Source organism: Engraulis encrasicolus, chromosome 20 (genome assembly GCF_034702125.1).
Source record: "Engraulis encrasicolus isolate BLACKSEA-1 chromosome 20, IST_EnEncr_1.0, whole genome shotgun sequence".
Lineage (NCBI taxonomy): Eukaryota > Metazoa > Chordata > Actinopteri > Clupeiformes > Engraulidae > Engraulis > Engraulis encrasicolus.
This window is the reverse complement of record NC_085876.1, coordinates 5,021,864-5,086,863: the sequence shown is the minus strand read 5'-3', so window position 1 is coordinate 5,086,863 and position 65,000 is coordinate 5,021,864. Positions and strand designations below refer to the sequence as shown.

General features: G+C 43.6%; 4 protein-coding genes and 1 non-coding gene across 8 annotated transcripts in view; 2 read left to right on the top strand and 3 right to left on the bottom strand.

The window, feature by feature from the left end:
• Positions 1 to 7,338, bottom strand: part of smad10a (SMAD family member 10a) — a 32,983-nt gene extending 25,645 nt beyond the window's left edge. The window contains exons 1-2 of one of the 4 annotated variants that reach the window (XM_063185168.1): positions 6,995 to 7,338; positions 1,686 to 1,926 (exon numbers count right to left, since the gene is read on the bottom strand). In XM_063185168.1, the coding sequence (XP_063041238.1) occupies positions 1,686 to 1,926; positions 6,995 to 7,002 (249 nt within the window). In that variant the 5' untranslated portion in view covers positions 7,003 to 7,338. Of the gene's footprint in view, positions 1 to 1,685; positions 1,927 to 5,016; positions 5,303 to 6,994 lie in introns of those variants that run through there. The other 3 variants (XM_063185169.1, XM_063185170.1, XM_063185171.1) reach the window with 3 other exon arrangements.
• Positions 7,339 to 12,094: 4,756 nt separating this feature from the next.
• On the bottom strand, positions 12,095 to 15,966 carry snapin (SNAP associated protein). Its single transcript, XM_063186202.1, has 4 exons — positions 15,851 to 15,966; positions 15,510 to 15,556; positions 15,257 to 15,375; positions 12,095 to 14,826 (listed from the first exon to the last, which is right to left on the bottom strand). The coding sequence occupies exons 1-4, from the start codon at positions 15,964 to 15,966 to the stop codon at positions 14,719 to 14,721; spliced, it is 390 nt and encodes a 129-aa protein (XP_063042272.1). The 3' UTR covers positions 12,095 to 14,718.
• An 86-nt stretch (positions 15,967 to 16,052) lies between these two features.
• Positions 16,053 to 30,108, top strand: chtopa (chromatin target of PRMT1a). The gene is made up of 6 exons (XM_063185167.1): positions 16,053 to 16,308; positions 16,960 to 17,049; positions 19,156 to 19,306; positions 22,849 to 23,032; positions 24,503 to 24,652; positions 28,476 to 30,108. The coding sequence occupies exons 2-6, from the start codon at positions 16,985 to 16,987 to the stop codon at positions 28,685 to 28,687; spliced, it is 762 nt and encodes a 253-aa protein (XP_063041237.1). The 5' UTR covers positions 16,053 to 16,308; positions 16,960 to 16,984; the 3' UTR covers positions 28,688 to 30,108.
• Positions 30,109 to 32,527: 2,419 nt separating this feature from the next.
• On the bottom strand, positions 32,528 to 32,599 carry trnam-cau (transfer RNA methionine (anticodon CAU)). The gene has a single exon. It is a non-coding gene; the product is annotated as a tRNA-Met (tRNA).
• Positions 32,600 to 35,310: 2,711 nt separating this feature from the next.
• Positions 35,311 to 55,148, top strand: ilf2 (interleukin enhancer binding factor 2). The gene is made up of 15 exons (XM_063185166.1): positions 35,311 to 35,447; positions 36,198 to 36,257; positions 36,368 to 36,410; positions 36,676 to 36,780; positions 37,002 to 37,079; positions 37,334 to 37,436; positions 37,758 to 37,823; positions 38,773 to 38,889; positions 41,077 to 41,155; positions 41,936 to 42,023; positions 42,987 to 43,048; positions 43,326 to 43,440; positions 51,149 to 51,239; positions 51,629 to 51,796; positions 54,741 to 55,148. Exons 1-14 carry the CDS (start codon positions 35,443 to 35,445, stop codon positions 51,778 to 51,780), a joined length of 1,164 nt encoding a protein of 387 aa, XP_063041236.1. The 5' UTR covers positions 35,311 to 35,442; the 3' UTR covers positions 51,781 to 51,796; positions 54,741 to 55,148.
• The last annotated feature ends 9,852 nt before the right edge of the window (positions 55,149 to 65,000 follow it).

Sequence of the window (65,000 nt, the reverse complement as noted above, 5' to 3'; positions counted from 1 at the left end):
CCTAATTTAACCTTCAAAGGTGTATTGTCACACCAGTGTGACGGAAATGTTTGGACAGTGAAATTTCTATAGAATTCTGAGCGCCATACAATAAAATTATGTAACTAGACTGCATTTCTGCAGAGACAATGCACACACACACACACACACACACACACACACACACACACACACACACACACACACACACACACACACACACACACACACACACACACACACACACACACACACACACACACACACACACACACACACACACACAGCTGCCCTAGCCATACGCAGAAGTGTAGGGTGTATGTGTGTGTGCGTGTGTGTGTGTCTGTGCGTGTGCGTGTGTGAGAGAGAGTGAGAGAGAAATTTTATTCTACATGACTGTATGTATGCGGGTGTGTGTGTGTGTGTATACAGTATGTGTGTCTGTAAGAGAGAGAGAGAGAGAGTGTGTGTGTGTGAGTAGGGGTGTCACGATAAACGGTATACCGTGACACCGCGGTAAAAAGTGCTGACAATAATTACTGCTTGAATTAAAATAATATACCGGTATACCGTAGTGGATAACCGTACCGTACTCCGTGACACCGTGTGCCTTACCGACCCCTCATCCAAGTCTGCCAATGTTGCCACAGTGGCACTCTTTGTTGCCTAACAACTGTCAATGCTGGAATCATAGTGAATTGCTGAAGCAATGAATTTCTACAAAGAAAAGTACAAACTGTAACCGTTTCCTCCTCACAACTTCAGAATGACAACCACTTCATGTATTATGCCTTTAAAAATGGGATTTTTATATATAATGTAATTTTTAAATATAATGACCACTCCTTGCACCTTATGGAACTATTTCAGTTTGTGCGGGACTATCAATGCTTTCTAAACATATTCAACACAACTTTTCAAAATTACCGCGATAATACTGAAAAAACGTGATCATTTTGGTAAAAATAACCGTGAGGTGAAATTTTCATACCGTGACAGCCCTATGTGTGAGTGAGCGCATGTATGGGGTTGTTTCAGGTACCTTTCAGCAACGGATAGGTAGGGAAAGGTAAGGGTGGGATTCGAACCCCCAACCCTTTGACAGACCAACACATTCCCTACCCATTAGGCCACTGCCACTTCGGGCTTCTGCACACCGGCTCCGACAAAGTGCTGAGTACTGCTCCGCAAAAGTTGGACTGCCAGTTTGTGACATCATCATTTTGAACATTCTACCATTCATTTCAATATGGTTGGAAAACAGAGGAATAGCGGAGGAAAAACGAGGATGGTGAACGAATGAAAGGGGGTAGGCCAGCGCACAATGTACCACCCAGAGTCCTTTTCGAGCCGATCGTTTTGTACATGAGTGTGTGGCTTCCTGTATGCTGTGTATTGGGTGTACTCCATTGATGGTGATGACAGTGTGTGTGTGTCTGCGCGTGTGTGCGTTCGTGCATGCGTTTTACCTGTAACCTACCATCTAACATCTAACATCCTCCATAGTGACACACTTGCTGGGGTTGGTAGTGATAGCTGTGATGACAGTGTGTGTGTGTGTGTGTGTGTGTGTGTGTGTGTGTGTGTGTGTGTGTGTGTGTGTGTGTGTGTGTGTGTGTGTGTGTGTGTGTGTGTGTGTGTGTGTGTGTGCGCGCAGGCGCGCATGTGTGTATGTGTGTGTGTGTGTGTGTCCATGGGCATTTTACCTGTAATCTCCCATCCAGCGTCCTCTGGATGGTAACACACTTGCTGGGGTGAACCCCATTGGTAGTGATCGCTGTGATGAGCGAGTCCAGTTCATCTTTTTTCTCCTTGAGCTTCTTGACCAAGCTCTCGATGGCGCGCTTGGCAAAGCCCTCGTTCTCCCCGCCCTGCCGGTGGCACATCAGGCTGTGCACGATACTCAGGCATGCGTCATTGCTGTTGGGGGGGTTCACCGACATCCTGCTGAAAGGTAGCGGGCGTGCACGAACACACACACACACACACAAACACACACACACACACACACACACACACACACACACACACACACACACACACACACACACACACAAACACACACACACACAGATAGTGTATACCATGATTATAATAACACAATATACCAGGCAGTGGCATGATGTGCGCACACACACACACACCACACACACTGTAATTATGTGCCATATGCTGTATATGGCACTGTGAAGTTGATGAATTATTTATACACTATAGTATACAGTACTCTTATTAGGCATTAGGCATAACTCTGCCGCATAAGCAGTACATGTGGCTATTGGCAGAGATGACAACCTCTGGATATTGCTGATAATATTAAGTCCCATTTTAATATAAATGTAATAATTTAGTAATAGTAACAGTAATGGCAATATGAACTGTGGGAAGTGGGAACATTGTACAATTGTTACTAGGCAGACGTTTATACTGCTGTACAGTGCAGGAACTACATATTTAGTTAAAATTGAGTTTACTATACTGAAAATGAAAATCTTCATAACACCTCCTTTATCTTGTGGCAAAACCTTAATATGGGTCAAATGTGTCCCGTATTCGAGATATTGCCATGTCAAATTTGCAGTAAGCTTAACTATCAAACCTAATACCAAGGCTTTGAAAGCATTTTCCTCAGTTTTAATGTTGGCATAGTTTCTGCACTTTGCAGGGCAGGTGGGTGAAGATTTTGCTACATTTATTGCTACACAACATGCAGACAGTGACTACCAAGCTAAATTTCTACACCTGTACATTTACATACATTACTGTTTTTTGCTGTTTGTTACTCTGGTATACCTGTCTGTGTCTTATGTCTGGTGCCAGTGTTTGTACTGCAAACACAATTGCCCCATGGGGACAATTAAGTTCTACTACTAACTACTACATAGACCATGGTATACTGGTGGAGCACATAGGCCTACAGTTCATGATTACATTGGCTATTAGAAAGGATGGAGACTTAAGGATGGGTGTCCTTCTTTACTCAAAATGATCAATATTTGATCCTATTGTACGGCTATCAGCTATCAGGGTAAGCGATTAGGTCGTCAGACTTGTAGTCCAAAGGCTGCCGGTTCGACTCCTGATCCGCCAGGTTGGCGGGGGGAGTAATTAACCAGTGCTATCCCCCATCTTCCTCCATGACTGAGATACCCTGAGCATGGTACCGTCTCAGCGCACTGCTCCCTTGGGGCGAATTTGGGGGCTGCCGCCTTGCACGGATATGGCATAAATGCAATTTTGTTGTGTGTGGTGTGCTCTTGTGTGCTGTGAAGTGCTGTGTCACAATGACAATGTGAGTTGGAGTTTCCCAGTTGGGCTTAAATCAATTCTTTCGAAAAGGGAGCTTAAGTACTGCCCAGCTAAAGAGGTGGAGCTGAGTATTCATTTCTATAGGCCTACAGCAGGTGACAGCAGAGGTGAGCAATTATTTCAGCTCAAGGGCCACATTGGGTCTAAATTTAGAATGTTGACCCGGAGGGTCAGGTGTCACTGGGCATCGTGCCCATGTCAATGACAAGAGATTTAGTATGCTGACATGACATGTCTTGTTATTTAATTGTTGTAATTGTTGTAATGTTGTTATTGAAATTCATGAGGACGAATACAGTACCCTATGTACTTGGTTAATGTCAAACCTGCAGGACTTTTCTCTTGGGTAGCCAATTTAAGAGAGGGTGCGAGTATCACTGTGTTTCGTCTTTCTTGTAAAGGCTCTGCGGGCCACATGAAATTGCTCAGCGTGTGGTCCGCGGGCCTGAGTTTGCCCACCTCTGGCCTACAGTGTGTTATTGATGATTAGTGAAAGTGAAGTGAAAAGTGAAAGTGAAAGCCCATTGGGAAACTCCAACTCCCATTGTCATTGTGACACAGCACTCCACAGCACACAAGTGAACACTGCACACTGCACACAACGAAATTGCATTTATGCCTCACCCGTGCAAGGGGGCAGCCCTCAGTGGCGCCCCATGGGGAGCAGTGCGGTGGGACGGTACCATGCTCAGGGTACCTCAGTCATGGAGGAGGATGGGGGAGAGCACTGGTTGATTACTAACCCCACCAACCTGGCGGGTCGGGAGTCGAACCGGCAACCTCTGGGATGCAAGTCTGACGCCCTAACCGCTCACCCATGACTGCTTTGTAATAATGTTGTACTAGCAAACAGTGAAGTTTTCAGCATTTTAGTGTTCACATAGTGTTTACATTCATGTCTATACGCGTAACAGTGAAATGTTGGTGTTGTACAGTATAATTATCAAAAAAACAGTATGGCATTTTTGAGTTGTTGTGACATGTTAGTAAACAATGCTTGCTATTGCAATAATAAAGCCCCCCCGACAATGAAGGTTTCCACAGGCGGAACGACCTGTGCCATGCAATGGCCACTGTCGTACAGAGTGCCACAGAGTCGTATAGAGGGGCGCTAGAACAGAGATGGACTTCCCCGGTTTAGGAAAGCAATGTGTCAGTACCACACAAGCACACACAACAACAGTGATTAGCCGTCCTCGTCAGCTTGGATGAAGATCTCGGCTAATTAGGATCATGCCTCTGTGAAGGCTACAGTAGACATGTGGGTGTGGGTGCTGTGGCTCAGTGGGCTGGGGAACCATTACCATTACACCGGGGAGCTGGGTTCAATTTCGGCTCAAGGTCAATTTCTTTAAAAAATATATATTTTGGGGCTTTTTCTGTTTTTATTTTTGTGACTGGATAGTTGAGAGAGACAGGGAGCAAGAGAGAGAGATGGGGGAGGTCCAGTAAAGGACCCAGGCTGGAATTGAACCCAGGCTGCTGGTGTAGCAGTCAAGTTGAGTCACGGCTGGGCCCTCAAGGTCATTTTCTGATCCTTCCCCATCTCTCTCTCTCCTCACTCATTCCCTGTCTCTCTCACTGTCCTATCTGAATAATACATGCTGAGGCCATGTCTTAACAGGTTAACTGGGCTGCATCATTCCCTGATAGCAAAGGGACGTTGCATCAAGGCATTCGACAGGTTGGCCGTTGATTCGGCAATAATCTGTGTCAATTCAATGTTACCTTTGTTATCAGGGATAATTGTGAAATATTGAGAATCTCTGCTTCATATCGGAATCACATTGCTAATCATCCCCAGGTGGATGTCAGCGGAGGATTCATCCTATCTTGAAGAAGGTTGACTGTAAATTCAGACCCACAAAAAGAAGGAAAATTCATTCTCAACTATTGAACACCTGAAATCTCACACGAACTTTGTAATGGGTTCGAGATGGGCAACATTTTTTACATTCTTGTTTTTTTTTCTCTACAAGTATGGGTCTGGATAAAACCATCTCATAGGCCACATTCGGCGCACGTGCCTTATTTTTGACAACCCTGGTGAAGACTCTTCAGTGGTCTGCCTGTCCTATATGAAAACCCCTCACCGCCTGGCTGTAGCCTGCTGCATGTACTTTTCATTCACTGTGTGTACAGCACTGTAGTCTGTATGTCCCTCATTCCTTGCCTGCCCTGTATGGAGAAACCTCAGTGTTTGTCTGTCCCCTACAGAAGTCTGTTGACCTCTTTGTGTCTGTACACAGTGAACTGTACAGTATAGACCACTCAGGTTGTATTGTAGTCTGTAGGGGTCATAAGGACATGGATACTTACACTATTGGTAGCGCTTGGGGACACTGACAGAAGTGGGACAGTGGCCTGCTCTGGGGGTGCACGCTAGGCAGCGTCTGTGTCTGTCACCCCCCCCACCGGTCTTACTATCTGACTTTGTCTTTCTTCCCTTGTTTTTCTCAGTTGATGCTCTCCTCTGTGTCCCTTTATCTGTCTGTCTTCCTCTCTCTCCCTGCCTCTCTCTGTCTGCCAGCCTGTGTTTCTGTCTGACACGGCCTCTGTCTGTCTGACTGTCTATCGTCTTTTACTCTGCCCCTGCCTCTGCCCTCCCCTACATCTCTGTCTGTCCCTGTCCCTATATCCTTGCCTGCTTGTCCCTGTCTGTCTGTCCTTGTAATTCCCAGCTGTAGGCCTATTTCAACAGTGGACGTGATTCAGAAGAACCATCCCAGAAGAACGAGCACCAACTAATTTGACTGAACATCTAAACAAACAAGCAAACTAACAGAAAACAACAAAGTAGAGACATGATTTCAATCATCATCTTTGCAGTCATCCAGAATTAAAAAGAAGAGAGCATGATCTAAACGGTACCCTATACAATCAGTGAACAACTGCTGCTGATGTTGCCTGTATGAATCAACGAACCTGGTTACCTCAGATCCAGCTATCTGAGGCGAAACAGGTGAGTCCCCAGTGTAAGCTACCTAGGCTACTGGTATCTCAATTCAGTAGTGACAGGGTTAAGTTGATATCCAACTTCATTCACACCACAGTCGTGACCGCTGCTCAGGAAGACAAAATTGTGTTCAGAGATAACTGACATTCGTTTTCTGAGAGGTAGAAAAGTAAAGCGCTGTTTACCCCACTGCGGACAAACGAATGCAGCGATTGACCGACCATATTTGGACATATCGCGTCATCAAGTCTACTGTCTTAATTTCACGAGGTCCCATTCCACAATATGAAAACTGACAACATGGGGCATGAACTTGTCATCTAGACTACCACACCATATTGACTTGGACGCGCAACAATTTCTGACGGAGAGACGTTGTAAAGCAAATGACCAGACCATGATTTGGTCAAATGAAATTCACACATGAGGAGAGAGCACTATCGGCTACAGGGGAGGGTGAACTGATATTGCCCACAGTTATCGTCGATAGATGACCAGAGCTTCGTCACGAATAACACCAAAAAATGGTCAACAGCCACAAACTGGGTTTATCAAAATCTTTGGTCTCTTTTTTCCATCAAAGCGAACAATGTGAGAAGAGGACACACCTCCGCCAAAGGCTATCACATCAAGCCTGCTGGGTTTGACAAGGGGGGACTGCCCTTTTCCCCCACTCCTCAGTTGCTTATATGGTCTCGCCTGTCTGTCGTGACAAAAACAAGCCCCATATTTCATATGAATAGCTCTTACTTACACATCTGTAGGGGTTCGGGGGGAGCCGATGTGAAGAAGGAGAAGAAGAGGGATAAACGTGTAGGCTACTGGTGAGGTAGTGGCTGGTTAGGCTATCCGAATGAGCCCTCTTCCCCCTCCTCCAAAACTATCTGTCTCTATCCAAGTCGATACCAGACTCTATCAGCCTCGCTGTCTCGGCTCATGCATCCTGCTCGCTCTCCCGAAGCCTAGCTCTCGCTCTCTCTGCCTGGACTCAGTACAATAACAAAAGCGGGGTAGACGTTGTGCGTGTGAGCGTCTCGCCAGAGTCCAGCCAATGGGAGCGGCGCTCTCAGAGGGACAGGGCCAGTGGGCCAATAGGCGCGCTGCTCTCACGGCTGGGCCCCCGTACCGAGGTCTGTCTGGGTCGCGTCTGGATTGACATATCGGCGCGACTGTTTTTTTAAGGTGGCGCCGGCGAGATTACCCCGCCCCCTCCTGGGCGTCCCCCCTCGCCCCCTCCATATCCCTCCTCTCCGCCTCACGCGGGTCCCTCTCAGCTTTCAAGTCTGTAGGCCTAATCAGACTCGCGGATTGATCATCTTTCTTTCTCGACGTGTTCTGCAGAAATTTACGGGCTGGTAATTTCCAAACTGTATGCTCTTTTGTATGTTATATCAATATGTAGGGTGAGCATCGGTAAAGTGGGCCAACTGGTAAAGTGGGACAGTTAACATTTATCACCAATATCTTCATGTTGCTTTGCTGTAGCCAATTAAATCTTTGGTATACATTTTCTCTAGCATGTAATGTTTAAAATAATATAATATTAAGTCTGGTTGTGATGTCCTCCTGGGGGGTGTGATAACATGTCTGAACCAGGCTGAACCAAAAAACCAACGATTTTGCAAATGACATAGCAATCTGAGGTCAATAATGTTAAGGGCCTAGCACTTTAAATATTGATGTTAGGCCTCAACAACTGTTTTCTTTGAAAGGTGACTTCATTAAGAATCATCTAGTTAAAAATGCATTAATTTTTTAAGTAAAATATTTTAATTAGGGGCACATTTTCCACTGTCCCACTTTACCAATGCCTATTGGTAAAGTGGGACAGGGAACGTTTTTTTATGGTGAAACAGCAAATAGTGTATGATTTTTCAATTAAATGTTGCTTATAATTGCTTATTGTAAGGAATTTACTAATAAAATCTTGCATTAGTCTCTTTTTCAGTAGTAATATGCTTGCTGTATCAGGTTAATGGGTGCGTTATATGTAAACAGGTTTATGAAACAAATTCTTCATATAAAGGTAACAAAATGTATGTAAACAAACAGTTTTTACATAAATGCACAAATAACAAACTTTAATATCCATGTCAATTGTGTAATAAATAAAATAAAATTTAAAAAGCAGCTAGCTTTACTAGTGGTCAGGAAGTTGATTCTGAACGTGGCCAGAACTGTTTAAAGCAAAATAATTTCTTCTGTGATGAAAATATTTCCAGAATTTCTGCTTAATTTTGTTGAAGACACCCTAGATTTTGAAAACAACATAAACGTTTGACATGTGATGTAATGGCATTTGCATACAATGGCACAGAACCTGAAATTTCAAAAATCGTCCCACAATGTTCATCCTACAAGACATTCTAACTAGGCCTATAGAATAGTAGTAATAGTACATAGTAATCAAAACAATCTGAATGCCTGGACATAGCCTAATGAACAAATAATGAAGTCTTTAGTATTATAATTCAAGTGTGTCAAATTGTTTATGAGAAAAGTAGCCTAATTATATTGGTTCAAATTGGGTTTTATTGAACAAGCAGCAGCCTATTGACATAGGCCTATCCCGAGTAACCAAACTACAAAGAAATTCCACTCAAAGGAGACAGCTCTGGCATTACACACTCAGGTCACACATTTCTCCAGCTTGTTCAGGACACACACACACACACACACACACACACACACACACACACACACACACACACACACACACACACACACACACACACACACACACACAGCAGGTCATGCAGTCTCTCCACACGTCTCTGTCTTGTTAACCTTCCTGCCTGATTGAACCTGAATTTCGTCAGCAACACACTTCTGCTCACTGCATGCATGCACACACCTGAATGGTAATTTGCCTGCTGCTGCTGACCACTGCATAGCAGACCTCTCACAGAACCATCCACAACCACATTCAGGGCCGCTGACAGCTTTGGTCGGGCCTAGCCAGGCCGCGCCTTAGTGACGCAACGCCTTCAGCGTTGCTTTTAGTCAGGCCAGGAGCAATACAAATGTTATTTCTGAGCTCCAGAAAATTCGGGAACTCCTCCTACTTTGTCAGGAAGCAAACAACCAGTAGCAAACCAAGGAAGGCGGGTCAACCATGCCGTTTGGGAAATGTTACTTGTTATGCTCTTGGTCCGATCAAGTCTCGAAGAGATTTGAAAGTCGATGATAATCATGCTTGGTCGGCCCCTGGACAAATCCATCTGAAAGACCCCCCCCCCCCCCAGTAGGCCCTACACACAATGTGCCCCTTTGTTTCCGCGTGTTGGCCACCCTGACCACACTGATGGATTCCAAAGAGTAAAGCCAAGATGTAAGCAAGCAGTAATGGAAGAAATCTCTAAAACTGCATGCTATTCAGATATAATTGTCATATATTAACAACTAAATAGCCTAGCTATAGAATAGTAGGAGCAAATAGATATGAAATATTAAAAATACAGGACAATTCGGAATGCAAAGGCTTACAATCCTGGACATACAATGACCAAACACTATTTTGTAGTGGTTTCAACAATAATCGATTAGGCAATGCATCGCAATGCGGGGCAGGACAATTTAATAATCAATTCGGCAAATGCCATAATCGATGCGGCATATTTTTTCAAGTTTCAGTTACTTCTGTGGGCATTTCCAGAGCAAATGAACTTTACATTAAAGATGCACTGTGTAAGATGATGGCCAGAGTATGTATTGCAACTATGCCGATCATGGCTGCCTATTGCCAAATTTCATCTTTTCATGAATATTTACTGAATAATAAAATATTTACTAATATGACAAAATTATATGCAGCTAAATATGGCTATTTTCCAGTCATAATGAACACTAAGAATTTGATGGTGGTGTAAGTATTCATGTAAAAGGGATTGTGAATGGGAAGGATGACTTCTGGAAATAAACTTCTAAAATTTTCACACAGTGCACCTTTAAATCACTTCAAAGCAGCAGGAATGATACACACAACAGCCAATAAAATGTTGCAGTGTCTGACTGCTTGCATTCCCTCAAGATGGATGAAAATTTTGTCCTTGCTTTTAGTAGAAATATAATGCATTGCAATACATCGTAGAATGAAACTGAATCGATTTGAAGCGAATCGTTACCTCCCAAATTATAATTGAATCACATTGTAAGGGCAGTGCCTATGCACACCATTATGAATCCAAAGAGTTTACATGTAAGCAAGCGGTGGTGGAAGCACAGTGATAGAAGTATATGCCACTGATGACATCTGGATTGGTAATTATGCCATCTGCATGTCTGAGTTATATGGCCTTAGAGGTTGTTGTCTGGCTCTCAGAAACCCCCTACTCCAACACACACACACGCACACGCACACGCACACACACACACACACACACACACACACGCACACGCACACGCACACACACACACACACACACACTTTTGTCTTTCCAGAGTCTGTGTCTGGGCATCCCTTAACTCTCACATACCTCCACCCTCCTCCTCTGAGGCACACACACACACACACCAGCCCCCGTCTTTCTGCGCTCCACGTCCAAGAGGTCACCCTGCTCTGCCCCCTGTGCTTCTCCCCTTACAAAACACTCTTTATTTACATTGTGGCCATACATACCTCGCATATTAGCCCAGATTCAATTAACCCTGTGGCCCTGCCTGTCCGCCCCACTCAAGGTGAGGGGTGGCTGGCCCAGAGGAGAAAAATGCCTCAGACACATGCACACATACTGTATACACACAATATCTCGAACACACACACACACACACACACACAATAGACATACTCAAGGTGAGGGGTTGGCTGGCCCAGAGGATAAAAAGGCCTCACACACACACACACACACACACACACACACACACACACACACACACACACACACACACACACACACACACACACACACACACACACACACACACACACACACACACACACACACAGGTTCAGATAAGGGCCCTGTGATGTCAGGGACCCTGAGTAATTTAGACAAAAAATTTGATTACTCATTGCACTCTTCCACTGAAGCACAACATGCCTGGCTAGGAAACTACTAGATGAAAATAAGTATAGTAAGAGTTGCAGAAGTAGAAATGTGACTTCATTGATCCCAAAGGAAATTAAGGTGCGAAGCAGCATTGCATAAAGCTAAATTATATATCACATTACATTAGTGACACTTTTAACGTAAGCAACTTACAGTTATTTACAGGTTATTGGTTACAGTCCCCGGAGCAATGTGGGGTGCCTTGCTCAAGGGCACTTCAGCTGTGAATGGAGGTGTCCAGAGCGGTAAGGGTGGGATTCGAACTTGCAACCTCCCTAACCATTAAGCTAAGACTGCCCTGCACGGACATACATACAGTATACTGGTAGAATCACACACTGCTATTCAATTTAAGAGGCAAACACAACTCTTGGAAGACTTCGTTCTGATGTAAAGATCAGACTCCTCCCCCCATCCCCACCCCCACCCTCAGCAGATACCTTTCAAATAGGCCTGCATGAAAATGTATACACACACTCTTAAATCACTTGAAGCAGCATTGTATAAGCCCTATGAATTCAAGACCCTCATACTGGTAAAATTCTTGTGTCTATAGATACAAGTACATAGATAGATAGATAGACAGACAGACAGATAGATAGAGATAGACAGAGAGACAGTATTGTTGTGTGTGTGAAGGAATTGTATGCGAACAAATGTAAGTTATTATATTATTATTGTGGATACAATATTGCACACCATGTGAGCAGCATTCTGTAAATCTAGGTAGTTTTATTTCCATATTTATTCTAACATGTATAAACGTAACTTCCTTCAATGAAATACACAGGCAATCTGAGGGTGATGGTCTGGAAATGTATTTATTTTTATGCAGAATTGCCATCATCTCCTGGACTCTCCATTTCCACCCACGTCAAAATGGACATGTGGAACAGAACAAGAACACTTAACTGGACCTGCACAGCGGTGACGGCACCAAGCACGGCACCATAATGATGTCATTAAAACTTAAGTCAGCATAACCATGCAGGAGTCTTCTGGATTGTGCCCACAGATAATGCACTACATTGCTTCTCCAAACAGCAGAGCCTTGGCAACAACATGCAAATAAATGCTTGTTCATGGATATGTACAAAACCAAAGCTGTATATATTTTGCATGTCAGGGTTTTACACACATGGAACACAGAGCATGTCGGTTTTAAACAAAAAAGGTACATCACACGCAAATCTTGAAGCCATTATATTAAATACTTATTATCATAATATACAAGCTGTCAAAGACAAGGCTGGCATGTAACAGATAGCGATTCACATCTCCCTCTAGTGGCAAAAAACAGTATTACAAACGGTTGGTGACATTCATACTGCTAGAAAGGGGGTAATCCTGGAACACGGGGTACGTTCCAATATGCAACCTTGCGTCCTCCACTTGTGCTTGTAGCCTCATACCAGCAAGTAATACCTTTTGATAACATCACTGACAACAGCATCATATTTCAATATCTCACAAAAGCTCAATTGTAAAGTCATTTTCTCATTTGCAAACTGGATGTTGAATAGTAAAATTGTTTTGGATAGGCTGACAGTGGGGAAACTTGAGCAAAACGTGAGGCCACAAGCACAAGTGGAGGATGCAAGGTTGCATATTGGAATGCACACATGGTTCAGTGCTAAACCTAATGTTAACAACAGAGAGTGCGTTGCAATATGCGACCTTGCCTCCTCCACTTGCTTCTCGTCATGATGACATCACTGACAACAGCATTATATTTCAATATCTTGCAAAAGCTCAATTGTAGAGTCTTTTTCTCATTTGCAATTGGGATGGTGAATGAAAAACAGTCCCTCAAAAGTTGTTGTGGCTAGGCTGACAGCTGGGAAACTTTATCGTTTTCTCCACAGAGGAGGGGCCAGGAGAAGGGACGAGGAGACAAGCGCAAGTGGAGGAGGCAAGGTCGCATATTAAAACGCACTCAGAAAGTGGTACACCTGCTAATAGATACCCTCCAAACAACATGTATTAAGGGAAACAAGGAATCCATGCTCTTCTTATTGGCTGATATTCCACTGCCCCCAGGTTGATTTAAAATGGTGGGTATTCCAAGAACAAGTGATAAATAAAGAACAAGTGATAAATAAATCCTTACCGCACAAATACACCTACCGCGACAAGAGCGAGGCGAGCGACGGAAGTAATTGACTTTGTATTGAGTCGCGCGACAAAAGCGATTCTGGAGACTAGAGGCGATTTGCGCGACGAGAGCGACAGTTTGAAGTTGAAATCCTTTCAACTTTCTATGACGCGGTTCGGCGACCAGCCGCGACAGCCAATGACTGTATAGAGGTCAGTGACCACAGCCAATGGGAATGTTTGAATGCTTTGCCTTCTGCCTGTACGGACATACTCTAGTCTCTTCAATCGCTCGTATCACTTGCTGCTGCACTCGGTCGCTTGAATCGCATCGCGCCTGGTCTATTTGTGCGGTTACCTCTAAGTTAGCCTACCAGAGGCAGGCATCATTTAGTAATGACAATAAGGACTCCAGGCCCTTCTATTAGTTGATTTACCACTACCTCCAGGTTGATTGAAAGCAGTGGTGCTACTGAACCACCTTTTTGGAACATCGCCTTGCTGCCTTGGCCATTCAGTACTGAAAACAGCTAGGATGACAGCAGGGGCCTATGCTACAAAGCTGGTTCAGGAGTAAACCAGATTAAGTTAAGCCTAATAGAAGAGCCTGGAGTCCAAAATGAGGCCTCCAAGCTCTTCTATTAGATGATTTATCTTAACTTAACCTGGTTTACTCCTGAACCAGCTTTGTAGTATATGCCTCAGTTCTACACAGACTACCATGCAGAGACTGCCTATAAATATCCACACATGGCCTTACAGGAGACTCCCTAAGAAGGAGAGAACACACTACCTAGTTAGTATTGTGTTTGCGCTTCCTATAGGTGACATACAGAGCAGGATCAGGATTCTGCAGGTCAGCTTTGCTGCAACCTGATGGCTCTCCCATTTCAAATTACGCCGTTTCTCTCTCTCTCTCTCTTCAGCAACTCCATAAGAGTAGGGTAGAGAGGCAATCACAAACTCAGAGACAGAGAGCTGCATTTAGGGTTGTGTTATACCGTGTCATCCTAGCCTCTGGAGGTGAGAAGATGGCACGTTGGGGTGTGTGTGTGCGTGCGTGTCTATGTACTGTATGCACTGCATTTATATAGCGCCCTTCTACTCCTTCGAGCACTCAAAGCGCTTTACATTGTATGCCTCACATTTACCCATTCACACTCACATTCACACACCGGTGGCAGTGGCTGCCACGCAGCGTACCCCCCTGCCACCAGGAGCAACTTGGGGTTAAGTATCGTGCTCAAGGACACATCGATGGGGTCAGATGGAGCGGGGCTCGACCCTGCAACCTCCTCTATCACCTGAGCCACCATCGCCCCTCGTCTATGCTCAGGGTTTGCTGGGAGAGCGGGGTGTGAAGGCTCCCGACGTCTCGAGCATCGTTTTCCTACGTGCCGTCTCCTTGGAAACATTGTGATTGAGCCGCCGCAGCCGCTCCTGTGAACACATTGAAACAAACACAAAAACAAAAAACAAAAATGAACCCTATAGTCTTAACCTCAGTTAGTCTCTTAGTAGTGTCTCCAGTCTTTATATTATATTGCATATTGGAATGTGTACCATGCAGTGCTGAAAGTGGAAATATATCCCACCTGCTTGCATTACAGGTTTTTTTGTTACTTTGGCAGAATTTTTCGCACAGATGTACATTTTTTTCACATTCGAATGCTTCACGTAACATCAAACTACACACCCTGTATGCCAAGGAGTTTACTACTTCTCACCGAGTAAATACAGTGACTTGTTAACATTGCAATTCAACTAAAACTGTTCGTGATTGCTTTGGATAATGAAAAAAGAGGATACCCCGTCATGACCAGTGCTGTCAGTCATTATGCCTTTAGTGTCGAATGCATCATGGACAAACCTGTGCGTTCTGAAGGATGTTGTTGACCAGTACCACTCTGCGCCGCGCATTCAGCAGCTTCTTGACGTAAGGGTCGAGATCTAGCGCCACCTTCTGGTGCTCGTTGATTCTACATAATTCTACAAAGACAGAGGAGGCAGGTCTGTCAGTCAAATGTATCCTACTGCATCGAGCTGTGCAGAAAACAGCAAAGGTTGGCGGTCAGAGAAAAGACCCTGGCACACCATTGACAGTGCCTCACTCTCTTTCTTACCTGAAGCCAAATTGTCAATATGCTCTCGAAGCTCCACTTGACTCTCCCTATGTTGACACAAGACACATAGGCGACCAATAAAAAATACATAACCACGCAAAATGTTGTACTGAAGCCTCGCAATGAGGTTTCTTTACAGGGGCAAGTAAGAGCTAAGTGTATGACCATTTATTGTATAAAAGACGATTGAGACATATTTGCATTCTGTTTTGTGCATCACGCGACCTGTCATATGACAGCAATGAGTGAGAAGGCTAACCAGCTACTTGAAATGACACTGCAAATTTAAGAACAGTGACTGATTCAATTGACCTTTTCTCAGACAAACATGCTGGACGTACCTTACTGAATGGACGTGTAGATCGAGCTGTTGAACCGCCGGTTTTAAAAGCTCAAATAAACCCTCGGCAATTGCATCTTTCCCCGAAGGAGTTTCTGCCACTGCTAACGCCGCCATCTTTTCTGTAAATATAGCAAACTCTCGCGACTTTTGACGTCAGCGCGAACCACTCCATTTTCCTCTTTGGGTCAGCGACGAGACGGATTAGCACCATTTTGTTTTGAAAGGGAGAGGAGACACAACTGGACGACGTAATAGTCTAGTCTTTTGGCAGAAACTCTTCATTCACCTCAATCTTTCTGATATTCAATATACCCGTAGAGTAACAGCAACGAAAGAAACGTTTTCATTGTGTTACTGGCGTTTTCTGGCAACAGTTTTGAGCAGAAATCGACGCTACGTCTACATTAGCCCAGAAAGGCTGGCGAGCAAATTCTTTGGCACTCCTATCCCTAACAGGTTTGTCACGTCTCAATTAAATTCCAATTTATTAGTGTGGTTTCACCATAGCATGGTCTCAAAGATTGTTCATATAATTCGACACCTAACTAGCGTAGTTTTGTTTTATCGTATAAAATACATGTTAGTTTTCTCATCATTGGTTCTGGTCTTGAGGAGTCTTGGTATTTAGCGTCACGTACTTAGCTAGTTAGCTAACATGACGTTGCTATGATTTCTCGGCTCACCCATTTGAATCCACACTGCAAGATTGTGTACAATGAATATGAACTAAGTTGTAACAACATATGGGGATACATGTGAGCGTAACTTAAGTGGTCAAAATGTGCGTTGCCCTGTTAAATGGACTTTGATAAAACTGGTCAAGGGGGTAGGCTACTCTACTGATCTCCGATTAGTTCACGAGGAACGTATGGCATTGGACAGCCCAGCTAATGAAATAAATTATCTTCTATTATTATTATTCATATTTTAAGTAACATACATTTCTTGATGCACTATTGTAAATTCCACGTATTGCATAACGGTGTGCAACTCACTACATTTGTTTGGGTCCACTTGGGATAAAAGTCTTGCTTGTGTAATAGCATGTTTACGTCGATTGGGGGGCTTTGTAATAATAACCTTCGTTTGTTGTCGTGTCGTTCACAGGAGACCTAGTGGGATCGAAGCAAAAATGAGTGCTCCTTCAACTCAAAAAGTCGTGCTCAAAAGCACTACGAAGCTGTCCCTGAACGAGCGGTGAGACGTCACGCCACGCACCACCACGACAGGCTTTTACTGACGGCGAGAGAAAAGCGAGAGCGCACACCTACAGTAGAGAATACATAGAGAGCCTCACCTCGCTGGCGAGATGGCGTGCTTTGGAGGTCACAGGACGGCCATAATTCCACGCCTGTCACGGACTCAACAGTGCTCGCCACCTCTGCACTCCTTAGACCAGAGGCCCCGTGGTGATCATGGGAGGTCTAGTCATATAGAAAGAGTGCTCATTGGTAGAGGATGATGATGATGATCGTGGTGATGATCATGATGATGGGTAAAGCCGTATTGGCACTGGCATGGCTGTATACCAGCCTGGCATCTCTCTTACAGAGGCAAAGATCTCTGCTTTAGCATTGCCCACAATCTAATGTGATGAGAGAGGTTGATGGGAATGCCACGCAACAAGGGTAAGGTGGTGCATTGTACCCACACTAAATGGGCAAACATTGACCATGATGTGTATGGAAGAGTTGCAATCATGAAAATGCCAAAATGGAGGACGCACAGAACACAGTGTGCTCTCCTCCCCCTTCACCCTTCCCAGCCCTCTCACAGACTCTCTCTCATTCCTCCTCCTTCACTTCCAGTTTGTCTTTTCTTCTCCTCCTTCATCCATCCATTTCTGCCTCGCCTGCTTTTTCTGTTCTCTCTCTCTTTCGCTGTAGCTCTCTCTCACACTTGTTGTCTTGAACCCAATGAAGGTACCCAGTCCGAGCCAGGACGCGCCTGTGTTGAGCTCCAGTTCCTGCATAAACCCCTCCTACCACCCACCGGTTCCAGTGCCTCTGTGAACCCCGCCCTCGGTGAGCTCTCACTGGGGATGGGGAAGGGGGCGTGTTAGCGCAGCGCGGTCCTGGCTGTAAGAGGCTGGGTGGCCAGACACCCCTCCAGTCCAGGGCCCTCGACTCGGGGGCCCATAAGAGGCTGTCACACTCTAATCTGTCTCCTCTTTTCTGCTTTATGCGTATATCCCATTTTTACTCCTGCCCTTTCTCTCTGTTACGTGTCATCTCCCCCTTTTGCGGTCTTTCTACCTCTCTTTTTGACTGATTCACTCCTATGTTCATTCTCTACACTTACCCTTTCACTTACTTTTTCATTTAAAGTGTGTTTGTCTTTTTTTATTTCCAACTTACTTTCAGACTCTCCCTTCTTCCCCTTGTCACCTGTCTCTCTCTTACTGTTATGTTTTAGTTCCTCTTTGCCCTGTTCTCTCTTGTGTGTTATTGTCTATTTTGATTTGCTTTTGCTTTCACTGTTTCGTTCTGATCTCCCTTACTCCCTCACTCTTCATCCCCCCATATCTTTGTTTCTCTCGTCTCATCGTGCTCTCCTCCTCTGTCCTGTATGTCCCATCTCTGCTGTCCTCAGCTCTGTCTATGCTGGTGTAGGTGCACCTTGACATGTGTGCTGTGAGGTGCTGTCTGGGGTGTCTAGACTGCACACAAGAGAGAGAGAGAGAGAGAGAGATTTACCAAACACAAGACAAAGTGGGCATTCACTGACCAGGCCATGGCTCTGCTGCCCATGGCTGCGTCCAGTGTGTGAGTGTGTGTGAGCAATGATTTGATTTGGAACCCTCCCTCCACTGCCCCCTCCTCCTCCCTTTCTCCCTCCTCTTCCTCCTCCTCTCTTTCTTTCTTTCATTCCTTTTCTTTCACAACCTTCCCCAAACCATTCCTCCTACTCGATCTCTCCCATCTCCCTCCCTGTCCCTCATATGTCTCTCTCTCTCTCTCTCTCTCTCTCTTTGCTCTCTCTCTCTCTCTCTCTCTCGCTCTCTCTCTCTCTCTCTCTTCGCTCTCTCTCTCTCTCTCTTTCTCTCTCTCTCTCTCCCCCATATTTCTCACTGTCCCTCATCTGTCTCTCTCTCCCTCCCTCTCTCTTTCTTTTTCCTCCTTTCTTTATCTCTACCCACATCTCCCTACTCCATCTCCCTATCTGGTCTCTCCTCCTCCTTCCTTCTTTCTTCTCTTCTCCTCCCCCTTCTTTCCCCCCTGCTCTATCTCTCCCATCTCCCATCCTGTCCCCCTATCTTTCTCCCTCTCCTCTCCTGTCCCCCACCCTGTGCCGTACCTAAAGCTTCACAAACATGCTGAAGAGCAAGCAGCCCACGGCCGTCAGCGTCAGAGCCAACCTGCAGCAGCAGCACATGGCCAGCGCCCGCAACCGCCGCCTGGCCCAACAGATGGAGAACAGGCCCTCGGTACAGGCCGCCCTGTCACACAAACAGGTGAGAGATGATGGTACACATGGGTGCAATCCTGGCTGGCCGTGTGCCCCTGACTGTGCACTCTTCAACCTCTGATTGTTGGAAACTGCGTCTGTCAAAAAATGAGCTCACGTTGTTGGCTGCTTAGCATCTGGCCCCTCCTCAGAACATGAATGTTTGTAAACATGAAACCTATGTAATAAAGTAGTAAAACCTATGTAAGTAATAAAGTCACTAATGGCCGTGTATAGGTAGAGGACAGTTTTGGAGCGCTTGTTTAGACAGGTAAGGCAACTGCCTGCCGGCCTGCAGCACAGGCAGATCAGGCTTGCACAGGTGAGATGGGTTTACCTATTAGAGACATGTACAGGAGAAACCGCTTCATAGTCTAGTCCAGATGCAGAACACATAACCAGGCAAGGCACAGACCAGACCAGTATGAGGCAAGCCACATACATGATCCAACACCTGGTGAGTACAGTGTCTGGGACTGCAATCAGTGTCCTCCGCACAAGCTGGTGACATGCATCTGTCATTATCAGGTGCGGACATCCTTGCCACATACTATTTGCTTTAGCCGATTCAATTCATACGCTGATCCGATTTACCACTCTACTAAAGTCAGGTTGATTAAGCTTAGCTAAATCGGTGAATTCACCGGTGTTGGGGACATGAGCACTGGGCACAGATGGAAGGAATGTGCCAGGGTTTTTATTTTCTCAATACAGTTTTTATGCCCCCGCTGGGTTCCGCATCTAAGTGTGGATGAATGAGACCTGAAAATGTCAATGATTCACCCCTGGCAGCAATTAACTGTGCTAACTTTACCTGAAGGGAAATATGGGTGTACCTGACCTTTGTAGGATAACGTAAAATTGAAGAATTGAACAAAAATAAGATGTGTATTATTGGCTGAGATGGGCTGACCTATTTTTTTCTTGACCCACCTGTTATGCAGTATATTTTCTGGTGACGCCCGTAGTTGATATTTCAACAATGTCAACTTGTCAAGTCCTCAAACTCGGAAGTGCACACAGTCACTTTGTGTGAAGGCAAAGTATCATATGACTGGAACAAGGATGTTATGACTTGAGCAGGATATTCCTCTCAAGTTTTTCTTAAGTTCAGAGTTCAGACATGTAAGTTTTATTTTTTACCTGACATGTTTCGACTGTATAACTTCCGTCTTCATCAGAGGGTCACAGGGATGTTGATGTGTGACGTGCTTTAAAATCGAAACATGTCAGGTAAAAGATAAAACTTTTACATGTCTGAAGTAAAAGAGAAACCTGAGTGTTATTTAAACAGCTAGACATAGTGAGCGTTATACATCAGGATATTCCTTGTCCTTGTGATTGTGCTCATGGGTGTGTCAGTAAGGCAGGGTGCAACAAGAACAACACCACACCTGTTAATGGTGGCACGTAGACTCTACTGCCCTACCGCACATAGTAGCAAAGTGCACTAACCACACAGAGTTGTCATGCTTTCACCTTAGCAGTATGAGTAATAGAGATGTATTTACCAGGCAAAAGCGGTGTTGATTAGGTCACTGTCCTATCTAAATTAAGTAGAGATAATTATTGATCTCAAGGGAAATTAAGGTATTGAAAAAATATGTAAGCTTAGTTAAAATACATTGATATGCCCCCTGTAATAATTGTGTTGTTGCCAGAAAGGCAATGGCTAGATGCAGGCTTAACTAAGACGCTGGTTGTACGTTAGTGGACATTTTTAAATGAGGATATTTTCTCATCTACATACAAAGCGGATTCCAAGAAAGTTGGGACACTTGGTGTTTTGTGAATAAAGTAAAAATGCTGGCATTTTAAAAACATTCAATACGTGAATAAGGTGGCAGAGCATTGTGCACAGACAGAAGAATTAATGTCTTGAGGTAATAGTGGTTATTTAAAATGTCACCCTTGCAACAAATCCCCAAAAAGTTGGAACAGGGCCAATAAAATGCTTTTAGATTTATATAATATTAAACATAACACAAGGGAGGAGACTGAACAGTTAAATACTTTCACTGATGGCATAATTTTATTCAAAAAATAGATATTTTTCTATGCGAGACATGATTTCAGCAGTTCAACTGATGGGTGTGGTCTTCAACTTGTTTACTTCCCTGTTATGCTTAATATGTGGCATATCCTGACTGCAAGAACACAATTTTGTCACCTGTTTACTCTTCTAATGGAACAATACTATTGGAACATAGTAGAGAATGCAAGTTGAAGTTGCCATCATCATATGTGGCAATACCTAAAGGCTGTGTACCAAAATATAATTTCTTGGTAGCCATGTATGCTATTTAAAATCTGTATACTGTATCATTCACCCCTCTTTCTATTGCTCCAAGTTAGAGAGTAAGAGTAAGAAGACCATAACCAAGGGCACTACTGCACCCCTTTACTATCATACTGCTGTTTTTCAGACTGACCACTATATCAAGCTGAAGTATTCATCTTTTATGTAACCTGGAGGGTGCATGACTCAATGATTAAAAAAAAAAAGGATGAAATATTTTCCGTTCAGTAATCAGAAGACAATTTCACATGTCTACTGTGTCCATTTAGAATGAGCTTTGCCACATGCAACACTGTTAAATGTCTGCATCATGTGCATTAATCAAGTATTGTGTTTATGGTCAGTTTTTCAACAGCTGCCATTGTTGTAGTGTCATAGTTTGCTTATTGATGATGGCGATGGGGTATGTCATGATCTCAAAACTCGTGCAATGATTTCACAGAATTCTACATCACGGAAATAGGCCTTACATGCCTGCAATTTTGATAATTATTTTTTTCTGTGTAATAGATCAGTAATTAGTCCCTCAACATCTTCGCTACTGAGTACCACAGCCTCTCTGTGATGGTCTTTTATTTGTGCGTTCATGTTGACAGTGTTGGCTGTCAATATATTTCCTTTTAAAATATTCCTCCTTGTGTTATAATTAGAATTATCCAACTATTACAACATGTTTTGGCCCTGTCCCAACTTTTTTGAGATTTGTTGCATGGGTCGAATTTTTGAATAAACACATATTTCCCTAAAAACAATACTTTTGCCTCAATTTAACAGTTGCTGTGTTGACCTTGTGCCATTGTGCATCTTATGCATGGATGAAGTGTTTTGAAAATGCCAGCATTTCGATTTTATTCACAAAATACGAAGTGTCCCAACTTTTTTGGAATCCCTTAGTAAAATAAAATCTCAATTGTGCGTTTAAGGTAAATTAATTTTTTAAGGGTGGATACCCAAATAATAAGCTGCCTGAAATGCAACAAAAGAGGCGAATCTTGCCCTTTTTTGTTGCTTTTATTGTCTATTGCACAGACGCGTTTTATTGTGTGCCTTCTTCACTTCCTCATGTTGGCAATGACCAAGTCATAATGTTTAAGTAGTAGTCTTAGTGTAGAGTGATTCATTCACTGGTACAAGTTAACTGTGGGTATTATGAGCCTACAGTGCACTTTGTGGAGCAGATTTAGATTATGTGCTGTTCCTCCTATTGACCCTGTGTGTGTGTGTGTGCGTGCGTGTGCGTGCGTGTGTAGAGCCTGAAACAGCGTCTGGGGAAGAGTAACATCCAGGCGCGTCTGGGGCGGCCGGTGGGGGGCATGATGATGCGCGGAGCTGTGGGGGTCCGAGGAGGATTCGGGATGAGGGGAGCAGCACGCGGAGGCATGAGAGGCCGCGGAGGAAGAGGAGCCGGCATGAGGGGAGCACTTGCATTCAGAGGTCAGTTGGAAAGAGAGAGACAGTGGTGTGTGTGTGCACGTGCGAGCAGCACGCGGAGGCATGAGGGGACGCGGAGGAAGAGGAGCAGGCATGAGGGGAGCACTTACATTCAGAATGCAATCAAAAGGGAGAGAGACATAGAGGAGGAATGAGGGTCAAACTCACATCCAGAGGTCAATATATCTATTGGATTTACAGTAGAGATGTGCAAGTTCATTGGTCTTAGTCTCAATCTCCAATAATGGAAGTCAGTCAGCCCATGCAGTAGCAGGGCCAGCAGAAGTTTGAGAACCGTGTTTTATAATGGCCACACATGCTTGTGTTGCATATGGAATTAGCGAGAGCCATACATGTTGGGTGTGTTGTGTGTGGGTGTCTACATCTCTCTGTAGCACAGTATGAGCCAGGCAGGCGGTGTCGAGGACACCTGGCAGCTGTTGCTGGAGCCCTGGTGCCGTGCCAGCTGCTGTGGATGTCCCTGGGGGGATTCCCACTCAGGGTAACCCCACTCAGCTCTCCTGCTGGGGCTGTCAGCACCTCACTGCACCCCACCCCTCCACCACCAACACTACCACCAGTACAGCGCTGCAGATGCTGCTGTCACTCACACGCTAAAACGGCTGCTAATGCTGTCACTTTATAACCCCATAATGACAGCTCAGCAGCACCTGGGTAGGAGATATGACTTCCACAGGTGTAGCAGTAATGTATGCCAGTCGTTACATACAGGGTGGGTGGGGTTGTCAGTTGACCCGGGCCCAGGGAGAGAGACGGGGGCCCAGAATTAAGTCCATGTATTGTATGTATTAGTTGCCTTTTCAGATGACTTTGTCAGGGACACGTAACTGCTCAGTCATGTGGGGAGGAGAGGAGAGGCAGTTGGAATGTTGCTGCTGTTGCCAGAGGTACACCATGTTGGAATCTGATCAGGGCAGTCGGGAACATCCCGTGTGGGTGGAATGCGCTATTAATGGAACCTCTGGAACTCTGCATCAGAACTGGCGGCTCCAAGCCTCTGCTGCTGCTGTTGGTATTGTTCAGACCGCCAGTTTTGTGGCCAGTGTTGCCATGCAACCACATCAGGCAATGAGTGACACGCTCAGCCAGCTCCTCCGGTTTCTGTGGGAGTACAGGGACGTTGAGAGCACGTTAGTCAGTGTTGGACAACAAATTAGGTTTCCAGTGACTTGGAAGTAAAAAAAACAAAAACGGTTGACGTTTCAAAGCTAACACCATGTCTGCAACACAGTAAGCACACAACAAAAGCAACTGCAGAGAAAACACCCACTTGCCTCTTCCCTCTTCAATTCACCATGATGAGTGCTATCTGGTTGTGGATGTTTATGATTGGCAGGTGCCAGTCAGTACAAATGTGTGTTAGGCTGTTGTGGCAGACTGCCATTGAGTGTGTTCTCTATTCCCAGGATGTATGTCTTGAGTAATGTGTGTGTGGCGTCTTCTCCTCTGTAGGCATGGGCCAGATGCGTGGTCGCGGGGGCCCGGGCCGAGGAGGTCTGAGAAGGGGCATGAGGCAGAGGGGAGGAGGAGGACCCACCAGAGGGGGCCCTCTAATGGGCAGAGGAGGAGCACGCGGAGGAGCTGGAGGAGCCAGAGGGAAAGGTGGGTACTGGACCATAGAGGTAGAACATTAGAATAGAGGTGACATGCACTGGGAAACGGCACATGCACCCTCCCATCTTGTGTAGGTAGTGTAAGCACCTTAAGTCAATGGAAAACACGCCTACCTCCGGTGTCTAAAACTGTGTGAATATGAAGTAACACATTAATCAAATACCAGATTTGAACTGTCAGGCTAAATATCTACTTAAAACATGAGTCGATGAAATACATTTAAAAATCGAATTGTATTAATTATGTCAATATTCAGCAACACACTTCAACTGCTGTTCTATTGTTGATGGACAATTTCACATTATTAAGCCATTTTTTGACAGAGGTGAGCCCCCTTCTCCATTCATTTCCATTTCTTTCTCCAAAAAATGGCTGCCACCGATTGCCTTGAAATCTGTAAGGAAATAGCCAAAGAAATACACATTCTGCCTTTAATGGCATGCATTACTATTATCAGTCCCACCAGGAAATCGCGGGCATTTTCTCAAAAAATCGCGGTCGGAATTGCCAGATGGTGCACGAGGATTTCCAGAAAATCGCGATAAAAGTTGCGGAGCTTCTTACTGTGTTGTTGCGATTTTGTTGCGGCATGAAGTGAAAGGTGCGATTTTTGTTGCGATTTTAATGTGTTTCCCCACGCTTGAAAGTAAAGAACACTGCCACATTCCAGTCCTCTGGTGTTTTTATATTATTTCCATTTTTATATTATAATTTTGGTTCTTAGGCAAAGCAGGGAAGCTGCCTGGGCGAGTTTTTAGCCACAATGTCGTTGTGAAAAGTTCCATCTCTTTCATGCTGCCATTACGACACCCTTCATTACAATGCTGTGTATGGCCGTTTAAATGTCATCACCGTTTCAAATTGTAAGCATACAAACTTCGTATCATGTCGATATCCATTCCTGACTTAAAAAAAGTGGATACATAATTAACTATAAGTAGGCGGGCGGAATTGGGCATGTCCACCCAGTTGAAGAGGCTGCGCGACAGGAACTGACTGAAATCCTGGTTAATGTGAGTCGTCTGCTACACATAGCCTGCCTGTGTCGGCGTTTAAGTTTCAAGCTTGTCAAAAGCAACACAAATAAAAGCAGAGAGAGGGGTCGCTTTCGAAAGAAGGCATAGCCTAGGTTTTTTTTTTGTTCTCCCGCGCCGTCTGGCTGATGATCATCATTCAATGTAACGAGGATGGAGTTCACAGATTTCCTTTTGTGAAGGGTGCTTGCTGAATAATGCTCAGAAATTATATTAATTTTGGTGCTCTTGTGAATATAAAAGACGACGACATTGTTATCTATAAAACACCCCGTCGCCTGCAGAACGAAGGTCTCAGCTGTCAACGATGCTCATATGGGCTACACATTTTGGCCGGTGATGAAAACAGTTATAGGCCTAAAGCCCTGCATGCACTTTCACTGGGACTTCTCGCGAGTCCATCGTTCTCTGGAATGTTTAACTTGACCCTCTGTAGGCTGTAGCCTACTTGGAGATCCACCACCATTTTTCAGCAGAGGTAAAAGTGAAAGTGATGCAATGCTGCGCATGCCATTGAGTCCCAAACTGTTAGGCTTGACTTCTCAAAGGGCATGAAACGGTTTTGCAAATGCAATGCCCTTTGTTGTGTTCACTGATATATTGGTAAAAAATAGCCCACAACAAAACAGAATCGTTCCTCGACAGCACAGCAGCCAGCGTGAGTCAAGTGATTATAAGCATAACGTGATTGGGGACAACGACGGTGGGGACGAGAGCGCAAGCAATATTGCGTGCTGCTTATGACAAGTTCATTTACATAGGCTATTCACAAATATTTTCAGTTTTGTTCAGTTTCATATTAGGCCTACTGGTCTTTTGTAACGTTAAGTAGGCCTATTTAAAATGAGCTAATATTATTTACTGACTGATTGCAGTCATTTTTGTCGGACATTTTGTCCGGCCACATTTTATTTTGCCGGTCATTCATGCATGCAAACGGCCAATGTCCGGCCACAGCCGGCTAACGTGAACCCATAGCCCAATTTGCGCGAAAGAGATTACTATATCGGCCAGGCACGCACGCAGCATTCACAATGAAGGATGGAAATTACTGCTTTGTTGTGGACAAGGCATTTGCGCATCTCAATTCGGAGGGAAAATGTTGCCTTCTGTATGCGCACAAGTCAAACACCAAAGTGGTCCAGCAGGTGGACCGCTTTAGAAAAAAGAAAACACATCTTGTTGTAGGAGCCCTATACTTGGCGTAATGTAGCCTAGATGACTGTCATGAAGTGTTAATTAGGCTATATATTTATGTAGGCCTACCACATTTTAAAAATGTAGGCCTATTGGTTATGCCAGACTAGTAGTCATACATTTTCCCTACTGTGACCATGCGAGCAGACGTGCAATGAGAACATGGCGTTTCCTACATTCGTATTTATTAGTTTTTTCCCCCTCACCGACAACTTTGTACATGCATAGTAAAGTGCTGGGACTGATTGCTAGGTTACTTTTTTATTGTATTTTTTATTGTATTATCCTTTTTGAAAGGAAGTTTGTCGACGTCAGTGAAGTCAGCGCAACATGGATTGGTTCAAAGTGTTCAAAGTTGCGGGAAATCGCGGTGATTGGTTAAAGTTGCGCTCTCGCGCAGAATTCGCGGGAATTCATTGAAGTTGCGAAAAACGACGCGATCGCAACATCGCGATTTCCTGGGGGGACTGTATTATTTAAGGTGCACTGAGAAATTATTTTGGTTGTCTATATCCAGAATTCATGCTGTCAGAAATGTTTCTTTTTCCATGAACATTTACCACCACCATCATTATGACTGAAAAAATTAGCATTTTTCATACATGAAAAGGGGAATCTTCTCCATGGTCCGCCATTTTGAATTTCCAGAAATAGACATTTTTAGTTTCAAAATTACTATACTTTGGTCATACTAGTTCATATTAGTTAATTATTTTGTAAATATTGCTGCTATTATTATTGACTAACCCAGAGGAGCAAAGGTGTCAAAAGTAAATGTTACCAATAAAAAACAACACGGGGAACTTATATTAGTAACTAGTAGAGCTGTGTACTTGTCTTATGATCAGCTGACTCAGCGCTGATTGGATCAAATTTGAATTGGATTTTTAGTCTTTTTCAGTGACAACACAGTCTAGCTACCTCATTAGGTACAATGGCGGAAATGCTGTAACAGCTATATAATAATATGTATTACTGTTGTACTTATTGTACGGACAAATAGCAGGCGTTGAGAGCGTGTAAACTTAGTGGCCGAAGTAATTGACGTTGTATGGAAGACCAAGCGGCAGAAGCTGCAAAAGCGTTTCTAGGGCAGATGGCAGCATTCAAATAGAAGTTGAACTTCAGCGAAAAATATGTAATGAGCTTGACTGCAGCAGGCGGCAGCCAATAGAATGTTAACATTTTTCTCAACACAAGCTTCCGTTGGTTGGTCTCCCTGATCGAATGTTTCAGGTTGAATCATCTGCCGTGTCCATCGCACCTGATCTCTGCTTTCCAGGTTTGACTCGGCAGCGTTTTAGATCTTTGAACGCCTGCTATCTGTCCGTATAGTTACACCATTAATGTACTTCTACTTTTGACATCTCTTCAGAGGAACCAGATGAGAAAGATATGTTCTTTCATTAGTTTTTTACTTGTTTTGTGGTGATAGGATCCAGTTTTTCCCTTAAATTTTCATTGGTCAAGGTGGTGAGGGGTTGGACACCTCACCATCAACATTAAAAAGGCTTTGTTTCCTATGAAACATGATGGTAGAACCCCTAAAAGTATACGTTTGTTTTTGTTTTTTTTGCTAGGTCGTGGAGGCATGCGTGGTCGCGGTGGCTTCGTTGGGCGTGGGCGAGGAGGCCGCGGTCGGGGAGGCCGGGGTCGGGGCGGTGCTGGCCCCCAGGTGACCCGGGAGCAGCTGGACAACCAGCTGGACGCCTACATGTCCAAGACCAAGGGACACCTGGACGCTGAGCTGGACGCGTACATGGCCCAGGCAGACCCCGACGGTATGGAATAGAGACAGGGCTAAAGGGAGAGGAGGAGAGAGAGAGACGCATCCATAATTTCACCATCGTCACCCATTCCTTCTCCATCCCTTCTTTTTTAATTCCTGCATACATTGTCCAGGCAGACCCTGACAACGTCAGAGAGAGAGAGGTGTAACATCCATAACGTCCCCATTGTCGCCCCTGCCTCCCTTCCCTTGCTCCTCCCTTCATCCCATCATCCCTTGTTTACATACCTGGAGTGACCATGCCAGAGAGAGAGAAGCAACGATCCTTCATACTTGCTCTTGGTGACCGGTCGACCCAGTGATCGACTGCCCACTGTCACTGTCACTGACGACACAGCGAGTCTCTTTCCCCCCTCTCGACGAGAGCAGTGCTCCGTGCGTCCTTGCAGATATAAAGACTTAATATTATTCATAATTATTATAGGTGATTTTATATGATCGTACCAAACAATGATGTATCGGTATCTGAAGATGACACACAAGCACACACACGCACATAATGTACACGTGCATTGCGGTGTGTGCTAAAGCAGACGTGGATCCAAATGCCATAGATTGGCGCACACACGCACAGACCGAGTTGATGGGACTGTTCCAAATCCAAATGACATGGGATGGGAGCCCATATCTACCACTGGCCAGGCCATGACGCGTGATCTTGAAGAAAACTACACAGATAAACTCTTTGTACGTACACTATTGTTCTGAATGTTAACTCTGAAAGCTAAAGGACTCTGTCTTGTGGTGTTTTTGTTTTTTGTTCTGTTTGGCGGATACCTTTGGCCTTCCACCCTAGTGGTGTGATGTGTGCATCCCATTGCTCTGCGCCCATCAAAGCAGATCTCCATTTGTTTTTCTGTTTGTTTGTTTGTTTGTTTTCTTTAATTTCATAATTTTTTAATATGTTAATAAAACTACTGATGTTTTGGTTCGCTGGTGTGTAGGGGGTTCAGCAAATGTAGACTAAAGTAATCGGTCTGTTATCCATCAGCTTTCTGTTTGCTTAAAGAATATGCAGAATAACTTAGCAATAATTAAAAAAGGGAATATATCAATGATTTGGCATATAAATGCTTCTTTTGGTGTGTTTTCAGAGTGACTTTATAAGACTTATGTTGAAAAACTGTTTGTCTTTCCAAGTATATTTGGTGCATTTTATTTTTGTTTGTTTTTCCTAATGAATACAGAGATGTTGCTGTATGTATCTCTTGATTTTTTTTCCAGAGCTGAATAGTTGGAGATACAGAATCTCACCCTGTGGATTTGCGCGTGTTTTGTAAAATGTCGCCCCTATTGTATGTACAGTATAAATGGTGGGTTGATGAAAACATTGCCTAGACCTTGTTGGTTTGTTTACTTCTGTGTGTTAAACCATGGAGCACTGGGCAGAGGGAGAAACCACAGTAAACAGTGTTTAACATGTCTTTCTGGCTATTATTATTAGTAGTAGTAGTAGTGGTGGTGGTGGTGGTGGTGGTGGTAGGGTTGTATTGACCATTGAAAGTTTGTCTCCAAGATCTGAGAATTTAAGTGATGATGAACCTGGCTAAATTAACCTTTACCTATATAAAGTTGTAAATATGCTAATAGATATCATTTATAAAAACTGAGCACTCAAGGCTCTTATATAATGATTTGCCACTACCACAAAGTACCGTAACCTTAACCCTATTTACTACTGAGCCAGGGTCTCGGAATGCTCCCCTGGTATGGTTAAATACCTCAAAGCTACAAAAGATGGCTGTTGGCCCTCAAAAGACAGTCTTCTCAGTCATCAGAGTCCACGGGCCTCTGGGCCAACCAGCAAGAAAGGCCCCTATCCATTGGTGTTGCTAGTTTCCAAAAAGCTTTAGGCCAGATGTAGCAGACTCTATGTTGTGGGGGTTGTGGGGTTTGTCCCCTAAGAACATTTTAAAATACAGTTGTCAAAGGTACCAATAAACAACACGATAATGGAAATATGGAGGCTTGGACTTCAGGGCCCCCTTTGCTCTTGGGGCCTGGGCCGTAGGCCTGTGCCTTGATCAGTGCAACCTGCCCACAACGTCTCCTCATAATAGGCCTGTACAGTGAGTGCTGTATTCACTAAACGAGGTTGTTTGGGGAAACCTCATACATCTCATACAGTGTGGTGGTGATCATTTCCTGAAAGGAAATGAAAAACCTGTATTCACTTTGTCCCGAAATTGCGGTTTCTGGGGGAATGTTCCATCAACATACTCTAAGTGTGTGGATCCTTGGTCTCTAACGAAGGCCCGCGGGCCAAATCCAAAAACATTTGGCCCGCTATGAGATCAGAACAAATGAAAGCGTTAAAGGAGCACTCCTGCCAATTTCAATGTGCTGTTGTATTGCTCACGCTACCCTTGACTTGTCAGTACCCGGTGACGCCGCATTTTTTGGCTCAGCCCTTTCCGAGATATGAGCTATTCTAATTTTGGGCAACTTTTGTATACATTTTTTTTTTTTTTTAAATGAACATAGGCCTACTCCAAATATTTTCCGACAAGGTATCGCTGTTTGCTAGCAGTCTGCTGATGTTGCATAACCTTTGGGATGTTTTTGGGAATAAATACAAAATGTTTTTTTTTAAATGTAAACAAAAGTTGTCCCCATTAGAATAGTTCATATCTCGGAAATGGCTGAGCCAAAAAATGCGGTGTCACCCGGCACTGACAAGTCAAGGGTAGCGTGAGCAATACAACAGCACATTGAAATTGGCAGGAGTGCTCCTCTTAATGTGTGTGATTTTCGATCACTAAAAGTGGGTCATATCTCTCCAAAGCATTCACAGACAGTTAGATCTTATCATAACAGACATCAACAAGAAGGGAAAACGGGAAAGCAAAAATCTGCTCTCTGTCCAGGCATCTAACTTGTTTCTCATTGGGTTGGGGCATTGGTTTGGCCCACAGCCTCACTTGCTCTACATAATTTGGCCCTTGGAGAAAAATGATAGGAGACTGTAGATTACAGTATGCTCCACAGCCATTTGACACCACCACTCCAGGCCTACGCAGTGGTCTCCAAATGGCGGCCTGCGGGCCAGATACGGCAAACACATGGTAGTTGGAAGAAATGAAAACTTGTGCTTTTGTGGACATACTGTACAGTCGGATGATTTGTTTGGCCCTCGGCCTCATTTTCGCTACATAATTTGGCCATTGGGTAAAACAACTGGAGACCACTGGCCTACTGTGTTGCATTTGGGTTTCATGAGTTCGGCTGTATAATGGGCAATGAGACCTGCCTCGATATAACTTCAGAATTGAAACTGAGCTGGATTCCAAAGTTGGGACACTTAGCGTTTTGAGAATAGGCCTAGACCTATAATAAAAATGCTGATTAAACTACTATACTCAAAATGCTGTCAGCATTTAATGTTAGTAAGATGGATGTTTTTGGCAATAAAAACAGTTATTACAGCCAAATAAAATTATTGTTTGGAGGAAAATATGTGATGATTTAAAATTTCACAGTTTGCATCAGAAGTTGGTTTGGTTGGCTATCTACACTTGAGACTCGAATTTGTCATGTCAAGTGCTTCTGAAGTAGGCTTATGGTAAATACGCTACATTTTAAAAACATTTAGGCCTATTCTGTCTGTTATACGGTTGAGTTACTACACAGTAGCCCTACTTTATTTGAGCCTTGTGCTGTTTTGAAGTTGTTCTCTGTGACCTACAGGCCTATTTATTTCGCTATGGTAGGCCTTTCATTTAGACGTGAAGAGGATGTCTAAATCGTTTTTTATTACTAACAGCAGATTTACATTGAGTCGGTAGTTCTGAGAGTTTCATTAAAATGCATCCCATTCCATCTTCACAAATGTTGGAAAATACTTAGCAGAGGATGGTTTCGATCCATCGACCTCTGGGTTATGGGCCCAGCACGCTTCCGCTGCGCCACTCTGCTCTTACGTCACGTTGGTGTAAAATTGTATTACTTCCTATGTGTAAGGTTCCACCGTGCGTGTACATTGGGGAACTTTAATGGCTATATAACATACTATGACACCCAATAAAGGCATCAGAATATGTCATGATTATCCTATGTAAGAAGTAGGCTTATATGAAGTCAACAACACCTATCACGATTTCTCAAAGATGATGCGAAATCCTTACTTACTGTATCATTGTGCGAAATACACCCGCACGGCAGGTGGCAGCAGAGTACTAGAAATAATAAGAGGAAGTGAACAACTTCCGTCGGGTAGCCATGGAGCAACCCAATGTAAATAGGCGGCTGGATGTGAGTGCCCGGATATCCGCCCGAGTATTTGCATGCATTTGCATTCATTTCCACCATCAGGAATGCTTTGCGGTACCACAGCTACCCTATGTCGCGCTGTGTCGCCTGACTGTCCCTTCTATAATATGACTGTAGCCTACCGTAACAACTCGGCCTCGGTCCCCGCGGCAAATATCCACCACACCACCACGGGTCCTCTGGTGTTGTGACCGTTTTAGGATCTTTTTTTCATATCCAATACTTGCACATTAAGAGTGACAATTCCATCATGGATGTTTAAACGATATGTGCGAATGCAGTCATGTTGAATTTAGGGTGGCCAAACCATGCCATGTCATGAAGAACGTGCATCACATTATTTAAACAGCTCGTGTAAACGGTTATCCTGAGTGCCCGTGTCTTTTTGGAGATCGGAGGCTTGATTAGCAATGGGAGAGAAATAGTTGTGCGTGCACACACGTCTGCACAATAGGCTGTCCACCGGACACGAAGTTACTGGCTCCAATATTTCAGCGTCCCGCTTGATTGTGTACTGACACTTTTAAGTTTACGTAGCACAATCAAATGAATAGGCTATGTCTAAATTATAGGCTTTAGTCTCCAATGTGCCTAGTTTCACGTGTTCTTGGCATCAATCTGCACAATAGGCCTATGCGGCATAACTTTTCGAGGGCTACATTTAGACCGGGTAAAGTATCGAGCATGGTCTGTCCCTTCAATAATATTAAGAGTGTCCCGTAACAACTCGGTCTCGGCCCCCGCCGCAACTATCCTCCACCACGAAGGTCCTCTGATGTTGTGACCGTTTTAGGATATTTTCATATAATACAGAAATAAGAGCGTGCGCGCGCGCCTCTGACTGTATCTAGACACGGAGGGAGAATGGCTCCAATATTTATATTCAGCGCCCAGTTTAATTCTGCACTGACACTTTTAAATGTTATGTGTAACGGAGGCTAACTAGCACAGAGTTGGCGTGGAACGTTTGTAAACCTCCCTCCGATAGCCTCATACAGTCTCGTGCCGTTGGGCCGAGAGACTAGTCTCTTGGCCCAGCGGTATCGTACTGTGCCTCCCATTGCCGAACCGTTGTAGTTGACGAGGTCGCACGTTCGATCCCCGAGGGGGGTGAACAGGTGCAAGATGACCTCCGTCACAGTGGTGCCGTGACCCGGATGGGAGTGAGGTTTAAGGGGGAGAGTGTAACGGAGGCTAACTAGCACAGAGTTGGCGTGGAACGTTTGTAAACCTCCCTCCGATAGCCTCATACAGTCTCGTGCCGTTGGGCCGAGAGACTAGTCTCTTGGCCCAGCGGTATCGTACTGTGCCTCCCATTGCCGAACCGTTGTAGTTGACGAGGTCGCACGTTCGATCCCCGAGGGGGGTGAACAGGTGCAAGATGACCTCCGTCACATATGCCCAGATATTCTTTTAACTTGTTGGATATCCTATATGTTTCACTAATGTAAGGAGTAGGCCTAAAACTCAGAAACTTCCCGGGTGCTAGCTACATTTAGACTGGGTAAACTCGTGACTTTAATGCCTTCCGAAACGGGCTATTCCAGTGTCTATTTTAGACTATAGCCTAGCCTTGTGCAAAACTTTTTATTTAACATTGCGAATGGGCAGGATGATTTGCTTAGACACGCACGTACTTCGGAGCAGCTAGAACTGTGCAAGGTGACTGCTGCAGTTTTCAGCTCAGTCCTCCTGGATAATAAACACAAAATAATGCCGACGAGAAAGTAACGCCGTTATCTTTTGATGAATTCCCTTTGGGTGCCCGGTTGAGACAGTTTATTTTTCACACCCAAATCAATTCGGTTTTAAGTTATAATTTCATTGTATACTTTTTTATTATTATTTTGATGTCACAGGGTCTATTCCTTTGATTGGGAGATCAAGGAACTTTCTGGTGTCGCCGAAACGGCGATGTGCGGTGGGCTCTTTACGCACGGCACCTATGTCCCTCCTTCAGTCAGACTCAAATCGGACCGAAATCAAGTAGCTGAGGTTAAACTGTCGTAAATACACGACCGAACGCGAGTAGCTGAGGTAAAATAGACGTAAATACTCGGGCGGATATCCGGGCACTCACATCCAGCCGCCTACTTACATTGGGTTGCTACAAGCCAACGACTGCCAATGAAAAAAGCTTTCAAAATAAAAGATATATTTCATGTTTTCCGGCATACGCACATTAACAGAAGCAAGCACTTGTGCACATATTTTTTCAGCTTCATTTTTGTGACTATCTAAAACATAAAAAAGCAACAACAAACCCTCGGCCTACCCAGAGCCGTTTAGATCTTTATGTATGGCTCTGGGCCTGCCGTAGACTTTTATGTTTGATGTGTGAAGCGGATGGTGGCGAGATAAGTTCCGTTGTTGTCGCACAACACATTGGAAGTGGCCGCCTGCTTGTGTGAATGAATTGGACAACCGGCTAAGCAAGCTGGTTATTTCTCTTCAATTTTCTTCTTCAGGCAGTCAAGACGTCTTACGCAATGAGGTAATTGCCAGTCACCTCGTATTCAAAAAGATTATAATAACTAATCCGGAATCCTGTTCATATTTACTGCATACTAGTGTGGTTAATTGTTAGCACGTAACCGATTTGCTACAGCGCACGTTAGCAGTCCATTGTCGTTACAGTTCAGGGGATGCTTAGCTCGGTTACTATTTCGAGATTTGGCAACAAACTGGTTTCTAATATTAACAGACGTTTAGGTGTTGCAATACCTCTGATGTTTAATGGTTTCGTGTTTGTGCCCAGCTGGTTGTACAACCAATGCTTCCTGCTCTGCTAGCCGTCTAGCGTTCTTCCTGTTGCTCTTTTGACCAGGGATCAAGGCGCATTAGCATGATTGCAAAAATGCATGTACATGTGCAGCTGTTTGTGAATTTGTGAAGTTCAGTCATTGATAACCTTTTTTACCATGGGTGGATTAATAACGAACGACTACTGTGCCCAGGCTACGGTGGTCACATAGGTCCCAAGGGGATCAGGAGTAACTGAACCCCTCAGGGTGCTTTTTGTATGGTAAATGGCAAATGGACTGCATTTATATAGTGCTCAAATCACTGCACATTTTAGAGATGCCTACGCCTCACATTCAGCCACTCACACTCTCACACTGGTGGCTGTGACAGACACAGGGTACCACCCTGCCACCAGGACTACTATGTCAGGGAAAAGAGGCACTAGGGTCCATTTCTTTTTTTTAATGCTTTTAACCAGTAGGTCTTTTGCTTTCAACAGAGGTGATCGGGGCAGAGGCCGTGGTGGCCGGTTCGGGTCCAGAGGTGGTCTGGTGCAGGGGTGAGTAAGCTTATCAATTGAATGGCTGGCCATCAGACTTGACTCTAGTCTACATAACCTGGGCGGTATTATACCATCATATTCCGTCCCTAAACACAATCTCTTTGCAGGTATCGTCCCTTTGTTCCGCACATTCCCTTCGACTTCTATGTGGTGAGTGTTGCTTCGTGTGCGTCCATGCTAAGGGTTATTGGGGATATCCAGCGTTAAACATTACAGCGTAATATTGTAGTTATAGCTCTGTTTGAGTCGTAATGTTATATGTATGTTACTTGGATGGTTATCGAAGACCATGGATATGTATGTATACATTTGTTCACAAAATAAAACATACTCCGAAGGTGAGAGAGTGCTGTGCAGTTGATTCTCTCTCTCTCCTCTCTCCTCTCTCTATTCTCTCTCTCTTCTCTCTCTGCAGTGTGAGATGGCGTTTCCACGGGTGAAGCCGGCCCCAGATGAGACCTCCTTCAGCGAGTGTCTCCTCAAGAGGAACCAGGACCTCAGCCCCACACCTGCTGAACAGGTGAGCTCTTAACGTTTGTGATTATGGTGAAATTCGGTCAGTATTGTCCAAAATCATTTATTACCTCGGCATCTTAAGTGCAAATTGACCTTAATGTTTCCACTCAATTCAATTCATCAGAGCTTTATTGGCATGGCAAAATCATACATTGATGCATACAAAGAGATACATTAATACGTAAATGCAGTAAATTCTCGGTGCTAATCCACTCTCCTCCACAGTCCTCCATCTTGTCTCTGGTCACCAAGATCAACAACGTCATCGACAACCTCATCGTTGCCCCCGGGACCTTCGAAGTGGTGAGTCACCGTGACGTGAAGATGACAATCAATGTCTATGAAAGTTGTTGTGCTCACACCTTCAGTGATGCAGGTGTAAGGCAGGGAAACTTGATGATGAAAATTCAAATGACACTGCACACTGATTACTGTTCACCTATGAAAACGAAACAAAGCGCAGGTGTATGGTGACCGGCTGACTGACTGCACGTTGTGTAGCCAACCAGATGTGATCGATCTGTGTGTGTGTGTGTGTGTGTTTTTGTTCCCCATAGCAAATAGAGGAGGTGCGGCAGGTGGGCTCCTATAAGAAGGGGACCATGACGACGGGTCATAACGTGGCAGACCTGGTGGTCATCCTCAAGATACTGCCCACACGTGAGTGCATCAAACTCTTCACTGTGTCTGTGTGTGTGTGTCTGAGTGTGTCAAGATACCGCCTACACCTCATACTAGAGCACCAGCTCAGACAATGGAGAAAACTAGCACCTCCTTGATTTAGTAAGCCTGCATGTGTGTAGTAGTGATGGAGCTGCCTCTACTCTCATTGTACTGGTGCAATCAAATCAATCAATCAAAATGTATTCATATAGCACACCATCACAGCTATACAGTTTACTTGTGTAGAAAGAAGACAAGCACAGAGATGAGAATGTGCCAAAGAAATGTTTCTGTGTGTTTTCTTTTTGCTTCTGATAGTGGAGGCAGTGGCAGCGCTGGGCAACAAAGTGGTGGAGACGTTGCGCACACAGGACCCCGCAGAGGGTGAGTCTCTAGGGCTGTTTTTTTTTACCCCACAACATCCTCCATGCTACATCAAACACCCACTCCTTTGCAAAATCTTGCTCCTTTTTAAAAATATATTGTTCCTTTTTTCTTTACTAGGGCCACACCAATTTAATTTGTTGGTTCTCGGATTCGCCGCTTGTATTTTGTATCAAAATGAAAAAAAAAAAAAATCAGTTTCAATACCCCAAAAAATGAAATCGCTAAAAAAACCGAAGACTGCATGTTTTCATGAACGGGGAGGTGTCTCTTTAGTAGTTGGAGGTCATGTGACGTAGAGAACCAATAAAACCACTCCTTTCAACATGCCGATTACGACTAGCGAATCAGGAAACGTGTTACATTCAAACATTTACAGACAAACATGCAATGGCAAGTTGAAGCCCCTGTGGGTTAGCAGTAGCAGCGGTGAAACACAGTATTGCTCTTAGTGGAATTAGTGGAGTGGGATAGCAGTTTTAAAAAAGAAAAACAACAACTATTCAACTGTTGAATCATCTCAGTTTATTCAAACCAGATTAATATAATAATTGCCCTGTGAGCTAATTTTGTGCCTGGTCTATTTGGCTGCCTTAATTCCCTTCTACACTGTCCTTCTCCATGTCCAGGTGTTTGCCTGTCTTGCACCTTCCTTTGGAGGTCCATGTGAGGCTGATATACAGGTGGTATAACCACACGACTATTCTTTTTTTTTTTTTTTTTTTTTTCGCCCTCTCGCTTCAACTTTTTCCTGAAAAAATCCGAGAACCAACAAATTAAATTGGTGTGGCCTAATATAAATTCCTTGCAGACTTTTGGCAAAGTTCATCTATGCTAAAGGGTGGCACAACAAGCTGGACATTTTCGATTACAGTGGATAATCTTTGATTACAGTCTTCCCTGTTGTATGAATTTGATCATAAACCACAATAACTGTGTGTTTGTATAGTGCTCTCCATGTTGACCAATGAGACTGGGTTTGAGATCAGCTCGGCTGATGCTACAGTCAAGATCCTCATCACAACCGTGCCCCCCAACCTGCGCAAGCTGGACCCAGAGCTGCACTGTGAGTATCACACACACACACGCACACAAAATCAGGACAGAGCCGTGGGAACTCACGGGGGGTGCTGGAACATTATTTGACGGGTGCTTTGGGGGTCTGGGGGTCCTCCCCCAAGAAAATGTGCGTTTCTTAGATGCAATTTCCTGCATTTTAGTCAGTGTCCGAATGAAGTACGTCTGGCCACCCTATAGGGCTGAAAATGGTCAGAAAAGTTATCGTGCTGGTAAAAAAGGTGAAAGTAGTTTCACGTGCCCAATTTTTTTTTTAATAATGAAGAATTACGGGGGGGGGGGGGGGGGGTGTCGGTCGTCTCGTCATTTCAAACTGTGGGTCGCGGCTCGCGACACGAGTAGGCTACGCTGAATGCACAGGGGTCAAGTAGAAAAACGACTGTTTGCAATGCTTTTCCAAAGACATATCCAGGACAAAACATGGAAATGGACTAAACGTTTCATAATGGTCCTGCTTGGAGGAGCAACCAAGGAGACCATTCAAGTAGGCCTAGCCTATCACCAATAAAGAGTCATAAACTTAAAGCAACTCATAGCCCTATAGCCTATTTATTTTTCAATTGGTTTGATCAGCTGCGTCAGACAGTCAGACTACAAAAAACACCACAAAACTAGTCAGTGGTTCCATAGTTAAAAACACTTTTCACCCTCTGTAGGAAAGAGGCAGCACCCTAACTATCTCTTTGCCTCTCTTCTTCGTCATCACACATGCCAGATTTATGATTTTTCCACGGTCCGATATCGCACTGTTTTACTGGAATATACCTACTGTTTTTCACGATATAACAGACAGACAAGGATGCGCTGCTGTGGGAATGTTGGCAGCACATTATCTCAGGGAGGGTAACAGAAATTCCATGGGCTACTTTCTGCAGGCATGATAACAACTCGATCCTGTGTCGAGTCATCAGAAAATGACTTGTTGCTTCTGACTTCCGCGGCGGCTATCTCTATATTTTGAACAAGGGGTAGCGGGACACCTAACGTTCGTTTGGAGATGATGATGGATATTTCGTTATCGGGCAGGCACAATGCTGCCAGTCTAAAAAATGCTAGATATTCTACTTGAACAACTTTGTTCTAGCCTATCAGCCTAACAAAGCAACAGCAATACCATTGAACGCAGAGTGGGTGCTAATAATGACTTGCCCAAAGAATGTGACCAGTAAGCCTCTCTCCATATCCACAACACCAAAATTACGTGGATCAAAACGCCTATCCAATTCGTTGTCAATAAAGTCCATGACCTCAAAGTAGCCTACTGTCCCTGCAGCACTGACTTGGAACAAGTCATGAAGACCAGTCGGCTAAGTTGAGGTGGTCAGTTAGCCTTAGCTAGGTTTGGTTGAATTTGCTCTTTTCTCCTCAACGTTCTTCTCTGTTGCTTTGATCCACGGCCGAAGTTTCGGAAATAGCGGTGCGTGGTATGACACTTAGGCTTTGCTTGCCTTTAAAATGTTTGAAAATCATTCCATTTTTAATGCTCCATCTACTCAACCCGACACAGAGAAGAGAACACCACAGCCAGAATCACAACTGCATGCAGCAGCACTGCGCTGAGAACATTTTCAACATTTTACGCACATGTGCACTTTGCTCAACGGTAAAAAAAAAAAGGATTAGGAAATGTTTGGGCAAATATGTTAGTTACTGCATGGATTGTTATTAAGTTTGATTTTTGTCAGTTTTGATTTGAAAGCAGTCACAGCAGCTCTTCGTTTTAACTCCTATTCAAAAAGGTTGGCCTGGGCTACGGCAGCTGGTGGCAGCAAGTGCGTGAAACGGGCAACAGTAACCATTGAGTCTACATAGCATCTCTGCATGTGAAAATAATCAGGCCGGCCTACATTAAAAACTCAATTGCCTTCTCATAACGCCTTACACTGGCCATCGTTGTACTAAATATCCATTACGAGATTTGTTTTACAGATTGAGAAGAAATATTTCAATACAGTACTAGAAATAGCCTAACATTAAAAAAAAAAAAAAACCTCTCGCAATAGGGGCACCCCCACTTCCCATGGCTATGAATCAGGAATAAGTGACACTGTAGTGTATGTGGAGCCATATGCATGCATTTCCACACACATACACATACACTTTGTGTAGCCCTGCCGTCCCACAGCCTTGACCAACTGTGTTGTCAACTGCTTGTCTGTCTGTCTGTGTCTCCTAGTGGACATCAAGGTGCTGCAGAGTGCCCTGGCTGCTATCCGCCATGCTCGCTGGTTTGAGGAGAACGCTTCCCAGTCCACGTGAGTAATCAGCTCTACTCTCCATGCCATCTCAAACGTTCCAGTTAGCTGGTTAAGTTAGTAAACCTGGGCAAGTCTATCTGGGGGTAGGGGGTTAGTTGTGTTTATGGTATGCACAGTGTAGAAGACACCTGTGGAAAAAATAGCGTTGTGGCTTTTCCCCTGCGTTATGCCAGAGGTGAATTTTGTTACAAAATTATTGGGGTCATTGGCCACGCGATCCAAACGATTTCTCCACTTTGGCAAATCCTCTACTCTTTCTCATTCTTCACGATTTTATATCGTCAGATCGCGCACCTCTAATGGGATCCATCCACTGTAGCTGATTTTAAAACGAATATGCAAAGAACAGCTGTCAAAATTCATCCACAGCGATGTGCAAGACTGCTTGTCAGTTCTTGTAAACACTTCACTAAAATTGTTGCTGCTGGGGGTGGTACAACAAGTTATAAGATTCAGGGGGCAATTGCTTTTTCACACAGGCTCATACAGATTGTATGGCATTATTCTCCCAACAAATGAAATAATCACTGAGAAATTGCATTTTATGCTTGCTAGGGTCATCCTTGTTTAATGTTTACATTTGTGTGGTGATCTGAAAATGTTAGGCATACCAAATGTGCAAAGAAGTGCAATCAGTAGGGGGCGGGAAAAATATTTGCACGGCACTGTATCTCATCTACTCCCTCTCAGTCTTGTTCTGTCCATCCATATTAAAGCCTCATGTACCCACTCATGCTCTTGTTGATCTGTAAATTATAATCCGTTTGTGTGTGTCAGTGTAAAGGTTCTGATCCGGTTGCTGAAGGACCTGCGTGTGCGTTTCCCAGGCTTTGAACCCCTCACCCCATGGATCCTGGACCTGCTGGTAAGATAGAAAGGCGGGGAAAGAACTTTCAGCTAGCTCAAAGATACAAAAATTGTATACATACTTGCAGCCTTGTACTTGTCTTTTCCTGTAGAACGTGGTGAGGTGAAGCATTCTTAAACTCAGACTCAGTGAATTATACGCTCACCGGCCACTTCATTAGGAACACCTCTCTAGTGCTGGGTTGGACCCCCTTTTGCCTTCAGAACTGCCTGCAACAATACTCGGGTAGGCTGTGGCATTCTAACAAGGATGAATTGGTACTAATTGGCCCAAATTGTGCTAAGAAAATATCCTTATGCCATTATATCCCCAGCCTGAAACGTTGATGTAAGGCAGGGTTGACCCATGTTTTCATGTTGTTGACGCCAAATTTTCAAGACTCATCAGACTAGGCAACATTTTCCCGATCTTCTAGTGTCATTTTCCTGTTCTTAGCTGACGGGAGTGGCACCAAATGTGTTTTTCTGCTGTTACAGCCCATTTGCCTCAAGATTTGATGTGCTGTGTAATCAGGGATTCTCACCTCGGTTGTAATGAGTGGACATTTGACAATGTTGCCTTTATATCAGCTCAAACCAGTCTGGCCATTTTCCTCTGACCTCTGCCATCAACAAGGCATTTTTGACCACAGAATCGCTGCTCATTGAATTTTTTTTTTTTTCGTACCATTCTTTATAAACCCTAGAGATGGTTGTGTGTGAATATCCCAGTAGATCAGTATTTTCTGAAATACTCAAATCAAGCCCTTCCGGCTTGACCGCCATGCCATGTTCTTCCACATTATAATGCTCGGTTTGAACTGCATCAGATCATCTCGACCATGTCTTGCACAAATGCATTGAATTGCCACCATGTGATTGGCTGATCAGAAATTTGCCTCAATGAGCAGGTTAAACAGGTGTTCCTAATGTAGTGGCCGGTGAGTGTATACTGATCAGTTCTCTGGTTCAAACTCTACAGGGTCACTCTGCAGTGATGAACAACCCCTCCAGACAGCCCCTTCCCCTCAACGTGGCATACAGGTACATTTAACACTGCTTATACGTACCTTGTTTTTACACCTTTTATTTTTGCATCTTTGACTTGGGCCTGAGGGTGTGTGCATTACTTTTGTTGGAGACAAATACTGTATGTATGTGTGTGTGTGTGTGTGTGACTGACTGCCTTGCAATTTTTTGGGGGGGAATCTTAACTAGTCTTGTAATTGGTGTAAATTGTTTTTTCGCACATGGTGTGTGTGTGTGTGTGTGTGTGTGTGTGTGTGTGTGTGTGTGTGTGTGTGTGTGTGTGTTTGTACAGGCGTTGTCTGCAGATGTTGGCTGCAGGCCTCTTCCTGCCCGGCTCCGTGGGCATCACTGACCCTTGCGAGAGCGGAAACTTCCGGGTGCACACCGTCATGACCCTGGAGCAACAGGTAACCTTTGACCTCTGGCCCTGTGACCTTGACACCCTCTCTCTGTGACCTTGGCAGTTTCTCAAAATGAAGTGGGATGCCCTCGCTAGTATGAGTAACGCTCATTGTTTGGAAGAGTTCACGTCATCAGGACTCGCCAAGTACTGTTCCAAAGAGAAGTGTGCTTCAGAACTCTACCAAGTGTCACACTGCTGATTTGTAGAATTGTCAAGGTTGCACTTGCTGCATCCTTAATGTTACAAAATATCCAGAATCCTTCACGTTTCCACACGTGCACTAGGGCTTATTATTAGAGGTGCAGGAAAGCCGTACATGTTTAAGCATTACATGTATGGTATGTTGTTAATTCCAAGATGTAAATAGTTGAAAATAACTCAGCACTACTTGGTCATTGATTGTGCTTGTGCTTTTGACTCACTCACAGTTTGTGTACTGTTAGGAATTGACATCAACATTCTTATAGTTTACTATATGTACTTTTCAACTTACACCACAGCAGAAATACTGCCAAACGGTTGTGTTAACAGTTTAAAATCTTTTGAAAATGAGTGTGTAGTGGCCAAAATGTAACTGCCACGCTTCCAAGCATGTTCCATTCTTATTCATTTGAAATGCTTGTCAGGCTTCAAGAGTTTTCAGAGGAATCCCTAGCTGTGCACGGAGACGGGAATGTGTGTAAAGAGGGAACCTAATGGGTTCCCCTAAAGGGAATATGAAGAGCTCTTTTCCAAAATGAGATATATCTATTTTATAGTNTAGGCAGGATTTCTGAAAAGGTGCTTATTTAAGGTCCTGAAGGCAAATCATGTTAATTTTCGGCATACAACTGATTTAGGGGTATTCAAGGGTGCTGAATCCAAATCTGCCGTATGCCGGACGCAAAAATGTACCGAAATGCCTCAAAACGGGCAAAATCCAATATGGCCGCCGCCACCGTGTTAAAAACCTGCAATCACTTTTCTTTTGGACTAAATAAGGTATGAATTTGAAAATAGCACTTATTTTTATGTTTTCAGACATGGGGAAAGCCATTATGTCATCAGATTTAAGCTCAGATTGGAGGAAAATGCTTATGTCATTGGCTGGCAGCCATTTTAAAAGCAGAGAGCCTCATATTGTCAACGATTTTTAACATTCTTACTAATCTTTCAAGATCCACAGAAAAAAATGCTCTTTGTTTCTGTGAACACAAATACTACAGAAAACTGCACTGAACTGTCTACTTTCACCTGCAAAAAGAAGTTTGTGTCTACCTTTTTCCATTCTTTAGTTGTGGGCAGTAGAACATGGGATGACGCCACAAAAAAGCACAGATTTTTGACCCCAAAATACTGCACTTCTCACTGCCCATATTTTTGCTTTAAGGACATATTGTCTTTGATAGTGTTCATGTTTGATATACAACATTTTCAGGGGGTTTGAAGGGTGCTTAATGCCTTTAATTCCCATAGTACATCAAAATGAAGGAGTCCAATATGGCCGCCGTCACCAGTCTACAGTGTACATTTCTTTGATTACACAAGGTAAACTCTTAAGTAGGCCTACATTATGTAACATCAGGTTTTCATACAAGGAAAATGAATTTCCATACTCAGATTTAAGATAGATATCAAAGGAAATTATTTCAGTGTAGACTGAATTCATGTTTGCAACAGGAGATTCTCTTTTCCATAAATTGACCATTTGTATTTAAATCTCTCCCTATATCAATTACACTTTTAATGCATTATACCATGAAAAATGTTCCCACCTCAAACCACCACACAATGTTTCCACACCTCTTCACCCATAAAAAATAAATGACCACAAGAGTCTGAAATCGAATATTTTCAAATATTATCCTTTGTACAATGGGAATTACTTCATGTTTGCCGGTTTAATTGCTGTGCTCAGATCACTGTATATCTAGGCCTAGGAATAGAATAAAATAGAATAGAATAGAATAGAATAGAATAGAGTGTACAGATAAGGGAGTGGCTGTGTGTGTGTGTGTGTGTGTGTGTGTGTGTGTGTGTGTGTGTGTGTGTGTGTGTGTGTGTGTGTGTGTGTGTGTGTGTGTGTGTGTGTGTGTGTGTGTGTGTGTGTGTGTGTGTGTGTGTGTGTGTGTGTGTGTGTGTGTGTGTGTGTGTGTGTGTGTGTGAATATCTACACAAAGGACATACTCAGGCTGGTATTGCACATCAGTCATCCAAAGTTATTGCATAGATTGTCTTGCTTAATGTACATATTTCAGCTGAGATGGCCACTCTGTGACAATTATAACCATTAATTACAAGGCTGGCCTTTGTTCTGTAGTACGGCAAGAATTCAGCTCAACACATTGCACTGTATCAACTATTTCACAACAACCGGAGGATGGAAGGAGATCAGGGGAACAAGAGATTGTAATCAGACAGTCCATGTGTGTGAAATGTGCTTTTAGTCTTTGGTCCTTACTTTGATGATACATCTGTAGTGCCAATGATGCATCTCTAGAGACCCAAGAACTCAGAACCAGGATAATGTCCAACACAATGTTTTAGCTCTGTGACAGTGGGAAGTTCAGAGAGGGTTAGGTCTATTCTTGCTATAGGTGTGCCTCCTGAAGGCAGCAATGATCTCTTTGGTTTTCTTTTCATTCAGAGCTAGAGAAATTTGTCTCGGTCTCTGTACACCAGGCTGCCACCTTCACTCCCTTTTGCTGGCCATGCTGCAGTCATGGACGGATAGACTTTAGATGGGGGCTCAGCATGCAGCCATGTGGGGATCCAGCCCTGCTGAACAGGGGAGCAGGAGGAAAAGAGAGTCTGTCTGTTATCTTCTGTTGGTAGAATTGTGCAAGTATAGACTTTAAATTGGCCTAGTTAAAATATACTGGAATGTACATCTGCAGTGTATCAATAACGGTGCTCAGCTGGAGAGAGAGAGCCAATGGCAGGCAGAAGAGCAAGTGGTAGTTTTAAGGTGCCTAGGCACAGAAATGGGCACTTCCCTGTCTTTCTCACAGCACATGAACATAATACTCAAAAATGGACTGCTAATTAACCCATTTTGTCCTACGCCCTTTTTGGGAAAGGGTGCCCTCTTCCTATTAAATCCGCAATGTCTCAGCCTCTGAAGCACATACAAACATGAAATGAGTTACATTTAAAAGCCAATACCATCCCCTTGCATTGTAATGTGTTCATTCAGCTCTAACATACCCACATAGTTAATAAAACAGCTAAAATATCAAGATCCTGAAAAACCTATATGTGTTTCCAGGACACAATGGGTTAAGTTATACGAGGAGGAGGTATCAAAAATCAGAATGTCCTTGCTGACTTGGAATGTCCTTTTTTTGAATATTGTGTTCATGTGCTGTGAGAAAGACAGGAGGGTGCCCATTTCTATTAACCTTGCGCACCATCCTACGTATTTCCGCCAAGAGACTTGACTCCACATACCAGTTTATAGGCCTATATACCAAATATATATGCACATACAGTCACCCTCCTCTACTCTAACCAAAATTGTTTACTTGGTGTACTAAGTTAACCTATTCCTAATCACCCCTCCTTGAGTTGCTGAATTGCAGCAACTGCTTGACTCTATGTACTCCATGCCACTTCTTGCAGATGCAGTGTTGGATGAGGCAAGCACAAGTTGTGATGTCTTTGTGTGCCTTGAGAATACATGGGTTCTAAATTTTGTTTATAACCTGACTGCGAACCTAGCCGCGCACAACTCAGCCTCTGATTGTTGGAAACCGCTGTCTGTCAAAAAAAAATAGCTCACATGGTTGGCTGCCAGTGTCTTGCCCCTCTTCATAACATTGTGTTGATAAACAATGAGAACCCATGTATAAGTGGCAGATACAGGACCAGTGGGACTTAAGCCCTGTTCAATACCACCCATCCCACTTCTGTGACTGGCAGGAGGATAGGAAGGGGTATGTGGGCCTGACTCAATATAGAGATTTGATAATGTGGGGCATTTTATGTAACCATGTGACATCTGACTAGATAGGACTGATCATCGCAAAACGTCATACTTTGCTTTTGTTGCATTTGCAGCCAAAGTGCCATGCAGTGCATGATATTGTGTGTCCTGCCAAATCACTGGAGAGGAGGAGGTTGATAGGCCTAATGGTTGGGAATGAGTTAACATATATCAAGTAAATTCCTCACAATAACATAAACTGTTTTGATCCACGTTTCATCTTTCCACCATTCAAAGATATAATGTAAGCACCGCAATAAAATCAGCAAACAATGAATTCCTAATGCACAAAATGTAGATGTGCATATTATATTTAGGCACATTCAGACTTATGTGTGTAAATTCGTCTCATAATGGAAGAGGTGGATTGAGGTGGACATATTGCATCATGTTATAATAAGCATTAAAATAAAAGTGGAAGTAGAGAAAACATTTTCATTCAAAAGAACAGCTTATTGACATGAAAGTCAACTGTCACTTGTAAACATGAATTCAACCTATGAAATCAAGTCCTTTGATTCTAATCTTTAATCTGAGTATGGAGATGAATTCTGCATGTATGACAACCTATAGCTACAATGTAATTAAGAGTCCACCTTGTCTGGTGATGGCGTCCATATTCGATTAATTCATTTTGATTTAGGCCTATTAAAGAGGTTTTGAGCCTAATACACAGCATATTTGAATATTTGAATTAAGCACCCTTCAAAACCCCTGAAAATGCTGCATATCAAACATGAACACTATCAAAGACACTTTGTCCTTAAAGCACAAATGTGGGTTGAGACAAGTGCAGTATTTTGGGGTCAAAAAATATTGTTTTTTTTTGGTGTCACCCTATGTTCCTGTTGCAATCATGAATTCAGACTACACTGAAATAATTTCCTTTGATATCTATCTTAAATCTGAGTATGGAAATTAATTCTCCCTGTATGGAAACCTAATGCTACATAATGTACTTAAGAGTTTACCTTGTAATCAAAGAAACATACACTGTAGACTGGTGACGGCGGCCATATTGGATTCCTTCATTTTGATGTACTATGGGAAAATATATTTATTTATCATATTTATGCATCATATTGGCATTAAGCACCCTTCAAATCCCCTGAAAATGTTGCACATCAAACATGAACACTATCAAAGACAATATGTCCTTAAAGCAAAAATATGGGCAGAGAGAAGTGCAGTATTTTGGGGTCAAAAATCAGTGTTTTTTTGTGGTGTCATCCCATGTTCTACTGCCCATAACTAAAGAATGGAAAAAGGTAGACACAAACTTCTTTTTTCAGGTGAAAGTAGACAGTTCAGTGTAGTTTTCTGTAGTATTTGTGTTCACAGAGACAAAGAGCATTTTTTCTGTGAATCTTGAAAGATTAGTAAAAATGTTAAAAATCGTTGACAATATGAGGCTCTCTGCTTTTAAAATGGCTGCCAGCCAATGACATAAGCATTTTCCTCCAATCTGAGCTTACATCTGATGACATAATGGCTTTCCCCATGTCTGAAAACATAAAAATAAGTGCTATTTTCAAATTCATACCTTATTTAGTCCAAAAGAAAAGTGATTGCAGGATTTTAACACGGTGGCGGCGGCCATATTGGATTTTGCCCGTTTGAGGCATTTCGGTACATTTTTGCGTCCGGCATACGGCAGATTTGGATTCAGCACCCTTGAATACCCCTAAATCAGTTGTATGCCGAAAATTAACATGATTTGCCTTCAGGTGTCAACTTTTTGGAAAAATGACCCTGACTAGAATGTTGGGAAATTTTCATTTTTATATTGGGCATTCCATTGAAATGCATTGCAAAATGCATTTTTATAGAGGTTTTAAAGTATGTTCTCAAAACATTTGAATGGCAAGAATTCACACATAGATGATGGGACCTCTTAACAGTCAATTCCAATATTAAAATGCAAAAAGTCAAAAATGGTGGATATAGCGTTTTGGAAAAGAGCTCTTCAGATAGTGGATTATAAGGTTGCAGGCTCAATCATCACCCTCGTCAGTGGGAAGAATGTATGTGGTCTTTGTGTGTTCCCTGCATGAAATGCCCTTGATAAGGGCACCTAACCCTACATTGCCCCAGTACCTATGTGAATGCAATTCACGGTGCATAAAATCTCAGTGGGATGTAACGTGACAATAAAAGTGCTAATGGGAGGGGCCTTTTTCTATTGAAAACTATTAATGAAAACAGTAGTGAGCCTTGAGAGATTGGAGGATGGACTGTAGACCGAGGAGTGTGTAGAATTACAGCTCTATCGGGCATTTAAAATGGAATATTTACTGTTAAGCGTGGGGAGTGTTTGCCATTTTGAGTCAATGCGAATAGTCGCCTATAAGAACGCCTGTCAACCCCCCCATACATTACATATATGCCCAACACAGTAATGCCGGCTGCATACTTGGCACTCCGGTAAGCGCAACACCGGAGTGGACGCAACCTGGTAGACACCGTATTACCTCAGAAAAACTCACGCAAGTAAGGTCTAGTGGCTGGTTTGAAACATGGCAGCCAAGGGGAAATAATTTTTGAACAAGCAAAACTGGATATTTACTGTGTGCGCGTACGTGTGTTCACAGACACAAATTATGGGGGGCATAATATGAAGACATAAGTTCAATAAACCTCAGCAGATCAGCACATTTAAAGACATCTCAACATAGACATATGGTTGCAATACCAATCCTGAGCACCAGGTGGTGCCTGGGGTCTACACACTGCATCTGCCTTGGCAGCAGTAGATAGTGGGGCCTAAACTACAAAGCTGGTTCAGGAGTAAACCAGGCTCAGTTAAGAGGTAAATCATCTAATAGCAGAGCCTGGACTCCAGGCCCATGGTCATTGTGAGTCTGTGGTCTGCCCTCAAACTGGGCTTGAAATGTAGCATGAAATGTACCTGAAACTGCCTGGTACTGTTCTCTCTGTGGTACTACTGTCCCGACTCGGCGTAGCAGTCAGTCTCTGAAATGGTTTGCACTCTCACTGTGTGTTCTGACCTGACTGACTTGTAGCCCTGCAGTATGGCTCTGGTATCGCTCTCGCTGTGTGCACTGACTGGACTGAATGTAGCTGTGCAGCTATAATTAGCTAGCTCTTACAGGGTCCAGTCCATCTTAATCAGAACCAGCAGCACAACAAACATGGGTCAGCCTCTCACTGGGGTCATCTCTCGCGCTCTCTCTCTCGCGCTCTCTCTCTCTCTCTCTCTCTCTCTCTCTCTCTCTCTCTCTCTCTCTCTCTCTCTCTCTCTCTCTCTCTCTCTCTCTCTCTCTCTCTCTCTCTCTCTCTCTCTCTCTCGTAATCACACCCGCAGCAAAGTAGGAAGTGCTGTCCGAAGCTGATGCCTAATTAATTGGAAATCTGGCGACTAGCGGGCCGTAGCGGCCGGCTAATGAAGCCGTGTGATTGGACAGAGCTCAGGCCTAATTGACCCCAATGCTGTAGCCATGACGCTAACACGCTGCTAATGAGAACCACTCATGCTACAGCCGTGGTCGGTGTGTGGGGATGGGTGGGTGTGTTTGTAGTTTCTGATTATGCGTTGGGTTTCTTGTGAACAAGGCAGGATCAAAAGGTAGGAAAATTAGGTTTTGTAGCGCTAAATGGGGAGTGGGTCCCTTTCTTGCAGTGGGTCCCTTTCTCATGTGTTGGGTGGAGTACTGGTGAACATGGGGCGGGGGGATGAAAGGCTGCCTCTCTAACGTACGTGTATGTGTGTGTGTGTGTGTGTGTGTAGGACATGGTGTGTTTCACGGCCCAGACACTGGTGCGCGTGCTGTCTCATGGAGGATACCGCAAGATCCTGGGACTGGAGGGAGACGCCAGCTGTGAGTCGCATTAACCTCTTAAGAAATCTCTCTCTCTCTAGCCTTCTCACCCCCTTATCTGGAATTACTGTATTTATGCGCCTCTCTTTCTTTAGTAGAATTCTCTCTCTCTCTCTCTCTCTCTCTCTCTCTCTCTCTCTCTCTCTCTCTCTCTCTCTCTCTCTCTCTCTCTCTCTCTCTCTCTCTCTCTCTCTCTCTCTCTCTCTCTCTCTCATATACCATTTTTCATTTCCTACTTCTCATTCTCTTTTCTATGAGTCTATTTCTGTCATATCCTGTTCTGGTCTATTTTTGTGTTGATGGCTCAGCTCCGTTTACCACATTAGTTGTCAACTGAATGCATCTACATTAAAGATCCCTCTAACCTGTGTCTGTGTGCGTGTCTGCAGACCTGTCCACGGAGATGTCCACGTGGGAGGGCGTGATCGTGACTCCGTCTGAGAAGGCATACGAGAAGCCCCCGGAGAGGAAGGAGGAGGAAGAGGAGGCACTGGAGGAGGGAGGGGAGGCCGAGGACGAGAGCATGGAGACTCAGGAGTGAAGATGATCCTTTATATGTAAGACACACACGGACACACACACACGGACACACACACACACGCATATACACACGCATATACACATGAGGGAGAGGACGAGAGCATGGAGACTCAGGAGTGAAGATAAGCCTTTATATTTAAGACATAACATACACACACTAGGGGAGGGGAGGAAAGGGAGAGGATGAGACTCAGGAGTGATGACCTTTTATATGGACCACACACACACACACACACTGTAAGGAGGGCAATAGAGCTCTTCAGCGTTGACGTCAACTTGTATGCGGCGTTTGGACTACCGGTTCCCTGGCGATTTTTTACATTGCAAAACGCCATAGAGATTCAGGTTTGGCAAAAATATAAGTTGCACGGCAACAACGAACATTAGCGTGTCCCCGCATCCCTTTCTCATTAGTGGAACGGATCGTATCATCATGTTGGTGTATTCACATGTTAAATCATGACGATTATAATTCAATATTGCTAACCCCTTTCTGATCATTAAAACTTCCGAACTACATACTTTCCTTTGGTTGCCATGGGTACAACCTTCCGCACGTACATGCCGTTAGATACTGGCGCCGTTTCTGTAGTCGCCAAAAGCTTCCGGGTTTAGCATATGGACGCAACATCGTATTTATGTCGAAGTTTGACACAAAATGATCAACCATGTCATACCTACAGCCTATTTTTAACACCCTCGACAGTTTGCGGGGGTTCGCTAAGCGCGTGCTTGCACTCGGAGCTTATTTGAAATTTACCCCTATTCATTCCCAATGGAGGCCGGAAGCCGATAGGAACCAGGACGTCCTTAAATGCTAACATGAAAGACTACAATCTACTACATGCTTCCGCTTCCGCTGAAGAACTCTATACTCACTACAAGTGATGGCCGATGACAGAGGGTCTGGTCGAGTCTAATACATGATCCGCAACTCTATTGCAGTGGTGGCATATGTAAATTGATGTTTGGGGAGCCGTGTTGATGGTGGGATTCTTCTTCCTCAGAAGCCTTTTTCTTTCCGCGGCACTTTTTTTTTTTCTTGCTGTGTTGTCCCCTCATAGACCACCCTTTTCTGAGAGCAGCTTTTTAAGCGGCACTTTCTGAGGTGTTCTTTGATCATGTCTTTGCACCATTTCTTCCCCCTCCCTCACACAACACACACTCAAAACACAATGAAGCCTTTTTATATCGAAGACTCGTACACATACACTGCCCACACAAATGAGTGCACAAACACATTCTGACTTTTAATGCCTAAACCCTGTTGTGTGTTAGGAACAACCCACCTCACCTTTGTTAGCATCTGAACCTGTACAGGTCCTTCTCAAATAATTCATAGTTCATTTTTTCCCCATAATGTAATGATGCTAAAAATAAACTTTCATATGTTTTAGATTCATTGCACACCAACTGAAATATGTCAGGTATTGTATTGTTTTAATAGTGATGATTTTGGCATACAGCTCATGAAAACCCAAAATTCCTATCTAAAAAAAATAGCATATCATGTAAAGGTTGTCTAAACAAGCTATTCACCTAATCCTCTGAATCAACGAATTAACTCTAAACACTGGTAAAGGCGTCCTGAGGCTTTAAAAAGTTTCAGCCTGGTTCATTACTCAAAACCGCTGTCATGGGTTAGACTACTGACCTGACTGTGTTTTAACATTGAAGTCAATGGCAGTGGCATTGCATGAGGGTTATGGTAGCCCAGATATCATTGATGCTTAGCTGTCAGCTGTTTTTTGTTCTTTGATCTGGTGACCCACACTTCCCTCTTCATTATACCCCATAAATTTGCCAGAAATAAAACCCCATTGAAAGTCAATGGAATGTTCTGTCTGGTGATTTAGAATTTCCCTAACCACCAAAATACCTAACCGTGGTATAGAAATCTATGGGGTAGGAATTTTGGGTTTTCATGAGCTGTATGCCAAAATCATCAATATTAAAACAATACAAGACCTGAAATATTTCAGTTGGTGTGCAATAAATCTAAAACATATGAACGTTTTTTTTTTTTTATCATTACATTATGGGGAAAAAATTAACTTTAACACAATATGCTAATTATTTGAGAAGGACCTGTATTCATGCAGGCATTTATAAATGCCACCAAGCTATACATGTGGCATATTAAGTGTTAACCAACATGCATCGTGTGATCATTTAGAAATGTTTTGTCCCTTGTCTATTTATTAAATCTCGGTGTGGAAATGAAGGTGTCAAGTAGCTTACATAAATGTACATAATGCCCACATGGACATTTCAAGACCTGATGTGCTGGTGAATTGGGTTCTCGATGTCCCTTTCGCATTTAGGGCTAAAAACTTAAATACCGTAATATCTACTACCGCATTATTGGTTTATATTAAGGTGTTCTCCACTATTAAGCACATTTACGCCCACTGAGTTCTCTTAGATTCAATAGCGTTTTGTGATTGCAATTTCCCCCTCTCATTTAGAAACTGTCAAATAAAACATGACGGAACCCATATTTTTTATATTTTATTTTAAAAGCCCTTCTAGGGACGGGCATTGGGAATTAGCCAAGGCTATAAATGCTATGATACTATTCTGTTGGGCTTGCATAGCCTACATGATGTGTATCTGTCCCTATCAAATAAACCAAACTGAAACGGAAACATATCTTGCTATCAAACTTATCAGGTCCTAATGTGTAGTACACAAGACTGAATGAGGGTACTGCCTTATGTGCAGATGCTTCTTTAGCGTTGTTTGCTTAGTTTTAAGCCTCTTCCTCACACACTGCTGCCACGCATGGCAGAGCAGCCTGCAGAATTTCTAAATGTTAATTGTACTCCGCTAAAGGTTACTGTGTATGACAGATTGCTTTGTTGCAAACTCTCACTGATGGACTTTTTCTCGGTCAGAGCGAAATACAGATCACTCAAAAAACACATTTCCTTCTCTTCTTTGTCTTTCCCTTTCTTCTAGGTGACCCAGAAATCATTTTATTTGGCAGCCATTTTTTTTATTTAAAGAGGTGCTCTGTTTATCCGGAAACCTGCCCTTACCCTCACCCCCACAAATGTCTTCACCCAATCCGAGCGAAGGGCCTTGGGCAAAGGCTTGATCATGATTGGTTCCTTTTGGTTGGTCCTTTTTGTATCCCCTCAGGCTCGGAAGTAGAGGTGTATAAAGTAGATGTAGAAGTACTGTTAGGGGTGTAACTGCAACACTAACAGTATGAAGTTACATAGGTGCAACTACTAGTGTTGCAATTCTACTTTACACTATTTTGTACTCCTCTACTCAGAAGAGGCCAGGGTGTGTTTGCCCCAATGTGATGTGTACAAGTATTTTTTTTGTTTTTACTCGATATTAAACTTTTTATTACATCTATATCTTGTGTCTGTTGGTGTTTTTCTTTCTTTTTTCAATCTCATGTACAAGGTCTATCAAAAGGAAATGATTTGAGATCCAATAGCAGTGATGAGTAGCCTGGATTCAGTTAAATGGATAACCTCGATTCAGCTAAAATCCAGTGCCACATACAGTCTTCCAAATGACCTGGTTTTACCTGTCCAGTCAGTGCAATTGTGGCACAGTATTGTAGCATCTGAATATAGGTTTCCCCATCACTGCTCAACAGTGATGAGTGTGATTGGCGGTTTGAACTCAAGTTGTTGTACTTGTCATGACCATAAGGAGGCACTGGTGCCACAGACTGCCTGAACACTTAACATATGCAGCAGCCGAGCAATCGGGGCTAAGTAGCTGCTGACCTGTATGTGGACACTTTTGAAAATTAGTTTTGAAAATTTTATTTTCAAATCCCTGGGGTCGGGTGTCACTAACCCTGCAAGACAAAAGGACCCTTTTGGTGTGGGGGGGTTGCAGTATATAAGCTCACCTTAGAGATTCCTTTAGGAGTCACGTCCTACCTCTGAAGGGCTCCAAACTCTGTCTTTCTCTCCCTCTCTCCCTCTTTCTTTCTTTCTCTCTCTGTCTATCTGTCTTGGGTAAGCTGTGTTTGATTTCACTGTATCCTATGTAACCTACAATAGCCTTGAGTTAAATGTAATGTTACCTTGCAGTTATAATTAAATTGTCTTATAACTTTCATTCATTTGCGTCTCTCCTCATCTGTATCATGCTATTTGCCTTCCCTGTGTCTTAAGCTAATATTGCTTCTGTCTCAAATGCCCACTCCTGACTGTCATTGGGAATAGGAATAAAGTGAAGGTAAAAGTTATACTTCTACACTTTTTTAAAAAAAATCCCTAAAACGCACCTGCATCAATGGAGTTTGTATATTCATCGTATATATCGTGTTCACACGTTAATGGATTTAAAAATATCTGCATAAGTGTAACCAGCATCTAAAGGGAAGGGGAGGAGAATTGTCCCACCCAATTTCATATAGAGAACCTTAATCATTTACCTTCCTACCTTATCTTCCCATAAAGGTTCCAGGTTACTATACAGCTTTTAACATTATGGCTTAGGTCCGTTACAGTTTTGACTATTGAACCAATACCATTTTATTTTTGTGATTGTAGAGCTATGTAACGGTCAGTAGCCTATGTGGTGTGTAAATGTGTATGGATCATTATTATGGATGACTACATTTGAACACATTCCTCCAGTTATTTCTCTCTGATCCTCACCCCTCCTCCTGTGGAGATTTTACAAGGAAGTTATGGTAGTACCAAGGAACAATACTGCAAAAGCAGAGTGGATTTTCAACAGTTGGGCTGTTTGATGCACCCTACAATTGAATAAAAAATGCATCACACTGACATGACATCATCCATGATGTTGAACCTCGAGGCACAAGACTGGAGGAAATGGCTGGAGGAAGGTATTGTACTAATCACACAGAGCCAGTGGTGAATGGCCAGAATAAAAAAAAAGTGTTGTCAGGCTTGTATGATATCAATGGGCCATGCAGCTTTGCTTCTCCAGCAGCAGACCTGTCTCTCTGACCATGTTTGACATTTTCTTGATGACGCTGAGCCAAAGATTTTCAATGTGGTAACCAAGATGGACCATAGTGTATGTAGGGTACTGGATGGCCTACCCAACAAAGCCTTGGACCGACTACCACAGTATGTTAAGAATTCAGCTGCCAGAATTATATCTCGCACAAAGCGGTGGCAACACATCACTCCCACACTCAGACGGCTTCACTGGCTCCCAGTGAAGTCCCGTATTGAGTACAAAACTCTCCATACAAATCACTTCACTCTCTTGCTCCTCAGTACTTCTCCGAACCCCTCCAACCCCACTCCCAGTCTAGGTCTCTGCGGTCTTCTGAAAAGGACAATCTTATCATCCTCTGAGCAAGACTTTGTACTGTTGGTGACAGAGCTTTCTGTGTTGCTGCCCCCACGCTCTGGAACAGTCTACCTCCCAACGTACGCCAGGCCCCCACACTGGTTACATTCAAGAAGCACCTTAAATCCCATCTTTTCACAGAGGCATATGGACTTTAACTTCACTGGCCCTTCCCCTGCCCCTTCACCCCCCACCCCAATGTAAAGCGACCTTGGGTTCCTTGAAAGGCGCTATATAAAACCAAGTTATTATTATTATTATTTATTGTAATAGACAGCTCAAATGAATGAAGGAAACCCCAAAACAAAGCAATGGAACTTCAAGTCAACCATACTTGACCAGTGCTCTTCCCCATCCTCCTCCATGATTGAGGAGGTAACCTGAGCATGGTACCACAGAGACTGGATAATACTCCTTGAAGCTCTGATGGTACCGTCCCGCCGCACTTCTCCCTTTTGAGTGCCATTGGGGGCTGCCCCCTTGCACGGGTGAGGCATAAATGCAATTTCATTGTGTGAAGTGTGCTGTGCATTTGTGTGCTGAGGAGTGCCTTGTCACAGGAATTGCAGTATCCCAGTTGGGCTTTCACTTTTCACTTTCACTTGATATCAGCCTGTCCCATAAGAAAACAACACTCTTTGTGCATCCATTTTGCTTATTGTTGTTAGAGGTAATAACCAAAAAACATCCCAAAAATAGAATCATTTTGCAGATGGATTCCATGGACCATCTCTCTTTTTCGTCATTTCGGGCAGATTTTTTGTTCCCGTTTCATACCCCCATAGTACAGTAGGTACCGTGAGACAATGTCTATCACCCATTGAATTTGCTCAGCTGGTGGTACTCATTCAAGATGGCACTTCAATTTTTATGTGTGCTGTTGCAAGGTTTGCTATGAGGTGGTGGTTCTAAACCAAAATTGCCAGGGGGAGCGAGGTTGGTCCAATGTGTTTTTTAGGGGGGCATATTTAATGAAAAAACAGGTTCAATATTCTATTTTATATATTGCACTTTATATCTACATATTTCAGTAAAAAAAAATATTTTGACCTTTGACTGTTAAGTGCTAGCCTCGCGAGCCATCCTACGTACTTCCGCCAAAGGATTGGCTCCAGTAACTATAGTCTGGCCGTGCTTCTCTGTGGAGTGTCTGGAGCAGTAGAATTTTGATCGCAACTCCCCCCCCAGAAAACAGCCAATAATCGAATACGCCCCCCACATGGGGACGAAAGGGGGAGGATGCTCGTGACAATGACTACACATCTGCGCCAGAGCCATTGGTCTGCGCTATGTTGTTGTTGAGTAACTGCCAGCGATTGGGTGAGAGGTGTCCAATAATTTCAAACCATAACTGAGTGCAAACTTCCTGCTTCCTACAATCGCTTCAGAGCAAACAAATGCCAGACCATAAATACGAAATGAAATGGTAGTATTATGGGATGGTCAGGACCAGGCTAGTTAAGTGCAGGGGCCGTGACCCACCCCGGGCCCCCCTTCTAGAACCGCCAATTTTACTATGCTCACCAGCCAACATGATCTCCAGCATTCTGTGCTCCTGGACACGGAATTGTTTTCCGTGATGGACACAGAAGTGCTCTCTCTATACTACCACAGCACTATGTTTCCACAGTCTTGTGTTTTCTCAGGATTTTTCTAATATCAAATATTTTTTCTCAAAAAAACATTTCTTACTGACAGGTTAGGGTTAGGAATTGTTTTGGTCTGGGCAGAGCTAGTATTCTTTCATGCATTATATGAATTTGATAGTCTATCAACTAACTGGAAAAAGTATTTCTCAAAAATATATCTTTAATGACAGATTAAGGTTAGGGAATGTTTTGGTAAGGGCACAACCTAAATTGCTGTAGCATTATTTTGTTTAGGATTAGCATTTTGTATGTATTTTCTAATGATAGAGTTAACACAGTGCTGTGGGAATATAGAAAGCACTTACGTGTGCCCATCACACGGAATTTTAGCAGAATCCATGCTCCTGGACACGGATTTCGTGTCCTTAACATCCGTGTCCAGGAGCACAGAATTTTGGAGATCAGGGGCCGGTTTCACTAAAGTAGTTTAGACTGGTCTATGGATTAAGATTAGTTTTAAGATGCTTTATTGACCAGTCTAATGCAAGTAAGACAGTTTCCCAAAAGTTAAGACTTATTTTTTAAGCCTAATTTTAGACTTAAAAATTAAGACACCCTCCCCCCAGTCTAACATGGGTCTGATGGCTGTATCACCATGGTAACAACATACATAACAGACAAAGTTGCAACAAACAAAGGGAGAGATGGCATAAAATCTGTGGTTTGCTGAATTAATGGAGAGAGCAGTGAGACGGGAAAGAGTTTTCAGGGACGGAATAACCCAATGGAGGTTTACAATGAGGACGGTTCAGATTAAGTCGAGAAGCCATCCTTATGCTAACAGATGAACTGGGAGAAGCACTTGGGCCTACAACAGCGAGAAGCCACAGCATCCCAGCTCTGCTGCAGGTTTGCACTGCATTGAGATTTTACGCCACAGGCAATTTTTTAAATACTGTAGGACACACAGTGGGGCTAAGTAAAGCGTCTGTATCCTGTGTGGTGTACCGAGGGCAGGGCCACTGTCAGAGAGGCTTTCCAAATTCCCTACAGACCCTGCAGAGCATAGAACTAGAGGAGATGCCAGGAGAAATGCCAGTAAACCAAGGGACGTGGAGGAGTCCATATGACGGTTTACAACTCAGCAGCAAGATCAGTCTCTCCTTTCCTGTATGAAGAAGCACTGGAAGACCACTGCCAGATCCCTGCAAAATGAGCTTTTCACGCCACTGATGTGCATGTATGTGGACTCCCGTCCTCCCTTGCTCACTTGCCTCACTTGACATCACTGACGACAGAAAATTATCAATATTTTGCAAAAGCACAATTCTAATGTAATTTTTTTATTTGCAATTGGGTTGATGAATTAATAACGGTCCCCCAAAAGTTGCTGTGGCTTGGCTGACAGCAGGGAAACTTAATTGTTTTCTCCACGGAGGCGGGGCATCAGCACAAGGCAAGGCCACAAGCACAAGTGAAGTACTGGAGTCCGCATATTGGAATGCACCCCTTAGGTCATAATGGGCTCATTCGTAATGGTGCATGCTGCGGAAATCTGTGCATGTGCGTTGTGCAGATGTGCACAGCATGCACATGATGAATGGGATCATTGACTCCTGGAAGAACTTCCTTATGAAGAACGATATTTTCCTTCCCTCAGGTATGAAGCGGGAGGAATATTGAGATTCAGCCAGCACAGCTGATCCCCTCACACCCTTGCCTTTCACACATCATAAATGGCATCTATAAAATGAACATGGCAAAATCAAGGAGAGGGACACAGTTTAAACTCGCTAAAATAGCTTTGTAATAATTAGAAAATGTTTACAACGTCGACAGTGTTACATTCTGTGTAAGATAATAATCCACATCACAGTGAGCCTTCTCTTGCTTCTGTGCACTGGCACGCACACACACACACACACACATCACACACATCACACACGCACACCTGTACTAGCTGTACACACCCATGGCCAGAGAAGAGAAGAGACCAAAAAATAAAAAATAAAATAAAAAGACACGCCAGAGAGTGTGTTAGCACTGTGCTAAAAGGAATCTGTCCCGCTCCGTCCGCCTCTGATGCTGTCACAGGGTTAAAGGTCGTCAAAGATGACCTCCTACATCATGGCGGTTACCCTATTGCTATGAATTCTGGGAGATGAACAGAGGACGGAGTCGGGGCGGGAACAAAAGAAAAAGATTGATCTTCCCTCCCTTCACCTTGGCACTGTTGTCAAATAGCAAAAAAAATAAGAGCGAACAAATATCACTACAATACACAATAATAAATATGAACACAGAGTCAAAAATGTGTGATGCTTTTGCAGTTCTGCTGTGTAATCTCTTGAAATATGATGCAGTCCAAGAAAACAAGAGAAGGAAAAAAGAGTAAACAAACAAACAAATAAACAAATAAATAGTATGGTTGGCAATGTTTTTGCTACAATACACATTTCTGGGAGAACCTCTAAACAGTGGCCGTACAGCAAACAGGTTTCATCTCAGCTTGTGACGCCATCCCATAGTGCGAGTACAATCTCCGCTGCCCTGTCTGCTCGTAACCACGGCGAGGGCCAATCGTGTGCCCTCCTCAGGCCGGTGGCCGTTTCTATGGTGACAGACAGGCCTCCGTGTCCAGGATCGCAGTGGAAGATCGCTTTTGGTCTTCAGTGAAAAAAGCTGATTCTTTCTCTCTTCTTGTCTTTTTTTGTTAATTTCTTCTTTGCATGCAAGTGTGAGGGCAGAGATTGGTGTCTCTCCTCTCGGATAGTCACCCCTGATCGTCCTACAAAAAACTCTAAGTAGCAGCATTTAATTAAAAGTCTCCATATATTAAATTCTCTTCACATGTGAAACGCCCATTCAGGTCAACTACAGAGTAGATTATTCATGATCGTAATTGAAATAACATTTAATTGCAATGATAATACTAGTAGTAATAGTAGCAATATTATAATAACAACAATGGTCATAACAAGCCATAATATTAATACAAGTAACTGAGTAGTAATAGATTGTATATACATAATAAAACTAAGTGTGATAAGGATTCTCATATTTAAATTACACAGTAATTTTTCAGTGTTCTATGACTCACATACTTCCGTTAGTTGCAGAGGAGTGTGTGTTATTTGTATTACCGTGTGGGATGTCAACGTCATCACAGTGTGGTTATTAGCATACATAGCTAGTAGCTCTGCAGTGCTACATAACAAGAAACAACCTAGTACCCTAAAATCGTCTACCGTTGCCCTAGCTTGGGGCTCAGCCTCACAAACACCTTACACCCCTAAACCATCTACATGTAGGCCTATGGCTGACCTGATACAGAAACCCAAAAGGACAGCACAGCGGCCTAGCCTCTGTGCTAACGGGCTAGCCTTGGTGCTAACAGCATAGACCTGGCACTAAATGCTTTGGCCTTGCCTCAGCCCGTAGATATAGAACACTAGATGTCACATTCAGACTTTCGGCATGGCCAGCCTCTGGCACAACCATCTTGGTAGGGGATACCTATGTTTTTCGCACTGTTGAAACCGCCATTGACAGGATGATTTTCAAATCAAAGATCAATCTTGTCACTAATTGCTGATGTTCTTTCAAGCAACATTGGACCTAATAAAGATAGCGGTGGCAAGATACAACCAATCGTTCCAATACACAGGCGAAGTCAATGCATCATCTAGTTTCCTTTATCTATGGTCTCAGCATTGCCTCAGTGCTAACAGCCTAATCTCAGCATTAAAGACCCAGCCCTGCCATGGTGCTAATGGACTAGCCTAGCCATGGCGCTAACAGCCTATTCTAGTCAGGTGGCTGAGGGATGAGCCTAGCCTTCCGCTACAGGTGTTCCAGCTAGCTACCACCCAGCTCCTACATAAAACCAGATCAGATAGACTTGGTATAGCTCACTCAAGTCTGTGAGCTAACAAACAAACACACACCAAAATATATCATTGCTATAAAACAAAACAAAACAAAATACAAAGCAGTTAACAACAAATTAAGGTGTTTTTTTAAGTGTTGCTGTCTTCTTCAGAAGAGACAGAGAGGCTCAGTCTTTGCTTTTGTTTGTTCATTTGAGAGCACAGTCCAGACAAAGAGGTAAGTAGAGAAAGGAGAAAAAGTCTGTTCCATTTCCCCATTTTCTTTTTCCTTTTTTTTCTTTTCAGTCTTATTTGTTTTTCTATTTGTCCTTTTTTGCTGATGGGTTAAATGTGGGCCCTACCTAAAGGGGCGCCATTGAGTCTCTTTAGTGAAGCGGCCTGGGCCTCAGGCTCTGCTGGGCTGAAGAAGAGAAAGCCCCAGCATACCCGGGCTGTCCCGCTGTTGCCATCACACACGCACATAGCCTACATACACACACGCACAGCAATGTACATTTAATAGCAACATGTTCAAGGCAAGCAGAAGAAACATGGTGTATGCATTTGCACAAAGATGGAGTGGAGAGAGGAGAGAAGTGAGAAAACAGGTTGCAGAACCAACCAGGCTTACATGACAGTGATAGCAAGAGAGGATGTTAAGGAAAGTGTTTAAAAGTGTATTCTGGGCTGGACATAAGATGTGGTGTGTGTATCTGAGCGAGTGAGGACTAAAAGTTGTATAAATTGTGTGAAATGTGAGTTAGCGAGCCATTAAAGGCATGTGTGTGAGATGTGGAGCAATTAAAGGTGTGTGTCTGTGTGTGTGTGAGAGATGAGGGGTATCTGATTCCAGGGAATCAGAGTCGGTCTCCACCAAGAATCCTCTTCTTGGCTATAGTCCTTCACAGTGGAAGAGAGTACGTTTTTTGTGCTTATTATCCACTTAAATGTATTTTCTGTTCTTTTCTTATTTCTGCCATCTTGCTAAAGTGCTAACCCAGAGAGTGCTGCGTGCTGCGGAGCTGTGCTGGTCTTATGAAGGTTCAGATCAACAAACCGGCGGTTGATCTGTCTTGTCTGTGAGATAGAGAAAACTAGAGCAATCAGAGATGCCAACCTGGGCCCCAGCACAATGATGTTTGGTGCAACCTACTGGTGACACAAGACACTGCAGGTGGGAACACAAAGAGACAAACCTCTCGACCCTCCAAGCCCATTGAAGACCCAGTCAACACAAGGTAAAATCAAGGGCCGTATGGCCTGACTTGTAGTCTCTAGGCCTATGATGGAACAAATTGAGGGGGCCAAAAGACTGGACATAACTCCATAGGACAATACCAGAGACAGTGAGAGACAGATGTGTCTTCTTCCCTTGTCTCTTCACCAGACCAGTGGGATCTACTCTGTACAGTGGGCAAACTCAGCCGGCTGTCAGATACAGTCCTTAAATTATTAGACATACCCAACGCCTGAAACATCATCATGGTCTTCTCCTGCACAGAGTGAATATTTTCCACACTTCTTGTAAAGTACACGAAGCAGGCTGAGAGTAAAGGCATACTAAACTTAATCAATAAACTCCTAATCAGTGAATCTGTCCTAGTGTTAAGGCACATGCACATCTGACTCACTGTAAGGTCTTCCTGCAAAAGAAAGGTTGGCTTAGATGGATATATTAGATACATTGGAGTGTAGGTTAATAGGAAAGATTTTATTTCTTTTTCCCCAAAAGTCTGTTAAATTAGGTGCTTATGGACCATATTTACGGAACGTCCCTACACACTCACACCAGTGACTTGCTGCTACGCTGTGACACATTAACTCATATACTGACACTCGCCTCAACTTACTCCTAAAGCTAGCGTAGCTGCTAGGCCAGGCAGCTAGCTGAATGCGAGTCCTTGTCACATTTTCCAACATGCTTAGCTAAGAGCTGCATTTACTAGAGATGGGATTTATTAGCCAGGCCAAGTCCTCCTAGTGACGCAACAACTTTTCTTGGTCAGACCATGTCTCGAAGAGTTTTGAAAGTCCATGATAATCAGGCTAGGGATTTATGGATATCCCGATCTTAGTGGCTAGTTCCTTTCAAAGAACCGTTGAAAAGACTGGCTCATTTGGCACTTTTAAAAAGTATTTATTCAATGCTTGGAAGTATCCATTTAAGAAGCTAGTTTTGCCTCATTTTGTCCAAACTGACTGTCCTCCTATAGGCCACCCCTGCCATTCTCTCTTGTGAGTGTGTGTGTGTTTCTTTTAATTGGACTATTCACACGAAGATCACATGTTCAAACGAGTAAAACAATTGAAACCGTTTCAACACTAGCCACTCACAGTGTACAGACCACAAAACCAGAACCACAACCGATCTGATCAGAACCACATAGGAACCAGCTATGGTCAGCCAGAATCAAACAGACACGGTCTAGGGTGTGTGTGTGTGAGTGTGTGTGTGT

Coding starts and splice junctions, on each gene's coding strand:
- snapin (XM_063186202.1), bottom strand. CDS start 15,966: ATGGCGGCGTTAGCAGTGGCAGAAACTCCTTCGGGGAAAGATGCAATT. Junction 15,376..15,509: donor TATTGACAATTTGGCTTCAG/GTAAGAAAGAGA, acceptor CTGTCTTTGTAG/AATTATGTAGAATCAACGAG. Junction 14,827..15,256: donor ACATCCTTCAGAACGCACAG/GTTTGTCCATGA, acceptor ATGTGTTCACAG/GAGCGGCTGCGGCGGCTCAA.
- chtopa (XM_063185167.1), top strand. CDS start 16,985: ATGAGTGCTCCTTCAACTCAAAAAGTCGTGCTCAAAAGCACTACGAAG. Junction 17,050..19,155: donor AAGCTGTCCCTGAACGAGCG/GTGAGACGTCAC, acceptor CCGTACCTAAAG/CTTCACAAACATGCTGAAGA. Junction 24,653..28,475: donor TGGAGGAGCCAGAGGGAAAG/GTGGGTACTGGA, acceptor TTTTTTTGCTAG/GTCGTGGAGGCATGCGTGGT.
- ilf2 (XM_063185166.1), top strand. Junction 36,781..37,001: donor GCCCCACACCTGCTGAACAG/GTGAGCTCTTAA, acceptor TCTCCTCCACAG/TCCTCCATCTTGTCTCTGGT. Junction 37,437..37,757: donor CCTCAAGATACTGCCCACAC/GTGAGTGCATCA, acceptor TGCTTCTGATAG/TGGAGGCAGTGGCAGCGCTG.